The sequence below is a fragment of the Alternaria viburni genome (genome assembly GCF_023758015.1).
Source record: "Alternaria viburni strain BMP 2772 chromosome Unknown scaffold_50, whole genome shotgun sequence".
In the NCBI taxonomy this organism is placed as follows: Eukaryota; Fungi; Ascomycota; class Dothideomycetes; order Pleosporales; family Pleosporaceae; genus Alternaria; species Alternaria viburni.
Window position 1 is genome coordinate 1,526 of NW_026055819.1, and position 72,089 is coordinate 73,614.

At 40.3% G+C, this 72,089-nt stretch overlaps 5 protein-coding genes across 5 annotated transcripts; 1 reads left to right on the forward strand and 4 right to left on the reverse strand.

The window, feature by feature from the left end:
* Window positions 1-16,629: 16,629 nt before the first annotated feature.
* Window positions 16,630-17,223, reverse strand: J4E79_011779 (uncharacterized protein; the record flags this gene model as incomplete). Its single annotated transcript, XM_049360607.1, has 1 exon — window positions 16,630-17,223. One exon carries the CDS (start codon window positions 17,221-17,223, stop codon window positions 16,630-16,632), a length of 594 nt encoding a protein of 197 aa, XP_049204932.1.
* Window positions 17,224-27,951: 10,728 nt separating this feature from the next.
* J4E79_011780 (uncharacterized protein) lies at window positions 27,952-28,422 on the forward strand (the record flags this gene model as incomplete). Its single annotated transcript, XM_049360608.1, has 2 exons — window positions 27,952-28,076; window positions 28,125-28,422. The coding sequence occupies 2 exons, from the start codon at window positions 27,952-27,954 to the stop codon at window positions 28,420-28,422; spliced, it is 423 nt and encodes a 140-aa protein (XP_049204933.1).
* Window positions 28,423-30,844: 2,422 nt separating this feature from the next.
* Window positions 30,845-32,303, reverse strand: J4E79_011781 (uncharacterized protein; the record flags this gene model as incomplete). Its single annotated transcript, XM_049360609.1, has 3 exons — window positions 30,845-31,605; window positions 31,658-31,934; window positions 32,256-32,303. 3 exons carry the CDS (start codon window positions 32,301-32,303, stop codon window positions 30,845-30,847), a joined length of 1,086 nt encoding a protein of 361 aa, XP_049204934.1.
* A 4,983-nt stretch (window positions 32,304-37,286) lies between these two features.
* On the reverse strand, window positions 37,287-37,966 carry J4E79_011782 (uncharacterized protein; the record flags this gene model as incomplete). The annotated part of the gene is made up of 2 exons (XM_049360610.1): window positions 37,287-37,380; window positions 37,596-37,966. The coding sequence occupies 2 exons, from the start codon at window positions 37,964-37,966 to the stop codon at window positions 37,287-37,289; spliced, it is 465 nt and encodes a 154-aa protein (XP_049204935.1).
* Window positions 37,967-53,572: 15,606 nt separating this feature from the next.
* Window positions 53,573-55,438, reverse strand: J4E79_011783 (uncharacterized protein; the record flags this gene model as incomplete). The annotated part of the gene is made up of 3 exons (XM_049360611.1): window positions 53,573-53,599; window positions 53,746-54,895; window positions 54,945-55,438. The coding sequence occupies 3 exons, from the start codon at window positions 55,436-55,438 to the stop codon at window positions 53,573-53,575; spliced, it is 1,671 nt and encodes a 556-aa protein (XP_049204936.1).
* Window positions 55,439-72,089: the final 16,651 nt, after the last annotated feature.

Consider the following 72,089-nt stretch of genomic DNA (forward strand, 5'->3'; position numbering starts at 1 on the left):
TTAATAAGAAATTTCTATTTAATAACTATAAAGTATTTAAAATTACTATTATAAAAGATCTAAAGCTATTAATTAAAGCTATTTTACGTAAGACTACAAAGAAATATTATTATAGTAGTATTTAAGTATATAAACAAAGCTTTAAGAAGATTATATACTAATATTAATAATAACTAATAAAATTAATATTAACTTATAATCTCTTAAGAATTTTAGTTATCTTTAATAGCATTAATATTTTAGAGATACTTTTACTTTATATTAAATTAGAAAAAGACTTTCTATATTCTTCTTAAATTTTTATAAGATTTTTAATTTAAAAAAATCTAAAGTATAGAGTTTTCTACAATATCTAGTAAATATAGAATATTATATTAATACTCTAGTATTAGAGTAATTCTTTCTACTATTTGTTATAATTTTATTTAAATCTAATAACTTATTTCTTTACTTCTTATAGTAATATATATTATAACATTACGCCTACTAAAGCCTTTCTTATAATTATTATTTACTACTACTACTACTACTACTACTACTACTACTACTACTACTACTACTACTACTACTACTACTACTACTACTACTACTACTACTACTACTACTACTACTACTACTACTACTACTACTACTACTACTACTACTACTACTACTACTACTACTACTATCTTTAATAATAGAAGCTAGCTTCTCTTAGTATAGCTACTATCTACTTAATATTTCTTTTATTAAATAACAAATTTAGAAAGACTTTCTTTTTCTCTTTTATTTTAATCTTAAACTTAAGCTTCTATAGTAAGTTTTTTAGCCTATTATATTAGTAATTAATATAGTATTCTGTAAGCGCTATATCTTTATAGTTAAGTTTACTTACTTTTAAAAGAAACTTATATTCTAGTAGTATTATTTTAAAAGCCTACTAAGTAGTTACTTAAAACTAAACTAATTTATAATTATAATAGTTATTAAAGTTACTTAAACTAGTATTTTAAAAAGCTTTAAACTTATTTTAAATTATCTTAAAAGTATAGAAAAAGCGTAGTAGAAAGAGCTTCTTCTATATAAATAGCTTTAAAGCTTTAATACTATTTTTTAGTAAGTATATAAGTATATAGATAAAGTTTTAGAAAGTAGATTATATATAAATATAGAAGTAACTATTAAAAGTAGCTATTTAAAAATTTTAAAGTTAGTAAAAGTAGTATATTAAAATAAAGTACTAACTTAAAGTTCTAAGTAATAGAGTATAAAAAAAAGAAGTAGAGATTAGAATAGTAGTATTTTAATATAAGGTGCGTTTATAAACAATTCTCTTACTACTATAACTAAATTCTATAGCTTTAGTTATACTTTTAGATTAAAAAGAGCTTATAGAGTTTTATAGTTTTTATTATAGAGGTATTTTCTAGTAATCTAAGAATTTTTTTATTTATAGCTTATTTCTAAGCTAAAAAGCCTAAGACTATTAGTTAAGCCTCTTATAACCTATAGATAGGTAGAGAGCTTTCTTTTTTATAGATTTACTTATAGAAAAAAAGATTTAAGCTAAAAATATTTATATATTTAATAAGATTTATCTAATAGAAATATCTTTTCTATTTATTTAAAAGGTATATTACTTAATAAGTTTTAAGTATACTTTTATTACTTTTAGTTTACTTTTTAACTACTTTAGTTTAAGAATAGTAACTATTTAAAACTTACTAAAAGACCTAAAAGTTCTAATACCTTTAAAAGTAGTAGTACTAGAAATTAAAGTTCTATTATACTTAAAGACTTATTCTTAGAGGTAAATTAAATTTTATTTATATTTCTAATAAAGTTTATATAAAAGTTCTTATTAATTTAAACTAGTAGTACTTAGCTATAAGTAATACTACTTAAAATTAGATCTTTTCTCTTAAGAAAGATTATTTCTTTATTAGTATAGTTCTTATTTATTTAAAGTTCTTATAATAGTTAATAGACTCTAAATATAATATTTTAAAAGTATACTTAGTATTTTTATAATTAGTTTATAAAATAAGAAATCTATATAATAATAGATATTATTTATTTACAGTTTTTACTATAGTTTAAAGCTTCTACTCTTATTTAAAAATAAAGCTAATATAAGCTAATAGTTAATTATCTAGTAGTAGTACTAAATATTATATTTTTACTATTATTATTATAATTATAAATAGAATAGTATATTTATATCTTTTTCTATTCTTATATATTTATAATTAAATATACTTTATACTAAAATAAATACTTATAATAGATTTATATTAAACTTTAAGTAACTAGAAATAAATATTTAAGCGTAAGTTCTTGAATATAAATTACTTCTATAATATAATAAACTCTACTAGATTAAAATTAAACTATATCTACTAATAGTCTAAAATTATTTTTACGCGTATAGATATAGATAACTTTTATCTTTTTTATAGTACGCTTTTAACTATACTAAATAACACTATAAGCTATAAATATCTTACTTACTTACTTTAATTTATTCTAATTTTAAAAATATAGTTTACTACTATAACTTTCTAGTAGCTCTTATATCTTTCTATAGTCTAAGATTATAGTATTTCTAAAGTTTAGTAGTAAGCTATTATAATAATAGTAGTTATAGCTTACCTAGTAGTAGTATTATAGTATACTTAGCATTAAAGCCTATTTTAGTACTATAAGATAACTCTTAGAATATAAGTTAATATACTATATAGTATACTAGAATCTAGAGTGTTTTTAAATAAATTAGATTCTTAATAACTTAAGAATTATCTAGAGAAAGAACGTCTTTTAATAAGAGCTCTTAGAAATTATTTTCTTATTTACTACTTTATCTTTTACTTATACTTTTTAGTATTTAACTTTTATATAATACTTTAAATAGTAGAATCTCTTTATAATAGAACTCTACTCTACTAAGCTAATATTTATATACTTTTCTTTCTATACTAGCTACTTTATATTCTTTTAGTAATATATCTTTATATACTCTAATACCTATATAATAGTACTAAGATTTATTTTTTACTTTTACTTTCTAATTAACTTTATAAATCTATTTTTAAAGTATAGATATATTTATTAAGTAGAAGTAATTTAGATAGTTATATTATATCTAGTAAGTTAGCTATAGCTAAAAAATCTAAAAAGAAAAGTTCTTAAGTAAATCTATCTTTTTTTAATTATAGTAAAGTAGATAAACTTAATTAATATATAGTAATTAATAGAGTAAAGTTTAATTTAGACTATAGTTTAGTAATTATTTCTACTACTTAGAAATATAGTATTATAGTTATATAGAAAGACTTTTTAAAAAGAAAGATAATTAGTTAAATTAAGTACTAGTAACTTAAAAGATAGAATTTCTTAAGATACTATTAGTTAAAATCTATTAATTCTAATAGTATATTTAGTCTAATACTAGTTATTATTTTTTATCTCTACTATAATACTATAGTAGTAATACTATCTTTTATTATACTTAATTATCTAAATTTAAGTAAAGGTATATATAAGCTAGTTCTTTAAAAATCTTAAGTCTAAAATATTAATTTAAGAATTAATAGAATTTAGAATATACTAATAGACACTTAAAAAAAGTAGCTATTAGATTAGTTTAGGTTTAAGCTATAGCTAAGTAGTGTTTAAAGTATATAAATTAAGCTTAGTAATTCTTAGTTTTATAAATATTTTATTTTAAGTTATAGTTTAAAGTTTTAAGTTAATATTAGTAGTTAAAATTATAGTAATTAGTAATCTATACTTTACTATTTACTTTATAAACCTTTTCTTCTACTATATAAAGAAGTAGCTTTAGCGTAGTTATTTATACTATAAGTAGACTATTAAAATTCTAGCTAAACTATTTATACTTTAGATTAAAATAGTTATACTAGTAATACTCTATTAAAATTAATTACTTAATTAGTAAATAATACTTAGAATAAAAATATATTATATAAGTTAGATAGCTAAAAATAGTATAGTATAGAGTAGTAACTATTTACTAAACTAGTTTCTAGTAAAACTAATAAAATATATTTAAATAGTCTTAAAACCTTTATTTCTTAATACTTAGTTTTAAAAGTAAAACTCTTTTATGCTTTTTATAAGAAGATATTTATATAATAACTATAATAGAAGATTATAGCTATAGTAGTAGTATTCTTTAATCTTTCTATATACTTTAGCTAGAGTATTAATCTAAGACTAGTTTTTTAGAAACTATTATATTAATATAATATCTAATTATAATAAAGTAGAGATAAAGTATAATACTTATTTTTATAAGAGATAATAAAGTAATTAGCTTATAAAAAGTATAGAATCTATATTTACTCTAGAGTATTATTAATTTAGTTCTTTTAATACTTATTTTAAATCTAAATCTATCTTATATTAAATATAAATAAGCTTTCTATACTAGAAGTGTACTTCTCTAGACTTTAGAGATAGAGCCTACTACGTTATATCTTATAATATTATACTATATTATAACTAATAAATAAACTTTTAAGCTATTAAAACTAAGTCTAATAGACTTAAACGCCTCTTACTATCTATCTATACGTTTCTTTCTTATATATTTATAATAAAAACTTATAATCTATATTAACTTATTTATTACTACTAATAATATATAAATAATATCTAGTAGCACTACTATATTGCACGTAGTCTCTCTTAAAAGTAAGTACTACTACTACTTCTATTATAGTTATAATTACCTAAAGGCTTAAGAAAAGTATAGAATTAGTAGTAATATATTTATAGTACTATAAAAGAGCTATATATTCTCTATAGTCTAATATACTAGCTAAATACTCTAGAAAGATCTTAAGTATATTTATAGTCTATACTAGTTACGTATTTTACTATAAGCTTATTAATAAGCTATTATTACTTTATTATCTAAATTATCTATCTTACTTATATTATTAGCTTAATTATAGATTTATAGTTATTATTATTATTATTATTAATTACTAGCTTATATAGAAGCTATAGATATAGCTATAGAAGTAGTTTAAAGCGCTTTTATATTAAGAAGATACTCTACTATAGTAAGAATTTATAGTATTTAAGCTTTATATTTATCTAATTATATAATATTCTCTATAAAGTTAGTTTAGACTAAAGAGAGTAAGCTATAGCGTAAAGCTTTAATAATATCTAGCTAATAAAAATACTATAAACTAGTAAAGTTTATATACTTTAGAGAACTACTACTTACTATTATAGTAATAGATTCTAAGATAGCTATAAAGATTCTAAATATAGTATTAGATATATAGCGTTATATAGTATTAAGAATATTAAATTTATAAACTAGTTTAGTGTATATAGTAGTCTTATCTATAATTATCTTATACTACTAGTTTACTAAGATATACTTTATAAAGTTAAACTTATTACTTCTATATTTATAAGCTACTATAGCTAGTACTATAGCTAGTACATAGTACCTATATATTTTAGAGATATAAAAAGTTATAAAGCTATCTAATATATTATAGTATATTATAGTTAAAATAATAGATATAAAGAAAAATTTAGAAGGTATAAAAAATATAGAGAATAAAAATAAAAAAGATAAAAGAAAAGATAAAGAAAAAAGAGTAAAGGTTTTTACTTTTCTACTTACTAAAAAGTCTAGTATAATTATACGTATAAGACTCTTTATTAAAATAGCTATTATATAATAAATTTAGAGTTATTATATATAAAATTTAGAGTTATAAACTACTACTTCTTACTATCTTACTACTTTATAGCCTTATTTCTATCTTATAGTTTTATTTTAGAAATAGCTTTAAATACTTTAAGTTCTTAGATATTTATTACTATTTCTCTATAGTTATAGCTCTTTCTACTCTCTACTTTTATATAGAGCTTCTAGAGAGTAATAAGATATATATATAACTTCTAAATACCTTTCTAGAGGTATATAGAATATAATACTTATATACTTCTATTCTTTATAGAATCTAGGCTAAATTCTAGCTTCTTACTTTTATACTTTTATATAAAGTTTAAGAGTGTTAAACTTTATAGCTTAGTTTTAATTTATAGAAGTTTTAAAAGAATATATACTACTATATACTATAAAATAAGGTATTTAGAAAATATACTTATATTATAATTATATACTATATTACTTAACTACGTTATACTTATATTTCTACACTAGTATATTTAATAAAGTAATACTAGAAGCGTAGTAGTAATAATAAATAAGTAAGTATATATATATATATATAGATTTTAGAGTCTATTAGTTTTTACTAATAAGAGTATATTTCTATTCTATATTACTTTAGTTATAATAGCTATAATTAAGACTTTACTCTATCTCTTTTATTAATAATAAAGTAGTATTTATATATTTTATATTTTTTATATTATAAAGCTTATAGCTAAATTCTCTATACTAGTAGCGTAAAAATAGTATATAAAATACTTCTATAGCTCTTAAAATAGCTAACTTAGCTCTATATAAGTAATAATAGTAATAAGAAAATATAGCTTATAACTATAGCTTATAACTATAGCTTATAACTATAGCTATAGTTAAAGCTATATTTATAAAGCTACTATATAAAGTATAGTAGTAAAATAGTATATAAAAATCTTTTCTTATATATAGAATTTCTTCTTACCTTCTATATAATATAATTCTACTAACTATTATTCTATATATTTTATTAAGATAACTCTTTATTTTAAAAAACTATTCTAACTAATAATCTAATATACTATATTTTTCTACTAGTTATATTCTAGTACTAGCTAACTCTATATATATTTCTAAGACGTCTATTATATTCTTTTTACTTAGTAAAAAAAAGGCTTTAAAAATAATTACTTTATTTATTATTACTCTATATATTTTTAAAAAGTAGACTTAGAACTACTTTAAAATATATAACTTTTAAGATATATACTAAAGTTATAGTAGTCTATATAAGAAAAAAAGCTTTACTACTCTTTAGTTTTATATTCTTACTACTAAGTAGTAAAAAGAAAATAAAATTAAAGCTTTTTATAATTATACTTATAAAAATAGACTTTTATTATAGTAGAATATTAATATAGAGTAGAGTAACAAAACGCAGTCTAGTAACTCTATATAGTAATCTTAATATAGATATATTCTCTAAACACCTTATATTTACTATAATATAGTAGTAGATATTATTAATAAAACTCTCTCTATAACGTTTACTATAGATATAGTATCTTAATAATAATAATAGACTTTTAAAGTAATATAATTATATTAAATATATAAAGAAGTAGAAATTTAGAAAATAATAAGTACTAAAAATCTAACTAGAAATATTATTAGAATCTAGTTTAGAAAGCTACGCTTATAGCGTAGGTATAGAAAATCTATAATATAATTTATATATTATATAGAAATATTATAGACTAGGTAAAGCCTTACTACTATCTACTTAAAGCCTATATTATAAGTCTAGTAGGTACTACTAAGTTACTACTAGGCTGCTAGTAATATTCTATAATAAATTATAATATATATTAATAAGTAATATAATAGATAATATAAAAATAAAAAGTAATCTAAATAGAGAGTATAAGCGTGTGTATAATACTAAAAGCTAGTAGAATAAGCTAAGTAATAGTAGATATACTAGGCTATAGTGTATATACTACGTAAGATATAGCTAAGTTATTATAATATTACTACTACTACTATAAGCTATATAAGTACTATATAAAGCCTAGTAAAGCTATTATAATATTACTACTACTAATATTATTATTATATATTATTATTAGTAAATAGAGAAAGTAATTAGCTAAGACTTTAAATAATATTATTACTTTCTAAGTTAACTATATACTTACTTATACGCGTATTTATAGCTATAAGTATAGTAATATACTAAAAGCGCGTAATATATATATAACTATAGTAATAAAGCTATAGTAGATAAGTAAGTATATATAGAATTAAGCTAGTGTAGTAGATATAGAGAATAGCTTAATTCTTAGTTAATATACTAACTTACGCTCTAAATATAAGTACACTTTAAAGTCTTAGACGTATAGACTACTTTTATATAGTATTATCTCTTCTTAACTAATAGTTCTTACTTAGTAGATATATTTATTTCTTTCTAGCTATTATTTATTAGAATTACTAACTACTTTCTTTAGTAATTTTATTATAATACTCTATTTACTAAGTCTTTCTATTTAACTATAATATATTTAGATTAGCTTAAGAGTTTATCTATTATTCTTATTTAACTTTTCTCTATTTATATAACTAAGCAAGATCTAATACTATAAGAGGTACTTAGTAGTAAGAACTAGATAAATAGAGATAAAGTAGAATAAACTACTAAGTCTACTATAAAAGTTTATAATAATTTAATATATATAATTTAAATTATATTACTTACTACGCGCTAGAAGAATACTAAATAGATTATATAGTTATTACTCTTTATATAGTACTATATATTATACTAGTAAATATAATAAGTTTTAGCTAATAATCTAGCTCTAGCTAGTCTCTAGGTATATATTTATATATAAGAAAGCTACTATATATAGATTTTAACAAGTAGCTACTATTACTATTACTTTTACTATAGAATTCTTCTACTATATCTTATAATTAAATTTTACTATATCTATATTAATACTACTAGTTAGTAGTAACACTATAGTGTATAAGAATTTTAAAAGCTATATAAAAGTAATATACTTTATAATAGATAATATAAATAGATCTAAATATAGTTTAGAGTAGAATAGTATTAGTAATTTATAGTCTACTAGTTTATATTTACCTAGTCTTTATGTAACCTATAACTTTCTCTAGCGCTAGCGTTAAGTATTTAAACTATACTTACTAATAGTAGCTATAATTATTATATCTAGAACTAAGTAATTATTTATATATATATCTACTATTAATATTAGTTATAGTATTAGCTAGTAATATACTAAACTTTATAAGTAGGTTTATTACTAGTTCTTAAGAATATAAAACTAATAAATACTTATAATATAAGTATAAAGATAATATAATTATATCTATAGATTTACTAGAAAGTTCTATTTAGTATATTACTTAGTAAATGCTTTCTATTTATAACTTATTAACTATAGTTATATATTCTAGTATTAGATAATAACTTTTAAACTATAGTATTACTTTTTTATCTTTACTAATAGCTACCTACTAAAAGCACTATAGTCTATCTTATATTTATTCTGCACTATACCTTAATAGTAGTCTATTATTAATATAGTATATTAAACTTAAGACTAGGTCTTACTCTAAATAGATACTATATTAGACTTATATTAGAAGCTTTATTAATAAAGCATAAGCTATAATTAATCTATTTTACTATAGGTAATAGTATCTAGAATAATACTAGATAAAGTACTCTTTCTTAGTAGCTCTAGCTATAGAACTTTTATTTTATTAGTAGTTATACTAATAAAAATATAGATAAAAACGTTTCTACTATTATTATATTAAAGTCTCTTCTACTACTATATCTTTATATCTTTAATATATTTCTTCTAGAATCTATTACTAGTTTAAGGTCTTCTAGTTCTTTACTTATCTAAGTAATATTTATATAGTCTAATAACTACTATAAGTAACTTATTACTTTAATCTTATTATTAAACTTTATACTAGTTCTATAAATAGCTTATATATTATAGTATAGTAATTAGTTACCTAATTAGATTATATAATTAGAAGAAGAATAAGTACTCTAATAGCTCTTTAAAGTAGAGAGTAGCTTTCTAAAATAAGAATACTATATTAATTACCTATTACTACTTAATTTACTTTTCTATTCTACTAATTATAGATTAAATACTTTCTTTCTTTACTTAATATTTTATTATACTATAATATCTAGTTTATCTTTATAGAGACTATAATTTCTATATACTACTTTATTATAGTAACTAATTTAGACTATACTATATTCTTTTAGAACTAGATAATAATAGTACTTATAAATAATTAGTATCTATAACTTTCTAAAGATTATAAGTAGTATATAGAAACTATATATATTATTTTATATAGTATAGTAAAGAGAATATATATAGTATATATTACTATAGTACGCTTTATAGAGCTAATTATATAGCTAGAAAATAATATTAATAGTAAATACTTTTATAAAAGCCTATTATAGTAATAATTTAAGTAAAATACTATTCTATCTTTATTATACTAATAGAAGTTAATATTACCTAAAATTTAATATATAATTAACTATAGTAGAGTAATAAAAAGAAAAAGATATTTAAAAAGTTATTCTTTTTAAAGCTATATATCTAAATAACTAAATTAGTTAGAACTAAGATTTATAGTATTTTAGAAAGCTAAGAACTTTTTTTTTAAGTTAGTATCTTTAGAATTTTACTTAGTAAGCTTAACTTAGCGTAATATTAGTAGTGTTTAAGTAAACTAAAAAGCTCTACTCTTTTTAGCCTATATCTTTTTATTTATAGTATTAATTTAGCTAAAAATTTAATATACTATTAAATATACTTAGATTTATTACTAGTGTAAATTAAAAGTTATTCTATCTTTTATTATAATAGTTAGATTAGAAAGTTGTTTTTTAAGCTTTTTATATTATAAGCTAGCTAGATCTAGTAACTAGTACTTAGTATACTAACCTCTAGCTCTTTCTATAACTTTATAATACTTAAGTAAGCTTTTAATATAGTTATTTATTAATTTTTATAGTATAGCTATATACTTTTCTAGAATAGTAGTAGAAAATAATTCTACTTCTTTCTTACTAGCTTCTACGCCTAAAAAGCTAGTAAGCTTTTTTACTAGCTTATTCTTTAGTAAACTTTAAATATTTTTTATAAAATTTAGATCTAGGCTATAGATAGAATACTTAAAAAGAGAGATTCTATTTCTACTAAACTAATTAAAAATACTTAAGGTTTTATAAATCTTAGCGTTATTATACTAAAATTTCTACTTAAAATAAAAGAAGATATTAGCTTTTAAGATATTAAAATATTATAAAAAAATTATAAGAATTAACTAAGTTATAGTTATTTAAAGTTAAAATTAAAGAAATTTTTTCTTATCTTTTTTAAAAAAAGGTATAACTATAAAAGTTAAAACTTCTTTTATATATTTTATATTTATAAAGCTTTTAAAGTCTTATAGAGTTTTAGTTATATATAACTTAGATCTTCTACTTATCTAGATAGCTTTCTAAATAGAGATAGTAATATTATAAGCTATAACTTAGTTAGTAAGCTAGCTTAAAATAATCTAAAAAACTAGAGAAATATAAGACTTTTTATAGAATAATTTAGCTTATTTAGAATTTTTTTTAAACTTACTAGTATTAGTTATAGATACTTATTTAGGCCGAGTTTATTTATTTCTTCTCTTTCTAATATATTTTTACTTAGCACTATACTTATACTATATAGAAGACTTATCTAAAGATATAACTTTATTAAAGTTTATATATTTAATCTTTCTAATAGTTTTCTTAATATATTTTCTTTTAAATAAAGCCTTTTCTTTATATAAAAGCTACTTTTTCTTAGTAGTAAAAATAAAGTATTTCTTTACTTTTAATAAGTATTATAAAGATTTAGTAAAGAAGTTTAAACTATTTTCTTCTAAAATATATTAATTTCTCTTATTAGAACTACGTTCTAAGTCTATATTTACTACTTTAGTAGCTTTTTTAAAAACTTTTAAAAAGTAGCTTAGTTTAGGCTTAGAAAAAGTAGAAAAAGTATTTTTTTTCTTTTTAATACGCTATAAAGCGTTTATAATAAACTTAAAAAACTCTTCTAGTATAGTACTAATAGTACTAGTAAATAGTTATTATAAAGATAAAGTATAAACCTATTTTTTAAATTGTAAAAGTTCTACTAATATAAAAAAAATATAAATAAAAAAAAATTTAGACTTAGAAAGAGAAAAATATATAGAAAAAAACTATAAAAAGCTTATATAATTTTAGCGCCTTTTTTTAGTATATCTTTTTTTCTATTAATTTTTTAAAATTATTTAAATAAGAAACTATAGTTTAAGTTTTACTAAGATAAGTATTATATAAGCTAGAATTATATAATTTTTTTTTAAACTATTTACACGCTAGTTAAAAAGTTATAGCTAGATTAAACTAGGTCTTTTTTTTACTCTATATTTAAGGTAACTTTTCTTTTTATATATACTTATTAAGTAAGATTTTAAGACGCTAACTTAGAGAAGAAGTTCTTAGCTTTCTAGAAAACTAAAAATCTTAGTTTTAGCTAGTCTAGTTAACTAGATATATAGCTTTAGAAAAGGTAACTTTTTTTATATCTTTTTCTTTTTATTACTTTACTATATAATATAGAAATATAAGTATATTACTATTAAAAAAGCTATTAAAAAAACTTTTTTAATATCTTTTATACTATAATAATTAATACTAGTAACTTTAGCTAGAGACCTAAGTTTTAGTATATAATACTAGCGCTTCTATAGAGTAAATATATATATTTCTATTACTATAATTTATTTTAAAAGATATATAATAGAAATAAAAAGTATTAGAGATACTATAGAGTATATTACTTATCTTTTAGTATCTCTATTATAGTAGTAGTAGGTAGATATTATAAGTAAAATTAGATATAGACTAGAGCTTAATATATTATTTAATCTTACTTAATACTAATAGAATATTCTATTACGTCTAATATTCTATCTATCTTACTATATATTTTTAAAGTAATAAACTCTCTAATATTTTTTAATTATAAATAAGCTTATATAATAGCTAATTTTCTAAATTATTACCTCTATAGCGCGCGCTATAGTGTAAGCTAATTTTATCTATATTATTCTTTACTCTACTATATAAAGTACTAGATTATTTTTAATAACTAGATAATATAAGTTTTATATAATAGTAAAGCTTTTATAGATAAGTATAGTGCTTAAAATATATTTATAATCTTAGTTTATATTATAGTAGCTATTAGATAATAGTAAACCTAGATATAGTAGAAGAGTAGATAATACTTACTATTTTAAGATATTAAGTCTCTTATATAGCTTTCTCTATTATACTTTTTTATTTTAAGTACTTTTAATTTAGTTAATCTACTTTTTCTATTTATCTATAATTTATAAAATACTTTTTCTAGTACTAATTCTATAATAAATAATAAACTTTCTACTACTAATAATAGAGTTATCTAAATAGCTCTTTTTTAAGCTTTTATTTACTTAGAGCTTAGATATCTATAGTAAATTCTTATTATACTTACTACTAGAGCTACTAAATAAGCTAAATCTTACTAAGTAGTTTTAGTAATAATAATAATAATAATATATACTAAGTAGAGCTATAATAACACTATAGTGTGTTTATATATATAATATTACTTCTAATAGTAAAAGTATAAAAAGCACTACTTCTATTTAATAATAAACTTAGCTATTAGTATAATTAGTTACTACTATATAATTAGTAGTGCTAGCGCACTTAATACACTTCTTAGTATCTAATTTATATAATATATTTCTTAACTATATTACTTTTCTTTATAATTATATTATCTTTTTATTTATAATACTAACTAAGTTATTAAATAATTATTTTAGGCTATTTTGCTCTATATTATTAATAGTAGTACTTTTATTTACTTCTAGTAATCTATCTTTATATATAATTCTATTTTAGACTTATATCTAAGCGCTTAATAATAATTATCTTAGTAATTACTAGAGTAGCGTCTTCTACGCTTATTAATCTCTATCTCTAAGTATCTAGAAGTTAATACTACTAATTCTTCTACCTATTATATATAATAATAAAATATTCTATACTATTAATTAATACCTTAACTAAGATAAGTATAATACTATCTACTAATAGCTATAACTCTTCTTATATATTAGCTAAAAAGTATCTAATAAATTAGAAAGTATTTCTATAAATACCTTAGATATTTAAACTATATTTTAGAAACTCTACTTTATATTACTACTAACTTATCTATAGCTTTATTTTACTCTTAGTGTCTATAATATAGTATAAACTCTAGCTTTTTAGTATTATTAATATACTTTAATTAGATTAGTATATATAAGATATAGTATATAGTAAAGTATTATATATAGATAGTATAAGTGTAAGCTACTAGTAGAGGTAGATCTATATATATACTAAAGTAAGAGAGTCTAGTAAATATACTAGTAATTACTTTTTACGTCTATTAGGCTATAGTTACTTATCTATTTAAGTAAGAAAGCTTTTTTATTATACTAGTTATTTAGTAACTTTACTATATATAGTAATACTAGCTAACTATAATATATATAAGTAATATATTAAATTAATCTAGAGATATTTAGAAGATATCTTATACCTATATTTATTAAAGTTAAAGTAATATACCTACTTATAGATATATTTAGTCTTATTCTTAATACTTTTATAACTATTACTATATTATATATTACTAACTACTTAGATAGAAAGTAATATAAGAAATATATACTAAAGCTATATTACTATACTCTTTCTAGAAAAGTTACATTAGAGAGTTTATAAATATATACTTTAAGTAATAAGAAACTATTTTTATCTTATTCTAATCTAAGCTCTTACTAAGCTTCTTTTCTTAACTAGTAATTTATATATTAGTAGCGTAGGTAATAATATTATTAGAGTAGTTATCTTATATAGAAGATATATAATAGATATACTTTAAGCTATTATTACCTCTACTTATAGGTCTACTATAGTTTAATATTAGTAAATATACTATATCTAACTTTTTTTTAATTAATACTTAATTATACTATAATTTTCTTAAATAGATAATAAGATATTAGCGCTTATTTAACTAAGTAATAAAGTTAATACTATATAAGTAGTAAAAGCTTTTTTAACTTATATATACTTATATCTTTAGCTATATAAGTAAGTATATAAGAAAAATTATAAAGCTCTAGTAAATTATTATAGTAAGCTAAACTTACTAGTAAAGTAGTATATTTATCTAAACGCTTATATTACCTTACTAATAACTAATTTACTATAGACTTAGATATTTTTTTTACACTAATTATTAAAGAAGACTTAAATAAAAATAGTATTCTATTTAATAGTTAGTGTAATTATTTAGGCGTAATATTAAAAAAAGCCTTTTATCTTAAGATATTCTACTAATTACTAAGCTATAGTTTAGACTATCTAAGTATAGAGAAGTAATATATATATAATACTTCTAGATAGACTTAAGCTTATAGAAGAAAATAGCTAGTAGTTAAAATATCTTATTAATTATTAGCTTACTTTTAGTGTAAGGTAAGCTTCTTAGCTAGTATCTAACTTACTCTTTCTAAGTATATAGATAATCTAGAATAATAGAAGATATAAAAAAAGATATCTTACTAGTATAAAGATAATCTAGCTAGTATATAGACATATTAGCTAGATATAAGATTATCTACACTTATATTACTATATCTTTTTAATATTTAACCTATAATATACTACTACTATTAGATCTACTCTAGTGTTTTATTTAAGTACGTAGTAGTATAATATTTAGTACTATCTATTATAAGACGTTTATTATTATCTTAGATTTATCTTACTATAATATAAATTCTAGTCTATATATTAGTTAAATAGTAGTTAGACTTTATATAGTTATACTATATTAATACTATAGTTCTATTAGATATATTACTACTATAATAAAAACTTCTATTTTCTTAATAATAATTAATCTAGAGTTTTAAGCTCTAGAATCTTATATACGTTTACTTAGTTCTCTTATTACTCTAGTATAGGCAAATTTAATAAAATAAGAATAATAGCGTATTATTTAATATACGCTTTATATAAGCTTAGAAGGTTATAGAGATAATTATAGCTAAAATAGTAAAATAGAGACTTTGTATAGCGATAACACTCTTGCTTTCTATTTAGGTTAACTACATAACTATACTAGTAATAGATCTTTGCTTATATAAAATATCTAAAGGCTCTAAGTATTACAAAGGCACGCAGCTAACAGTCTAGCAAGTCTAAATTGTATCTAGCTAGATGTGCTTTGTGCAGAGGTTGGCACGCTAGTTACACTTTAGCATCTCGAAGTGTGTTTTAAAAGAGACTGAATGTTATAGCCCGCGCTGGAATTTTTGATCTAATCCTCTACCGCATCTTTAGTGGTGAGATCGATCAACACGTACACCTTTTGGTTATCTTGCGTTTGATCTGGAAGCACTTACCTTTTGCACACGGCAGCGCAAGCGGGTGCCCTGCTGCGGGAACCTTATCATCACACATATCCGTCACTATGATACAAGAGCAGCTGAGGAGAATGTATGATTAGAACTACTTAACTTTATGGTGACATTGAGGCAAAAGAGCGCGCTGGCACTAGCAAAGGCGCTTCCGGTACAAGAGCAATACGACAAGATTCCATGGAACCCTTCTACCTGGGACCGGGAGACTCCATCGTCAAAGCCGTCATCTCGCGCGCATCACCTAGTTCCCTTATCACCAACGTGACAACTTCTCACAGATGTTCCACATCCCAAACCAGGTACACCTACTTTTCCTCATCCTCTCCGCCCTTGTAAACCGCCATGAAGCCCTCTCCAAACGGGGTCTTCTTCTTGGGAACCTTCGTCTTGGTCGGATCCTTCCACTTTGGACTCAAGCCCAGCATCGTCCTCAACTCTGGTGCCGCGAACCGCAAAGCTGGATCCATATCGCGGTTGAAGAGGTGCTTGCGCCATGCATTGTGGAAGTTGTAAATGTGTACAGCGGGATCGCGCGGGATGAGTGAGGAACCCTTCCTGAGGATGGCCGAGCGGTCGGCTTGCTGAGCTCGCAGTTGAGACATCGGGATTGTGGTGACCTTGTCGAACGGGATGATTGGCTTTGTATTCTTCTTCCTGGGACTTTTGGGGGTGGACGATGGCGGAGGTGGAGGTGATGGAGGTGCCTCGTATTCGTCGTAATGAAATGGCGATAGCGGCCGAGCCGGGGGCAGGCGTACGGGAGATTGAGCGACCGTGGGTTGTTGTGCCTGTTTCGCCGTCTTAGAGGACTTCTTGACACCGGCTTTGTTGCGCTGCGCCGTAGAGAAGATGGGCGTTTCGGTGGCCGTGGGGAGAACGCTCTTCTTGCGCGGCGCCATGATGAGAGCGGTAGCTCCAATGGAGCGCTTGGAAGACTGAAATCTTCTCTTTTTATATCTTGTGAGAGCGGTGAGTAGTTCAATCGAATGTGGGAGCGTCGAGTTTGTTTTGCACGCGTACTCCCGTTTGCTAGTGTCTTGGCGCTGTGTGAGCGTGTTTGTCCATCGGTGGATGAGACAGTCTGACTACTGACATTCCTCATGCTGTGAGACAAAGCCCTTCCACGGCGTGCGCCCGCTGTGGCATATGAACGTGCTCATGGGCCGTAATGGATGGCGTCTGCATGAGATGGACTCACTGGGTTCATCCGCAGAGACAGTAGATACTGCGGACAAGTTTTGAAGTTGACAGGCGGTAAGAAGCACTCGAGAGCGCTGCAGTTCCGCACTCGGCATCATGTAGATCGGTAGTGTGACTCAGCACACTGGAGAGACTGCAATGAGCGTGCATGAGGTAGTCATGTTCACTTCACCGACACGATCTGTTGACTAGTGCGGGAGGTGGAAAAGACAGTGCTACCTTAAAGTCTCAGGCGCGCGCATGATGCAACGGACGCGTCAAGAATCAAGAGATAAGCAGCCGCTTTGTAGGTCAACAGGTGTGTGTAAGGTCGTCCAGAATGCTATCATCGCATGTATATGACTGGACCACGGCTGGATGGCAGACGGCGGTCTGTTGTTCCTGTTGCCCAAGACACATTAACTTGTTGGATAATCAAGATATGAACTATCGTCCACAGCTACACACACCGGGAGTACCGTGTGACGCGGCTCACGATCTTTGTCTCTCACGGAATCAGCAATTCCTGTGCGGCCTTCTGCAGTGCTTCTCATTTTGAAAGAAGATTTATTGGATTGGGAATTCATTCTTCTGGTAACGATGCAGATGACCGAGAGGTACCTGATCGCGTAATCGTGTTAGGGCCATATCGCGATCTGCCTCCAGAGAGTCCACTGAGGCCTGTTGATCCGCGTGTCTGACTTGGGAGCCATGGTTGTGTTCTCAAGCTGATATACTCCTGGGCTGTACGTGCGCTATACATACAGCCGGCGCTTGCTTGATGGCAACTAAGAGTTTCTAGTCTTTCTTTTGATGCTGTATTTAGAGTAAAGTATTTGGTTGTTGTGTCCTGGAAAAAGATGCCTAGCAAGTATGCACTCTTAGCAGGGATCACAACAAAGATGTTCGGTATCTGACCATAACCAAACAGCGTTTCTTGCGAATCGCTTGTTGCGGGTGACTGGGGTATGTGATATGACCCTGCATTGCGGGGTCGGCAGGGAGAAGCGCTATCGTTCCCAGACTAGTCCAATAGATCTGAGGTAGCGATGTTCGAAAGAGCAACTGCCAACTGTACCCATCACCTCTGCACTTGGCCAGCTCACCAGCAATTTCAGCAGCCAGTTTTACGGAGCGGGTTGAGCTAGCCTGCCATGAGGGGAGTCGGAAAATGCAGCCGCGGGTCCTAGCTACTTCGGCGGCGGCGAGAATGACATGTGCGGTGGCCAGACAAGCCCGTCGCTCAGTGACGGCATTTCAATCTTCCAATACCCGTTCTCGAGAATAGCATCTTGTCGGAAAGGAAGATGAATTGGAATTAGTTTGATCCTGACGCGTCGTCTCATTTGTGTAGGCTGGGCAACAGTCACCGGACGGGCGCCACGCCATACATTGTCGAAGAGAAAAGAGAAGATGAAGCTTTGTGTAAGTGCGCGCTATTGCGATAAGCGCACTACGACTATGAGCTGCATAATTAATGCGTGCAGACTAACATACTGAATGTAGTAACCACATGGTGGAGGAACCATCCGCTTCCTTGTCCCAACGAGGTTCTTGACGTAATGGCATGAACGGTGCCTCCAGTGGCATTTGCCTCAGACTTCGCATCAGCGTGATAATCGTGGCTTGGCATTCTTGGGGGAAATAAAAGGCTTCCTGGGAGAGCTCAGTTCTCTCGTGGGCGGACAGCCGTGGTCTTGAAATGGTAGACGGCAGAGGGCAGTGATGGGGGCGGGGTTGCGTGCGTCACTGGAAGCATGCCGAATGCATGTGTCGCACCGAAGTTTTGCCGGCCCTTCCGGCTTCCAGTGACGTAAGCGACCTTCCTACTCTCCGACCGCTACTACTGCAAACATCTACTCCAAGGCCCACAAGTTCAGCAACATCTACAAGCACATCTGCCGCCGCCAAATGCCACGGATGGCGGATACGACTCGTCAGAACATCCCGGCCATGGCCACCACGCATGACTGGCAGCTCCCCGCTCACGCCACACGGCTCCCAAGCGTGACCCTCTGCCTCGAGCTGGGTAAAGAAACCGCCAACGGGTATGCTCCTAACCAGTCACAGGCGTATAAAGAGATGTGATGAACGAAACATGTCGAAACGCGAGTCCATTCCCATATCGCGATTTCGCATGGTGGCGATTCCGACTGCCCTGAGCAAACAGTAGCTAATGAGGAGTTCTTTTTGAACCCCTGATATGCAAGGCGAGCTGAGTGCTTTCTCCGACGCCCCAGTGGTGGTTATCGTCGAACTTATGAAAGATGAAGTCGTTGGGCAGAGCCTTCTGGTCTGGGCACCGGGATCGTGTCGATCGCTGTTTGCGCTTGGCTCTCTTGTTTGGTAATGGTATTCGGTTCCGTTCCCCTCTTCACTCGCCTCATTCACTGTTTGCTGGCCGACTCGCCTGGAGGATCAGAAAAGATTACGAAGTGGCCCCTCCAGCCTCCGGACAAAGTATCGAGGTGAATGCCAGCGATCCATGATTGTGACTCCACGATGATGGCAAGTTAAGGTTCCATAGCTTCAGCAGTTGATGGAGCTCTTCCCGATCGATACGATGAGGCGCATGGACGCTAAGGTCGGTGGGCCCAGCGCTAGCCTAGTCCCATAGGTGAGGCATCGCGACCGTACTGACACCCTCGCCTTAAACGACATCGCGCAATCTCAGTTTCACGGTTCACTTCTCAGACTGCCTATCATAGCACATAAGAGAAAGCGAGACTCTACCTCCGCGTCTGACTCTTGCAACCCACCTCAGAACGCAAAGGTCCTCTCTAAAACAACCCATCACTTACCCAAGCCGATATGAGACTTCTCTAAGACTCTTCTGGCCTGTCAACAAAGACTGAATTGGTATCATTGTCGTCGACGAGCCAGTCCACCAACGTCGACGCTATCAAATGAGCCTACCGTCGTCGCGGCCTTAAGCTGGACATCTCCGATGATCACCGCCCACCCGAGCTACAAGCGCACCTCAAGAGTCTCGACGAAGCTATACAGTCTCAAAACAAAAAGACTCAGTTCATCAGCACCCAGGCCAGGGAACTTGTCAAAGACATGCGCGTCCGTCATGTGTGGACAAAAGAGGCCGAGATGCTACGCCGCTGCTTTCGACACCTAAACTCGCCGAAACCTGAGCCTGCCGAGGGCCATAGAACATAAGGGTTCCGATCGGATTCCCACTCAGTACCCTCTTCACCCCGCCCCTGTTGAAGGAGGAATACGAGCACTTGCCGAGCGCTTTTCCGCAGGCTGAGCCGCACGCGGCTAGAGGATATTATGTGTCTGCTTATGCAACAGTCGATAAGTTTGTTCCGTGTACCGATTCGGATGGATTTTGAATGACGAAGAGGCAAGTCCCTCTTCATGCGGACGTTCTACGATGGTGCTAACCTTCATAGAACCAAGAAACACAGCAGCCCTAGCGGAAAGAGTCCTTATCTCTCGGTACTTACATGCCCAATAAGCTAGCAGAGCGCGCGCTCGACGGCGCCGTCATGGTCAGTTACCTGCGTTAATTGCAGAATCGAGCCGCCTTCGCAAACGACGCCGAGTATCTTGTCTACACCAGCCATATCACCACGACATTCGTGTCGAACCGCTATTTTCTGTTCATCGACTGGTTCTCAGAATGTGACAAACGTCACAACATGAGTTGCTGGGCTTCGGGAATCTTGAACACTAAGTTGGTATATGTCGAACATCTGACGAAGATTCGCCACTTGCAGGCTTGGGCCATGGGCGAGCAACTGCAAGGCATTAAGATGAGTTCAGGACTTGGAGGTACTATAGAGTCTGAGCCTTTGGTGGGTCTGCGCGGTAGTCGGCGGTCTGGTTCACGAACAGGCAGGTTGCGGCGTCCGGTGACTCGAAGTCAACAAGGCCAGCAGAGCCAATGTTTTACGGCTTGAACTGCGGAGCAAACTTCCGTCAAGAAAAGATGCTGGCTTTGGTTGTCTGGGTCAGATATGGGTGTATGAGAGGTTAGGCAAGCGTTGTGTGTTCAGGAATGTCTGTCGGGAACGTATGCCCGGAGTTCTACTCCGTAGAAACAGAATAATCTGCACGTCAAGACGTTGAGGTCGGCATGGGTTGTGATAGGTGTAGTAGCCCTGGAATAGTAGTCATATGTTCCATCTCGCTACTTGAGGCCATGAAAGCCAGTTCTAGCGTGGTTCAAAAGCAAGAGGCGTCCTTTGCCAGGGCGCAGACACAGCTTCTAGACGCTGCTGACTCGCCTCTTGCTCTCACTTCGCCCTTTGGCAAAGACGACTGCATGCGGAGCTGGTGCGGAGGACTCCCGATTGGGTTAGTACGTTCACGCTTGCCAGTGATTGCCCAGGTGAGCCGGTCTCTGAGCACCAGTCATGACGAGATCAATGAGAACGAGAACTGAAAAGACGCGCCTTTGGTATCACTTAGAAGCCAGATTCATCATACCAATCTACGGCATTAGACTGTTCGACGTGCGACGGCTTTGTTGTGCTGTTCCACCTTCTAGTTCATAGTATCACGGCACTGCGACGTTGTCAGCCCATTCGCAGCCGCCGGGGTCTTCATCAGTTGGCTGGTGAGTTGTGCGCGCACCACGTGCTTTGATCATGGCATACTGATAGCCGGATGCAGTAACAGATACCTCGACGTCATCCGTCCAGCCTGATCCTAAAGACATGCCCGCGTACCATGAGGATGCCCAACGAAGCGAAGTGAAGCGAATGTCTGGAAGAACGTCCTCGTGCCCGACCGCGTACCCTTCTCTCAACAAAGAATACCACGTTCATTCAGGGCAGGGCAGCAGTGGCTTCACGTAGACTCGACAAGGCGAGCGCAGGCCGCAGTCCACGAGGCCGCTCTCAACGAGGGTCGAGCAACTAGGCTGAAGTGCTTTGCGCCTGGCATATGGCGTAGTCTCACGCACGATATTTTTGCAGATGTCTTTCTTCATCGCGACAACACGAAAGCGGTAGAGACAACAGCAGGTGGGTACATAGCTCTGGGTTACCTAGAGTAGAGACTGGGACAGCAGCATCGGGCAGACAGTTATAGATGAGAAAGCCAATGCTTTCTTCGCTAACTTTGCAAAGCATGTATACGGACATATAACGCGGAGCTGGTTGAGCTGTCGGAGATAGTGATGGACGGTGGACGGCGTCTGAACAGCTCAATTTGCCTGACTGCAGCAGCCAGAATGTGCTCATGTCTAGTTAAAGATGCGACGGCAGCATCGCTCGATCATCGGCCTAGATGCTGCGCGCTGGATCTTGCCGCGCTTTCCTGGTTTGGCCGAAATGTGATCATTTTCTCATGATGCAGACGTCAATGGAAGGCGCACGGCAGCTGGCGAAGTGTGCCTGCAGCTGCGCCCGTCGGCGGTCCGTGCCGGGCCGCGTTGGAGGAACGCCGCGCCAGGCCCCGCCCTCAGCGAGCCACCCTCAGTAAGCCGCCCTTACCATCACACATCAACATGCCGACCCCACCTCGAAGCACCAAACAAGGCACAAACCCATTGCCTTAGCCGTTGATGCGCATTCAATCGCTATTTGTTGCTAGCCATACGCATCGCTCACAAACATGGCGTCATGGTACCCAGCACGGCGGTTGACATGACCTACCATGGCCCACCCGCTCCTCTCACTCGATATGTTCAACTCTCCTTCTCCACACGCGTACGCGCAGCCTCGTCCGTCCGGTCGCGTGACTCGAGAGGATTGCGACGGCCAGAGGGCCCTGAACTCACACGCCGCCCCGGCCAGGACCACCCACCCGACTGCGTACACCACCCGATACACCGACCGCACACTCATGCGACCCAGGATGTCGCCTACAACGCATGGTATCACGCGCATCGAATCGACATACATCCCATAGCATTTGGCTACCCTAGCGGATACGCCGTCGCTAGCACCGTCGCGATGCCAGACCCATACCGACAACACACGCAACCGATACCGCACCTCAGCGTTGCTCGTACGCCAATGCGCGAGTATGCCTCCATACCCGTTCGCACCCCTGCAGCCTTCACCCACTCATTCCGTCCGCCATAGGCAGCTCTCGAATGCCGCTCCCGACGAAGAATACATCAAGGCTGTGCTTCGCCCTTCGGGTCTCGCATTCCTCTCTGGACTGGTCCAGTGGCACACTTCGGGGTTGGGCCGTGCAACAACTGCAACGACCACAGGGTGGGCGCGCTCTCACTGTACAGTATGTGCGACAGTGTCGACTCCGATTCTGAAGGCCCCATCCGCCGAACCATCCCATCACCCAGCAACGGGCCATGCGCTGACCTTCGTACGAGACCGCGGCCTTACCGACGACTCGCAAACAGCGCACATATAACCGATGGAGATGCGACATTGGGCAGTCAAGACACAGTTGCATACGGGCATTGTGTCGAGCCGGCTGTCGTTCGCGCATCGTCAGCAAAGGCTGCCCTGCGGCAACTCCCACTGCAAGTATCTCGACACAGAGTACGCCCTCATCACGACCATCCATCGAGTCGACGCAGGACTGCAGCGTTCATCAGGGCCGTCAGCGCAAATGCTGGCGGTTGTCTCGACGGCATTGGAATGAATACAAGACTTGGGCAATGAATCGTGGTGGAGGCTATGGACGAAGCAACTGGACGGTTCAGTGTGAACAGGTAGGCATTGTACATAGCACCCAATTCCTGTAGTCATCGCTAACATCTCTCGTCAGGGAAGCAGCCACGCCACTAGATCGAGCGCTGTCGACGAGCCTCTCTTACCGATACGTCTTTACACCGATCCATCGTATGACGACAACGCAACCACGCACACCTTGCAGATCCGCACCACGACGTCCAGCCCCACCTCCATGCATACAATTCGAGCCCGGACATGATAGGAACAGAGCCTGTAGGTGAAGTAGAGCGTGGACAGCTCATCGGAGGTCTGGCGAAGCATACCAGGCCTGGAGAGCGGCCCTTCGGCCTGACGAACCTGGTGTCATCCTCACACAGTGCTCTTGGATGACGCCGAGACAGGCTCCTGTGGCGCGCAGTCATCTCTTCGTCGTCTCGCAACACTGTTCAAAGACAACCGCCACGATCCATTGCTTTTGGTAGACTGTGATTCTTTCTTGTCACGCTCTGAGTTTACGTACGCGGTCTACGACCAGGGACAACGTCTCTGGACAGTGCGCACTCACACATATACCAAAGCCCGATGGCACCACTTCTATGAGTGACTTATGACGAATGCAGGTGCCAAACAAAAGGCAACAAAGAGATATCGGGGCGGAAGGCTTCCAATGAAACGTCTTAGCATTCGCTTTTGGAACTCTTGCCTGATGAACAACGGGGCGTAGCCTGACAGCCGTTCAGAAATGCCTATGCAGCTGGGAAGAATGTAGACTTCCCATTGATGATGACCTGTTTCGGACTCTTTCTAAGGACGGCATCGTCGCGATGAAAGGAGTCCTGGAAGTCTTTGTTGCTCCCGAGTCCGTACTACCCGAGTACGCAGTCTTTTTGTGCCAGATCTCCACCACTCAATCTAGCAGAGAAGTTACTTTGCTTCGATATCGCTCCGTCGTGGCCACGCAAGTTGAATTGATTTTTTCATGACCAACATGATGTTCTGACAGAACCCCAGTTCTTGCTACGATTCGCATCTGTCAGAATCTAGCTCATTCTCCCTCTCTCCATGGCGATTCCTCTGTCAGATCTCCACGTCGCTTCGGAGTTCGTGTCTCCACCGATCCAGAACGCAAATCGCAGGCCCAGCATCCCAAGCGTATCAAGCATGCACGATGATCGATACAATACTCTTCAATTTCCCAGGTACAGAAAAGCACTTAGTATCCCGCTCGACGCACACCAGCTGGCCTACCTTGACAGAAACCCTTTGCCAACACTGCCTCTATCAGCAAAAGTTCGTCAATGTTGCACACGGTTCACTGATAAGCTCCCCAATCATATACCACCGCAACTTCTCAGTAGTGTCTGGCACGTCGGAACAATGAGCTTTCGCATTCCCGGTGTAGTTGTAGCGTTTGTTGGTGGTGTGGCAATGAAGGGAGCTCGATGGTTTATCTGGAGTAAGCTCATCACTCCCCAGATTTCTCGCCCTGAATACCAAGTCCCAGCATTGCTAACTATTTTCTAGACCGACCATTCGCTAAGAAGATTGTATCTTGGACTACTCTGTTATTGCTGGGCTCCTTTTACTCTTCACTCGATGCCGGCAACCTCACTACACCGACTAGAAATGACGGTACTGGCCCTTTGTCCGGCTGGACGTCAGCTTGCCCCCCAACCTTTCTTCATTCTGATCCAGACCTCATACTCGGCGGCTATTCACGCGTTTATCCCGACCTTCAACAGCCCTGGAAAGACGCATATGAGGGTTGGAATCATTTCAGGAAGTGTTGGGCTGGTCCAAGTCCACACAACCACCCAAACTGGAGTAGTCTGTTAGCCCCAGGTAGCCAGCAGCTAAGCGTACATTCCTCACCCTGTATGCTTCTGCGCATGCATTGCTGACTGGATTAGGAATTCCAGATTAGATCCCAGATCTTCGAGCGTGGGCGATATGCGTGGGAGATACTCAGTCAATGCCACGACTTTCCCTGCTCTGCCCAGTATGGGGAAACAATTGATTCACGACCACTTGCCTCCGCCCCTTGGGAGCCGCTTCGATATGAACCTCCGGACGACGACCTCGCTATGATCAACAGGAACCGTACATGTCCTCCGTGCCGATTGCGGGACCATCTTTCCAATGCCTTCTCAACTTCTGGCTTCGACCTCGCATCGCTACCTGCTTCATCAGAGGAACTTGAGACCTGGTGCCCCTGTAACTTTGCTCTGGCCTACAGAACGACGCTTCATTTCCTCGCCAATCTACCGTTCCCGTATATCCACCCGTTCTACTCATCCCATCACTCAACCCTTAACAAGCGCAGTGACATTCTGTCAGTGTTAATTCAGTCCTGGAACTGGCTAAACAAGATCAGGAAAGGAGGACGCATGCCAAGCCAACAAGAATTTGTAAAAGCTTATGCGGCGGGTTGGTGGAGTTACGAACTGAGCGAGACGCATTGCAGCGGGAAGGATTGTCCCTTTCTTGATATTCACGGAATATATCATGCGAGAGGTCTGCGTACTCGCGGTGGTGAACTCTGTGTTCCGTACTGGGGTTCTAGTGCGGAAGACCAGGAACGGATTTTGGAGAATTGGGCGCGAGGTTGGCGGTCTAACGACGGCTCTTGAACAGACTCCCGTCGAATGCCCAGTGTGGCTCGAGAGTGACGACCCAGATGAGTTCCTGGAAGACAGGGTACCCAGAATGTAGTCCGCTGTTGCGACCCCGTCCGCGAACAATTTGCGACTGGACAATTCGTGACAGCGCGATAACGCGACTCTCGTGCTCGAAACCCACGGCTTACAGAATGCATGCAAGAAGTTGAGGTATCTTATCATTGTTCAATGTGAAGCTCATGCTACTGTGTGTCTCATGATGTCGAGTAGATCTTTCGACACGTTTATGTTCTTCCTCTACCAGATACCCTCATGCCGGACCATGACTTGCGAGACTTCAGGTCACACACAACGACCCTCGAATCCCTTCTCGGCTGTCCGCTCAGCCCCTTATGCGAGGATCTCTCACGAGCTTCCAGGGTAACAAAACACTTGCCATTGTGCAAGCGAAGGTGTCGCAAGGCGCTAAGATAGAGCGGATTGCCACCCTGGGCCGCTTGACAATCTGACATCAAGTTTGCCGTTATATCCAGTCTTGCCGTGACTATGCCAGGCAGTCGTTTGAGTATCCCGACGAGTCTCAGAGAGAAGGGAGCAGCGCGAGCACAACGCGAGGTCGGCTGCCGTGCGCAGTTAGCGCGTTCACATTGGGGACTACTAATTCGAGCGGTAGGATGAGATTCATCGCATACACCCATATCACGAACAAGAAATCCTGAAGCGTAGTATCCTCGATACCACACACACTACAATCCCACGTACGCCCGACCTCGTACAACAACGGATCATGCAGAAGATTCCGCAGAACAAGATGATGCTTACGCCCGAAGACTCGGCAGAATTGCATACACCACGTCGGCGCACTATGCAACATTAGCCGCGGTAGTCTCGGAAGACTCGGGTCATTTCGTACATCGTATTCGGCGATACCGCGGGGGTAAGACGTCAGGATAAGCTTCCACATCGAGCTGCACACCGCTATTCATAGAAAGATCGCTGTGGAAATAGGGTATACTAACGAGGCAAGACGTAACGTGCTCGCGATCAGCTTACCAAGGCAGCTAGTCGCGCAATGTAGCGGTGGGTAAGCGTAGAGTGGTCGCCAACGTAAAGACCTCGAGTTATCCGCATCCTACCTACCTCTTCTGATCTGTCCATTTGCAACAACATCGGAACAGTTTTCATCTCCCTTCTAAATACATACCTCCTCCTCCCAGTCATCATGAGGTTCTCCGCTATCGCGTCTTTCTTTGCTATTGCCGTGGCCAGCGCCGCAGCCGATGTCACGCCTCGATACGATGTCGACAACTTCTCTGCATACTGTGTCGCTGACGGCGGACTGTGCTAGTACGTCTTCTTTCCTCGTCACTCATCGCCCATCTAACAAGCGCGCAGCTACGACTTCCAAGTCCGTCAGCATGCGAACGGCGAGACGATCCCCACTGAGTGCGACACGTCTGCCAAGGGTGATGGAGCCCTTCCGAGTGTCTCCGAAGGTACATGCAAGAGATCTTCGCGCACTTTTGCCGTGATCAGGGAAGATGATGGCAGCCTCAACTTCTCCGTGAGCCAGCAGATCACACCAATCTCCTTCACAGTCGGCAACCACACCATTTCCGCGGACCAGATCGAGAAGAAGGACGGGCAGGAGACGTACGTTGGGCCGAAGAGCTTCGGGCTGTACAGCTCTTAGGAAACTAGGGAGATGAGATTGAGGGATCTACGAATAGAAATGAGCAGACTTCTACATTGTGTTCTTTCCTCGAGCCGTGATGCCTTTCACACTGCCTTCATGAATGAATTGATGCAGAAATGATGTTGTTCATCAGGACACAGGATCTCCGACCTTGAAGAGACGGTCTTGGCCGCTCGCTCTTGCTGCATGCTCAGCTGCGAGAGTCAATAATCGCAACCCCGGGTAGATGTCAGCGACTGACCGCGAGGCGTCGCTTTCTATGCAGGTTTACTGACTGACGACGCGCGATATGCAAGTGGGTATCAGGTAGCGTTCGCAGCGTTCCTCGTGGGCACACTGCGACGTCTCGACTGGAGAGAACGATCGTCATCCAATCATTTGGGGGACTGGTATGTGCGACAAATCTCGCAGCACGGATGAGCTTGCTTGTTATCAGCGCTGGGGCAGGGCCAAGAGGAAGCCTGGATGCAGACGTGGGTTGTGTCGGTGTGAGAAGTCAGCGTATATCGTGACCACGAAGAGTTAGGATCATGCTCACTGCCAGTACCTCAAGCACGTAATATGGAAACCAAAAGCTGCTTCCAGATATAGCGACGCGTGTTTGTGGGTTCTGCTGATAAAAGCGTCTACGCAACCAACAACGTGTATGATGTGTGGGTAAAGAACTGGAAACGAGTACGAGTGAAGTATGCGCAATCTGGGACGGCAGCCTCGTCGCAAACCGAAGTCTATAATCGATCGTTGAGGACGTCAGCAAAAGGCAAAAAGCGGGGCGACAGATCAGCATGGTCGCGGAGAAGGAACATGAGTGTGCCTTCGAAGAGGGCGCTTTCGTAATGCAATAGCGTATAGAAACGTAGCGGTGACCGCATATCTGATGAAGACGAAAAGTCTTGCGAGCAGGCTAATAGACTGAATCTATACTGACACAACACCGGAGGTGACACTAGCGTTGAGAAGAGTATGTCTTCTGTGCTCGCCTCCGCCGGCTGCGTCAGATCGGCGTCTCCAACGAGTGATGTACAATTCCAAAGGTTCAGAGCCGCACGTGTGGCCGCTGGATGCACATCAGCGGGTAGCGTTAGAAGATCCGAAGACTGCAGCCGATACCAAGGTCCTATGTCAGAAGTTGGGAGGATGACCATGCCGACAACCATCACCATATGAACGAGACCTGACATTAAGCGCTCTGTTTCTTCACCACCCGAAGAACAAACGATTTGCGCCAATGCTGGTGCTTCTAACAATTTCATCCCTACCCTTGGCCTCACGCCAGTCCGCAGTAGTTACCCGAGCTATGGCGAGGTTTCGGAGCGCGACATCATTGCCGAGAGCTACACCTAGATGCGAAGACTTACCGGCCTGCGCAGACATGAGAAGGACATGATCTTGGTGGGTGCGACATTGTATCCGGGTTGTCGCACATGCCAGGATGGGTGAGACAAGTGTTATTCCGGCTTCGATCACAAGTCGGATACATGGGTAGATGAGGCATCTCGTTCTTCCACGATGTCGCTTTCCCAGAGCTTATATCCTCATCCCAGCTACACCGTAACAGCTGCTGGCGTGATCATGTGTAGTGATTGGCGGAAGACCTCGTACATTGACGCGGGCAGCTGACAAGATGTAGAGCAGACCTTCGGGCTCGATCGGCTTTCGTGTGCAGCGTGAGATGAGGCGGACTATGCGATGCGACACAAGTGGTCTGGCTTGGCCGCGCAAGCTGGACCGATCTGATGAGGTTCGTTGTGGTCTCTTGCTCCAGCCGATGCAGGTGGCTAACCAGATACGTCGCGCCTGCGACAGAGCCAACGTCGCGCTGCTCCTTCGGTCTGAACAGTTGTTTCAACATTCATTCTGCCTTCCGTTTCTGGTGGCATAAAATGGCGATACTGACGGATGTGCTCTGATCGCAAGAACATCCACGCTATCGCAATCATATCGTGTACTAAAGCCTAACGTTGATGACCAGCTCGAACTAGGACTAGACAGGGGTCTTTGTGGGAGACGCAGTCTGTTATTTCATCCCTGATAGCACGATTGTCAGAGTATGAAGGCGTCGACATCATTTCAAGAGTCTGCTAATGACTGCCATGATGGGGGATCAGTGAAGTCTTTGAGTATAGCGGTGCGCAAAGCTGGATTTACGATTCCAGCGTTCGTAAATCGGTCTCCGCAAGCCTAGCAAGTAGCTGGGTCAAAGAGTGAAGTCTTACTCCGAAGAAAGCTGACGAAGATGCTTTTGATTTGGAGAGCGCGGGGCTGCACAGGAGTCAAAAAGCCCCAGTCACCTGCGACTATGCGACCTTGCCAGGCAAGTGTTGTATGATGAGACAGGAAACAATGTCGGGGGCTGCATAGCACTGACATCACAAGCAACAGATGACGAATCATCATGTAGTGAACACCTTCATGATGCTTAGTCTTGACTCGTCGACATACGATTGCGGTGGCCTCTCACTTCTCTCAACTTCTTGAGTGAAGAAGAAGCTATGTTCACGAACTCTTCAAGCCCGTCGCAGAAGTCGTCGCGAACTTCACCGCTTTTAATGCCCACTTCTTCCACGGCAGTTTCGACAATCTCCTCAGTCTGCTCCTTGAACTTGCACAGCTTATCGTCAACCACTTCACCAAGCTCTCGTATGCAGTCTTCCTTGATTGTGTCGACATCGAGCTTGTGGTCGGCAACCACGTCCTCAAACTCTCCCTCAGCTTGAACACGGAGGCTGTACGCTTGGTCATTGGCATCGGCGAAGATCGAAGTCAAGTGATCCTTGGCCAGAACTTCCAGGCGGTCGGCTATGAGTGTGCCGAGGGAAGGCGAAGGTTGGGGCGTACAGCTGGCTCTAGGGGGAGGCGACGAAGACGGTGATCGTCTGGGAGCAAGGGATCTATGAAGGACATCCGGCAATATGCTCCTGAGAATGTTGGGCAACATGCTTTCGACCAGGGCTGGAAGCTGAGCTTCAACGGCCTTATTGACGACGTCTTGGAAGGCGAGCTCGGCACTGGCGTATGGAGATGGGTGTGCACTTATTATCTTCGCTTCCTCCTTCTCGGATGGCGAATGTTGGGATGTGCCGGATGGACAAGGTGAGGATGTCGCGACTTCTGTGGGCGACCCTTGATCGTAGTGCGGACGTTTATGAGGAGGCGATGCAGGCTGCGAGGGCGGTGTAACTATCTTGCGTATGAGTAATTGTCGAGGTGATTGTGGCACGAGGTAACCTACCTCGCCTGGGTCGCTTTTGCGATGCACCCGCGTCTACCGCGTTTGTGTACGAAGGTGGTGGTTGGTGGTCTTCTTCAACGGTACAGAAGATTGCCCAATCCGCGTATCTGCATCCATCGGTAGTCTCAGAGACCCCCGAATACGCTTGCATATCTTTGAACAGGCGTTCCAGAGGAGGACGATTGTTGGCGTGCACCCAATTGTAGTCAAAGGTGATGTCGATCGCTGTAGCTTTCGCGAGGGCAGCCAGGCTGTGGAAGGGGGCCTCATATCCGCTCTTCGATGTGTAGGTAGCGGTTGAAGAAGGGCACCTGATCTTGCATGGCTTCGCGAGCGTTAAAGCCAATGCTCTTATTTGGGGATTTCCGGCGCGTGCGATGGAGGTCAACTGGTCGTGGGAAAGGGACGTGGTAGCATCGCTCAGCGTAGTTGCGTCGCGCATCAGGTTGTCAGCATCATAGATCAAAGTAAACGTTTGCTCATCATCGAAGCCATTAATGAAAGTCGTGCATTGTAAATGGAAGCTAAGCTGCAATGGCTCCTCGTTGTACTTCACGACCAAGACACATGGTGACTGTGCAGCAGGGTCCGATCTCACGCTTGCCAACACGGGCACACCCTTTTTGGAGACAAGCCAGCGGACCATGGTGCAGAAGTATCACTCACAAGTGATATCCCCCCTTGCGATGAAGCAAGCGCAAGGGAAACCCACCCGCCCGGGCTTTTGACGCGTCGCGCGCGGAAAGCAGCCCTGACTCGTTGTGTCCGGCTCGGTGAATGGTGCTGGGTGGAACGGAAGCGCGGTGTCGGCTCGTGAACTGCTGTCCCCGTCGTGTCCGCACGACCTGTGACTGCTTGAGAACCGCCCCTTTGACGCGTGAGTCGCCGACGCGTGGGCTGTAGGCCGACAACGCCGGGCGCACGTCAAAGGTCCCGGGGGATGGCGGACTGAGGCAGGGCGACAGGTAGGCGAAGAGGACCGGGGGCCAGGAGCTGACGAGAGACGGTGGCTGCGGTTGACGGCGGCTAGCAGGTGAGGTCGAGATGGTTAGGGTCGATGGCGGTGATGGTGGTCGGCGTGGAGGTCGCGCTCTCGGTGGCGAGGGCTGCAGCTTCCGGGGTCGGATTTTCTATTTCCCCGTGTGAACGCTAGGCCTTTTCGACTAGCGTGACGACACCCCGCCGTTTCTCGATGCTTACGTCGTATGCCCTCCGCTCCAACGCAGGCCTCGCCATCCATAACAACGTCAAGGGCAATGATGCTTGTCACACGCTCAGCGCCCATTAACATCACTTGGTAACACGAAGCAATATGCATTGTACCAATACGATACACATCAACACATGCGCCGCTCGTAGTGCGCGGGAGGCAGCTCTGGTTCCAAGTGCAGTTTCCAGCACATTGGCGCATTTAACAGCACGCTCGCGCGAAGAAGAATAGGCTACTTTTCGCTCGAAGCACAGGTGACGCCTGGCGCGGTATGGTGGGAAAAGTCACAACATTCGGACGCGCAGGGAAGACAAATGAATGTTGTCTGAGACCCTTGTCAAATATGCGTTCCGGATCTACTGGACGAAGAGCCACAGAGCCAGCTCGAATCTGATGCTTGGAAGTGTTCTTGTTGCAACACGGCCATGAGTTATATATCCACCCACCAGCTCTGTGGTTGCGAAGCGTCGTCATGGGTGTGATCCGAATCTTCGGCTCGACATGATGATGCGACGAGAATGAGACTTGTGTCCTCCCAGCGCTTCCGGGACCAAGCATCGATCTGACTCCCAGGCAAACCCCTTCTCCACTGTATGTGCCATTGGTTCAAGTGCGAACGACAGTGGGAAGAGGACGCACGGCATCATGGGCGGTGGTGCAAGATGGCATGGCATTATCGCTCACACCTCGGCACCATTCTCAGGTCCCCTCAAGGTCGACAATGGTCATGTGCTCCTCAAACATTCTTCTTGAAGGGCGACCGGATACGCACATGTACCTGCTGCCTCGCGACACCACTTCCAACCTCGTCCGGAACATAGTGCGTCGTCTCCATCGCGTTCACGCTGGTTAATTCTTGTCGCGGTATCTGGACGGCGAAATCAATACCTTAACATACATATCACCGTTCCACAACAAGCGATTAGATGTGGTTCCTGAATGGTACGCTCTTCCAGGATCACGGCCTTCGCCTTCGAGCCTGCGCAGGGAGCATCGAGTTATCTCATTTCACCGATGTAAGGTTAGTTGAGAACATCATCATCGATGAACTGCGGTCTCGTGATGCTGCGGCGTTGGTGGGCTCCGACAATTTTAAAACCTCTTATTCGAGTTGAACACTACTTTTGCGTATGCGATGGGGATGGTTTCTTGATGCTCAAGTCCAACTGTCTGCGTTCTTTCAACGCGGTCGAGAGCCGTTTGAACCTGCTTCTACTCAAAGATGCCAGAGGTTCATCAAGATGTTAAAGATTAATCGCGCCTACATCAGCATAAAAGTATGAGTCGGTTAGACGCCTCGCACTTACAAACCTTCAGACCTGCGATCGTGATGCACCGACTGCAACAGCGCTATATCGGCTGGATGCAGCCTTTGACGGTGCTTTAAGGAGGCGATTGAATGCATGTTTTGACGCACTCAGCCTCAAACACTGTCATCTGTAGTGCCCAGCGTGACGCTGACTCTTTTGAGTCGAGCCCGGAGTGCGATCAGACCTGATTAAGTCCGCAGTTCAAATCGCCGGTAACTAGTCGCTTCAGAACACAAGAAGAGAGAAATTGTAGATATGCATGTTGAACATAGTGTGGTCCTGATGCGTGCTCTGATCGAAGGGTGAAGTTAGCTTCAAAATAGCTGGACCAGTGTAATGCAGATCGACGATGAATTGTTGTAGAGTGTGGAGACAAGAGCGAGGCAATAGATGCTATCATAGGAAACGCGATACCTCTTGGCTGGACAGGTGCGTTAAAGTTACTTCATCCACAGTTGAAGACCACGAAGATGTATTTGTAACACTAATGTGCGACGAAGAAGAAGGAGCAGGCAGAGAGAGGATCGTACAAAAATTGGCAAAGTGGTGGTATAAGAGTTCAGAGAAGCGTAACAGGGCCACATGCGCACGATGTCTCGTAAATCAGCGACGTGTTCAAGCGTCCCCACAACTATCGAGTGCGGCTAGAATCGGATCCAAACGGTCACAGGAATCTCTGCACGTTGTACTGTCGCCGATTCACCACCAGAGAAGACGAAAAGCACTGGTCTTTGCCTGTACCTTGCACTTCTTTTTGAGGTGAGCTTTCTTCGTCAGCTCGTCTATCATAACGCATGCTAAGATTTTCTCCTTCGTGGAACTGCGATTTGCTTCTACCTAATACGAAACATAGAATATGTAGCGGAAGAGCTGTGAGGTCCTGCATGTTGCGTCAACTTTTCGCACTCTTGCACCAGCAAAACAAACGACGAATCCTGAAGTCTCAGACCTGTCTTACACCGCCCGCACCGTTATCCGAACTGTCAGTGAGCTAGGCTTTTACACAAAGAGCTTCTCTAGACCAGAATGTCTTGCACTGTCGTGATGATCCAGGAGCACAGATTTTGTCGGAGAACCTGAGACGCTGAGGTACGAGAAGTGGCCCGCGCTTCGTCTCATGAGCAAAGGCCACGCCATGGAAGCTAACAAGGACGAGTGTAGTTGACACTCATGGACAGCATGGCTTCATACGGCAATACCTGCGGCAGGGTCGCCATGTCTGACGGAGATGCGATTGCTGAGCAGCGATGCATACAAGGAACAGCGACAGCATCGTTTTCGGGTGAGTTAAAGACTGCACAGGTACTAATGGTCTATTATCTTTGGGTGTATTCTTTGTTGTCCCGACACATCTGCATATCTGCTGGCTGTTTCTACCTCCCGGATTTTGTCGCTTGATGTCTCATGGCCGTGAATCACTCAGCCAGACCAGACATTCGCTTTGGTGTCTCTAGCGTCGCCTTCACTGCTCCCTTTTCTTGGTGTCTTCCATGCTGAGACCCCGTGACGACGAGACGCCTGCCTGACCAGTACAGGGATGCTGATGTTGAATTAGTCCCTTCGGGGCGTGGTGGTGTAGCACGAGCATAATGTATGGATCTTCGCGTGGGCAGATTTATTGCTTCGCGCGAAAAAGGAAGGCTTTTCTAGCGTCACTAGTAAGTCTGCCGGCTTGATAGTCAATGTAGGCTATCACAGTTTGAACAGTGTGACTTTTATTGATGCCTACAGCCGTCACGCAAGCCAGCCCTAATTGTTTCTAACAGTCTCATCATCCAGCAACGATTATGCTGAGCTGGACAGTGACAGCTTGTGCAAGTGATGTCTTCACCATCACTCACACTATCAGCAATACTGCATCTTTGACCGCGAAGCGCTGCCGCGCTACCACTACATGATATGCTGCGAACACGCGAAACTTTCCACATTCACGTTTTCACCGACCCAAGTTAACCGCTTGCAGCGTTCAAGATATGCATATTCTGAACCTTTCCGTAGTCACTCCAGAGCCGGAGGAGGTATCAAGACTCCCTTCCACCCCAATGCGGCGGCTCATGGTCCCCTTTGTCCACTCGCGGCGCATCAAGGTGCAGGTCCTTGATAGCCAGCATCAAACATCTTGCGACCATGATAGGCGCGCGTCATCATGAAAGCACCTCTTCCCGCACCCTGAAAACTCCAGGTGGGGAAAACCTCTTCACTCTACCTGTTCAATTGCACTTCTCGGTTACCATGTGATCCAAGGTGGAAGTAATCGAGTGCAAAAGGTTCTATAGCGATGTTGTGTAAGCACGAGCTCTTCTACGCAGCTGGAAACAAGGCTGATCGCCTCCAGAATCAGGACACGATTACACCCAGGTATCTTCTATGGAAGGCCTTGACTTGTTTTAAAGCTGTAAACATTGGCGTTTTGTGTGAGCGGTGCGCGCACAGTTGGCCTGCTGCACAAAGCGGATGTTACGTGATATTATGGAAGAAGAACGAGCCTTCAAAAATTGGAGCTGGGAAAAGGTTCAGATACCATGATGCAAAGAAGTCTCGAAAACATCGATACCATCTGCACAGCTAGAAAAGAAGAAAGCTGATGTGTCAAGACATTATGCGGACGTGCCGTCTCTGGCCTTGAGATCAAGATGTCATATGTGGTGGGTCTCCCGTCGAAGCCAATTTCATTTCCAGACCCCCAATTGACCATACAGGGTCTTTACAGACCGGCCGTTCGCGAATCTTGCGCAGCAAGATCTAAGCAACGCAAAAATAATGTTGTTGGGGCGACTGCTATCTATCAGCATTTGCATCGCGGAATTTGAAGACACTCACTAGAATACACCCATGCACACGTCGCCAATGGTCCCGACGTAGAAGCCAAATGCCGTTGGCTGCCCATGCTACGTCAATCAAACTCGTTCCAATGACGTTCCTCTTGTCCATTCGCCGCACTCCCTCGGTGCATATCCTTAGCAATGAGAGGTATGTCGATGGCGTCGTCTGGTTATGCCGTCGGCCATTCCGCTACCAGCCTTCCTTTCATGGCTTCTCACCATCATCCCGATGAAGGTCTGGTGCCCAGCCCATGGCCCGAACATTCCCATACGTCTCACCGGCCGGGCTACGATGCAGCAAAATCTGCGTTTCGAATGCTTGGTCGTCCGTCGTCGGCCTCGACCTCGGCGGTTCGCGCCAAGAGGAGGGACATGCCAGACCTAGGGCAGTAGTGCACTTGCAGAGAAAGTAATGTGAAAGCTGTATAGTGATATCGCCCGTGAATAAGAGTACCGTGTTTCTCAAGTGAGTCAACTGCTCCAAGTTTCTCTGTACCATGAAGGCGTCGTGCTTTTGCTGATCAGCTGTGTTCATCTTTGAGGATTGCAAATCACTTGCCTGCGCCATAAGGCTGGCTTGCATTTCATGACCGTACGGTGCGACATCCTGCGCTCCACTAGCCATCAGGACGAGCCGGAGGTTGTCGTTTTGGCTCAGCAGACGCATGCGTCGGAAAAGCACTTGACAGTGGACTTCGGGCCCGTTGACAGAGAAGACTACAGTGGGCCGGCCTTTCTTCGCATTCACTTTGGCGATAGCATCAACTGCAGCCTTGGCCAGATGAATGGCGCGATCGGTACTTGTTTCCAGAACCAGCAAGGGCTGGGGCGGAAAAGGTGTGGACAAGACCCGGTTTACCACGTTGTTCACCTCGAGCATTTTTGCTTGGTCCTCGATTGTGTCCTCGGCCCATTGCGCATTAGGGAGAGTATCTTCGGTGAAAAAGATAGAAGTGTCAGTGCCCATGCTGACGATAGCCCTGTTGTTACGTCTAATGGCTCGGTTGTTCACCACGCGTCGTTGAGTTGAGTTGGGTAGACGTCTTTTGTAGTAGCTTGTTTGGATCAAGGCATTGCAGTCAAATGTCGCTTGTCTACGCGCTGTAGCGGTGTGGCCTCTCATCATACCAATACATCAGGCTAATTACCGAACGCTATGCTGAGAGTCAGAGGGGTCAGAAAGCGGATACAGGATGATACAGCTCGTATCGGATTTTGGTTTCTCCGCGTGCGTGTGCGGGGCGTGAGATCGTAAGTCTCGGAGATGCTTGGCATCCAGTCGTTCCAAGGTTGTCGGGTAGCCGTGACACTGATCCAGGGACGATCGAATGCTTTCTTTGCTATTGCTGAATTTGTCCTAGTGCAGTGGTGATGTAAACGCGAGTACCAACAGGCTATAACGGCGGTGAAAAGGTCCGCCAGACAACGAGTGAATAGACGTGTTGCCTCCACGCGGGCCAGCGTTCGATAAGAAGGTTCCGTGGTCCAGCCACGATGCTGGTAATACGTCGCCACCGAGCTTCAAAAAAGAGTGACTAGGTGTCTGATCACGCTAATCTCTTTGGGGGCAGGCGACACTGACCTTGCAAAAGATGGCTATGAAGATCCAAGTAGCCGGGTGTCCTCCGACACAGTTGTGCATTGTGCGCTTGTACTCACTACATCCATCGCCTACCGGTGTTCCCGCCTTTCAAGGGAGCCCGATCAACCGCGAGACTATTATAGAGGGAAGACTTGTGTTGAAGAGTGTAACATTGGCCTTGAAAGTAAAGCAAAGCCACACGACATGATGCCGAAAACTACGCGTCGTACGAATGACGAGCTAGGCTATACCTCAGATCGCATTAGTATGCCCTGCCGCTCAAGGTATTTCTCGATGAGTAGACGAGTTCACCGCGCACTACCCCCACAATCTAGCGATGTCATTGGAGAGTTGATGCCGCGATGAAAACACAGACTAAAGTACCACTTGGCCTACTGGCAATACTGTCAGGCGAGATGCAGACAAACGTCTTTTTTACGCGAGCGCGAGGTAGAGTAGGATAATCACGTAGTTACATCCTATGAATCGGAAGGCTCGCATTCTACCTATCCCAGATACTTCGTCCTACTTGACGCTGGTTTCAAACTGTTTTCCGTTAGCCTGATCTCGTCCTGAATTACTGTCACGGCAAAATTCTCTGCCTTTGGCCAGTGACAATAGGCCGGAAGAACGCCTGTAATAGATCGTGGAATGCATCCCTTCCTCCTGCATTCTACGCAACGCAGATCTTGTTTTTGAAAAGCTCGATCTCCGCTATCATATGTTATCGACTACGCAAAGCTGTCAAAAGATAAGGAATGCTCACCTTTTCGCAAGACGTCAGCTTTTCCAAGCCGCCTCTCGACGCTAATACCCCGATATCCGTACGCACACTGTCCATCCACGTTCTTGTTGTCTTCTAATCGCAGCTCCAATAAGAGCGGCAGTCTCAAACAGCTGCGCGATCATCAATAACGGTGCAGCGACTACGGAGATATGGGGACAAGCAAGCATCGTGGCGGCTTGGAAGGAGGAGTGTAGCGCCCGCAACACCAAGCAGTCTCTCGAAGCTCCTCTGGGTCATTGCTTCATTCGAATCTCGAGTAAGGTGGTGGTACATGGCGCTTGAGAATGGAGCCACGTCTTCCAGGTCTGTCGCAATGACGATGACACAAATATTGTCGTTGCAACTCAGTAGCTTCACCCTCTTATGCAATTCGCAACTGTGAATCTGAGAGCCCGGTACGGATAAGCACACGGTTTGCGTACCCTCCCTCATATTCTGCATCGCCATCGCGTCAGCGATTTGCCTCAGAACCCTCAGAGCGTTGTGTTCCGTCGAGTCCCGAAACAGCATGGTCTTGATTGGAGTCTTGACTGCCTGCAATTGTGCCCGAAACTTTTCCAGACCGTGTTCTTGAATGTCGGAAGCCGAGTCCCCGTCCACGGCGCGATCGGGAGAGCTGTCTCTTGGAAGTAGATTGATCCTTGTGCTTCCAAACGCGACATGCGTGGGATCTGCTGTTTGAGTGGCGCGAATGGCATCTTCTGTCCGTGAGGTGCTTGCGTGAACATGCCAGCTCGTCGTGCTGATTGCTTTTATTGTGGGGAGACACGCCTGGATTACCCCGTTGAGCAACTCTTACGTGGCTACCGATTCGAGAGTACTCCGACCGCCAAGAGATGGCTGCCCAAATCTCACTGATGTTGCCTTGCCGGAAGAAGTGGTAGTTGCCGTGTCCGGAAGAAATGAAGCGGTAGCTGAAGGTCCAGACTTTTAATCCCGATGCAGTGGGAGATGCCAGACAATGGTTCGAGCAAGTTACAAGACTATGTATCTGTGCCCCGTGTGGTGAGACAGCGTCTGATGAAGTAGCGGTCTGTTGTCTAGCAGATAGTGCCAATTACCTGGGACATATGGATGTGGGGTCGAAAGACTGGTAAGAGGGGCCGGGCGTCTCTTTGTACTAAGGGAAACGCAACAACTGATCATCACTGACATGTCATGGGGCGCTTGGTGAGACGTATTATGAATAACACCTGGCATTTGCTGCGCATACCTTACCATGGACGCGTGGCTTACCATGATGCTGAGCTTACTAAGTACAAACGATTGGCGGATAGAGCGCATGTTCTTCGAAGCACCTTGCAATCATTGCACAATAGTAAAGGCCGTGACATAATTCATCTGACTTTGATCGAGTCGCTGCCTGAAGGATGCTTGAATTGGCTTAGAGCACATCTGTCGCTTTTGTAAACTAAATCCGCGTAGGTGTGAGGAAGAAGAATGGTCTTGCATTGAAGAACATGCGATAGCGAGCGGTAGAGAGTTTTATGAACTTAATGCGTTCTTTGCACGTCGCAGTCAGACGAATTGATCGTGTGCGCTCGCTGTATGATACCTAAGTACAGTCCAGCTCCGAAGCTTCGCTAAATGCTTCCACAATTAGCTCATAATAAATTGGCACACCGGACAAGTATAAGTTGAACTTCGAAGCACCTCTTCTAATTCGACACCCTTCGCCTCATACAAAACGAGGATTCCAGTACAAATACTAGAGCTGGATTCGAGGAAGAGATTGCATCCCTGAACAGCATTGTCTAATGCAGCAAAGTGGCTCATATGGCTTTGTGTAGGGTTCGGATTGATATGTTGAGACCATTACAGGCTGGAATAGGCGTGAATACTCACGATTTGAGTCCAACGTACGCCCAGCGTGACGGGATGAGGAGCGGGGATCTCGCCAGTAAGACGTGAGATCATGCGAGATGCCAGCGATATCACCTGTTCAATAGTGGGATAGTGATACGTCCAAACAACAAGCGACTTGATAGTGTCGAAGTACGAAATGAGCTTCAGCGATGCTGGCGGCTCGTCGCGACGCGGGAGAGGCTGCGTCGGAGTTAGGCCTTTTCGAGATTAGCACGTCGATCTCCCGTAGAGCCTCAAAGCTTCGGCAACCTGTCACCATACCTGCAGACGATGATCACGGTATAAACAGCATCGCAAATAGAAATTGTCCTTGTTGTATCGACTTGCCAGCTTGACAGCGATATTACCGTACGAGGTGCAAGCGCTCTTTCTGCATGCCTGAGACTGGCCATCATTGCGCTTGTCGCGCGCGGAGGATGCCGGGTGAGGCAGGCATGTGGCTGGTGCAGCCGAGCCACAGCAGTCATGACTCAGCGCGGGCACCCTAGCTCTCCTTCCGCGTACGTGTAAGCTGCGACTTGCGCCCAATCCAACACCACAGAACGTTCTCACTCTTGCCGGACGTTAAGGTGACACCTCGCTTGCGTCATTCGTTCCGGCTTCATATGCCTTCCCGATTAGGGGGCACGCGCTGAGCTACCCCCCACAAGTCGTCCAGCCGACACCTGCAGCGCTCGCGCATCGCCTTCAGTAACGCGAAACCCCCCGCCGACCCTCCTTGGCAGCTTCAACCGACCCGAGAGCTGTGCGCGCTATGTCAAGTCTCGCTCGTCATCTCGGCGCAAGCTCCATGATGCCTGCACCATTCATAGAGTGGTCGCTCAAGCGCCTGACTGATGCGTTGCAGTGGTCTCCCTGTCATCAGCACAGCCAGCACTTCCAAGCAAGGCACCGTCTGACCGTTCAGTACGCGCGCATTCGATGTCGACGAACGAACGCCATTCACACACAAATCTCCGCTGGGATATCGCACACCCTAGGCTTATGGGGAACACCTCGCGCGCAACGCCTTGTGCGCACCTTCCACGAACCTAAGGCAGTGCGATGAGCTGGAAATATTCACAGCTACACATGAGCGCAAGGAACGGCACAATGCAGGCGTCTCATACGGTCTCAAGGCCTACACACCTCCGCTGGTCGCTTGCTTTGCCGCGCACCTCGTCAAACTCTTCCACGATAAGCGCATGACCGCGAGACATCCATACATCGATGCGGCGTGAGGGAGGCAATGTGAGCGGATACAAAAGGAGGCGGATTTTCAAAATCGAGTGCGGCGAGCGCGGAGGGGTGGTCTGATCAGCATCAGCTAGGCACCAGCTATTGCTGCAAAACTACCGGTTCTCGCGACACACCCGCGGTCATAGCACGGATGCCTCCCCAGTGGCCGCCTCTCGCACCTTTCACCAGCACCGTCCGCGCCTCGCCCAAGAGTCTGCTCCCTCCAACCATCGATACGTGGTCCGCGCCTCCCGCATTTGCCGAGCCGAACACTTGAAACGTACAAGAGGGTCACGTCGGCGCGGAGCTTCCTACGTGGGGCCACGAGGTTGATCGGTAGCGTATTCGCCTTTCTCTGCGAAATGAATGGATGGTCTGGCATTACAAGCTACTGATAGCCCACTGGCCAATTGACATACCGCTCAGTCAGACAATGCGATGGTTCCTTCGGCTACAACGCGACCGCCAGCAGCACAACGAGCCCATGAGGCGCACCCCTCTCGCCCATTCGACATTGGTGGACGCAAGGCAGTCCTGTCTGAACCAGGTCCGTCTGCTCCGCCACCATCTCCAGCGCGAACACATTCCTATCGGCTAAGCTTCACTGCTGTCGCATACCCTGAGCAGGTCGATAGAACCTCCATTCCACATGAAATCAAATGGAGTATCATGTCTTCCCTCGACGGCTACCTGAAGCACGGCATCCGCCATACGTCTGCCCGATTAGCTTTTCGAAGAGCGGCAGTCGTGGTTCACGCTCGTCGCACACACCCGTCGCACAGCGATCTCGTCGGGTTGTGAAGGGCCAGCCGCAGTGCCGCGTGAGACGCACGGCACCTCGCATTATTCTCCATTGCTTCGTTGGACCAATAGCCTCGGTGAAGCCGAGCAGTAGCGGTGGTGGATTACTGCGTCACGAGGTAGGTGGGAAGAACATCCGTCCGATGCTGTAGCAACGATGCTACAAGTTCCCGGCAAGTCATGGAGCTGGTAAGACACCTGATGTTCTCTTGCTTTGTTCTGGTGAAACCCGATGCGCAAAGCCATGGGTGCTCGATTGAAGAGGCAGCAACCAAGGTTGACTCAGACCCAGCCTCTCTGAGGTCAGATCATTTGAAGATTGCGCGATCACTTCGAGCCAGCGATACCCCTAGACCCATGCAATGACAAAATATCTCCATTGTGCTTACACGAAACATCACTACTTTACTGACCGCCATCTATTCCAGCACAGCATGTCCGTTTCGGTTCCCGGATAGAAGCCCACCTTCTGCATTCCTTGGTTACTCATTTGGGGTGGTGTCAGCCTGGCCGCTCAAAGTACGAGACACTTCTCTTCTCAGGCTTTACTGCCGATGGCGCCGTAGTCAATCTTTTGTCTAATTCGCCTGCTGCGCGTTCAATGCTGTCGCTGCATTGCACCTCGCCTGATGCGCGATACTAGTCACCCCCCCCCCACATTGATTGGCATGTTTCGATCTGAATGTTGGACGTTGTGGATTGGAAAGTCGAACCTTTCTTGCGGGAGGCGTAGCTGATAGTAGACTATGCCACTCGAAATGTACTACCAATCCTTCCTTTTGAGACTCAATCTCCGATGAAAGATGATGTGATGTCCGTTCATCCACTGAGCCGCAAGCGCGAGACGACGGGACTTATCAAGACACGACATAAGCACGACGGCTATCACCACACCGTACGGTTCAATGAGAGAGATGAGAAGCTGGGGCTGCAGCTCCAACCCCATCAGGGACGATGTAGATACCCAATCGAAGATTGCAGCTGTGTCGCCGCATCCACCATCACCATAAGCTTTGCTAACCTCCTTGTTTCATTTCTACTCGTTACCAGATGATTCTGTCTCAACGGCAACAGGTCACAAGCTAGGATTGGACTTCGACCCGGCGGTATCGCTATCAAACTCACACCCAAGTAACCAGCGCCACCTTCCTCGCGACGTCATTCTTCCTTGTCACGTACCTCGGATGCCATAACACCACGCTGACATGGATCTGACAGGCATTTCCACACGCTGAATAGACGTCCAACATTGCGACAGGCCGCCAATAGTATAAGTATGCGCCTTAGAATGCCGCCAAATACTATTGCAACTGACAGTGTACACCCTAACGTTGGGACATACTCGCCTCGCTCGATCCCCACCATAACACGCTGAAGATTGTCCAAAGCAATGGCCAGCGCCGCTTTCTATGCCGAACCTCGCCAACATCGAAGGGCGCTTGAACGCCTCCGTCGCTGTACAGATCCGCTGAGATAGGGCACTGCATCGAGGAGCATTACACGATCATCAAAAGAGCGACATGCAGCGCGCTGAGCATTTCCAGATGAAGAATAGCAACCAAACCCCACCCTGCATCAAGAACTCGCCATATTGCGACCCGCAAGAGTTCCCAATACCACTAACGTCTTCGGTCGAGCTCTTGTTGGGGCTGACAAATAGCTTGGGCCAAGATCTTTTCCTGCCCTATGCGATGACGAAGTGGCGCTCGCTCCCATACTCTGCGCTTAGACTTCGCAGTCACAAGCGATCAAATCGATAGTGATATCGTTGACAACATCTCAGGTTCCCACCGTACAGAACACGCGTAATCATACTGTGGCTGACAGTGAGTCTTCGGGCGCAACCACAGCAAAAAGGATGATTGATCAATTAGCAACTCTACTTCATGAAACTCACCATGCCGCATAGCATATGCAAAGGCCTTCACTCCTTGCCTTCTGTCGTCGTCAGCTCTGCGGCCGGATCGCATTTGTGTACATTCGCTTGCGCAAACATGGTCGCAGGGTACCGATGAGTCGCATACAGGAAGCGTGTATCGGCGAGCACAGTATACCCACCGCCGTGAACTGCATACACCGGTGGCCTTTTTGGTAGGGACATTCAGGTCTTCGTGTACGGCACACACGTCAAAAGCGCGCCCTCGACATCGCCACCGCCATCCAAAGAGAAACAAATTGTTTGCTAAGAAGGCGCCGCAAAGTTAGCACTAGACAGCCTGTGCTGTGGACGTCTGACAACGAAGACCTACTAATTAACCAAAGATACTCTGATGCCTCTTTGAAACGCGAAGTATCGGAAGAAATGGTGCGCTACCTCGATTGATTCTACAATTAACTTCACAATTCTATGTCTCTTAATACGCTGTTTGCGTTGCCACATCTTGCGGGTGCTGCCAGTTGTTACACAGCATCGTTTCCAAGACCGCTGCTTTCCACTCGTACGACACCGTAACGCTGGGTCGAAGGTGTTAGGACAGCTTTATCCATCAGAGCCGCAGTCGAGAAGCAGAAGAACTGCTCTTTCAGCGTTGACACGAAGCACCGAATTAAAGCTGCGCCTCTTCGCACATGAAAGTAACTGTGTTGCATAGTAGTTGGCTTATCTACAAAGCCGTGGCGATGCTCTCATTTTGCACTGGAAATTTTGTCATCTTTCTCTTGCCGCGATTGTGCAAGGAAGCGTAGGAAAAAGCAACGTTTGCGACGCCGCTGTTGAAATACAGCCTTCCATGTTGAGGGTAGAGCTTAGATAATACGATGTTGATCCTAACACATCTCTTAGGCGTTCCCATTGCGGAAGTACGTAACGACTGTCAACACGTATCGAATGTAGATTATCACAAAGTACAGCACTGCGCTATGTTTGAGAAGACGAGTCCAAAAGAATTGAGGTAGAAGCCGCAAAGATTACGAGCTACAGCAAAGAGTCGAAGACGTTAAGTGAACAGGCAGCGTCTAGGTGTGGGAGCACGCAACGATGACGATACTGATCGCCACACGCGAAGCGGTGCACTTACTCTCATAGAAACTTTGTACTGCTTCATTATGTCGTGACCGTGCAGGGCGTCGCATGTTCAGTCTCAAAGCTCGTAGCGCATTTAAACGCGAAGATGCACGCCAACGAGTCTTAGGCTTAAGCGATGCCTCCCTTCGAGCCGTGATCCTTCCGTCCTGCCAGCAAAATCCTCTCGCGTTGTCTCGCGATCGAAACAGCAACGCCTGAGCAGATCAAGATGAATGGAGCATGAAAGCGACGTAGCGAACAACACGAGAAGACACAAGTTCAAAAGTACGCGTATCGCACGAGCGATAACCCGTTCCGGCAAAGGTCGCCATCGCAGCTGGACTACGTGAACAGCAGATGAAGACTAAGCATGGCGATGATCATGCATAAAGGTCGTGATTGGGAGCTGTTCGAAGGAAAACCTTGCGTCTGAATGGGGACTGCAGTACCCTGATCGCGCAAGCTCAAGAAGAAAGACGCGTTGGATGTCTTCGTCGCTGGGCACATAACGAAGGCGTGGCCAAGCTTGTGAGAGTTGGGCAGCCTACGTGAACAGACTTAGTGGGGTAGAGAGAATGACCGGAAAAGAGGAGATACGTATTCGTTCGCGGGAAAGGGACGAATTGGGCGCAAGCATTGCACGATAAATTAAGACCCTCGAATCATTGCACGGCAGTACATATCGAGCAATTGAACTCGGTTCTAGAATAATGCAGGACGAATAAGAGAGCTGTCGCATTATTTGACTTGGGGAAGAGACGTATAGCAGCACGATAATGAATAAACTTATTCTCCAACAAGGGAGGCTATGTAGCATAGTCAAACTCTTGTATCAAGCCATGATCAATAACGAAGCGATGCCACACCATTGCGGGGTTCTTGCGACCATCTGCGAAACGACCTACACATGATGGGCAACTCTCAGTGAGTACAATGAGGTCTGCGTTGTTACCATGTCCATACGCATGGTGGAAAGCTAAAGAAGAGAGATGGAGTTTGCTTTCTTTCCCGCCAAGACCATTGCATACATCTTACAAACAGGTTCGAATGCATGCTTGCCAACACCTCTGATCCCTTGAGACATGACCATACGCACCTTGGCGGCGTTGCGCCATTCATCCATTCGATGGCAATAGGACCCTTCTGTGTTCATCTACGAACTTACGCGTTGGCGGATCGCAATGACACTGGCGATGACAAAGCGGATGCGACAGCCCACCCGGTTCGTGAAGCCGTGAATTCGCCGACGATGATTGCGAGACGGCCTGTGGCGACGCTCCTGTGGGCCCGTTGGCATTACGCAGTATAGTCTTCAGAGGTGCTTCGATGGCCCACCCTTGCGTCGAGCGGTTGCGGAGTTGATGGAGTGTCGCCAGAGAGTCGCTCGCTTGGGGGCCATGGTGAGGACGCGAAGGTGAGGAAGAACGAAGCAGTGACCAAGGGAGCGTTTAGGAAGGTTCGGACAAGCGATACGACACTGCTCAACGAGATACCCTCAATGATGGCCACGGTTCGATATGAGATGTAAGACTGGCGATCGGCCCTGGTGCACCCGTCAATCCTGCCTTGCTGGGCCATCCGCGATGATGATGGGATAGCGGGGCGCTTCTTGCATGTCGAGCGGGTCGACACCAATGCCGTGTATGCGCCAACAGGTTGTGACGTTCCAGTGACGATGCGCAAGCACTGCCTACCCCGGAGACAACAACCGAGCAGACGTCTGGTCGGTATTAGTCCTTTGGTGTGAGTGAGGATGTATGTCAAGCGTATAGCTCGTATTCCGGAGGAACATCGCCGAGCGAGACGCGTCGTAGCACACACATGCTAGGTGCTGCATGGCAGAGAAGATTGACCCGGGTGAACGTGACTGGAAGAAGGATGGAGTCAACACAACGCAGGAGTACGAGCGTTCGCGTTGTACTCTTACGACCAACAGCGATAATCTGCCTGAGCGTGTGGCACCTGCCGCAAGCCCGAGAACACACGCGCAATCTCATCGAACCTCACCACCAGCTGGGACGCGGATATCGCTTCACCAGCGTCGCCTCATCTTGACCCCTGCCAGGGGCGAGCACTGTGAGGATCCAAATGGTCTGGAGCTGGCCCCATTGCGCGTTCGAGAATCAATGCGACTGCTTCGACTTCAAGGCGGATTCTAAGGGCATCCCGATCTTGGGTCGTTGTCTGCGCTTCCTTCTCGGCTTGGGGGCGGTAAGATGCTGCCTCCGATGAACGTGCCGCGATGATGCCCCATGATCAAGCTGTCATGCCCAGTGCGAGATGCTTTGCGTCTTTGATGTTCGTCACGGTATGACCCATGCTGCCGTCTGTGAGGAGATATGTGGGCAGTTCAGGACGCTGAAGCGCGGGGAATCAGGCGATTGCGGAGAGAGATGAGATGTACGAGGGGGGCGAGCGGCGAAGGGTGGCAGCGTCGCAGGGTGTGGACTTGTGAGTAGCGCGTACCGTGTGAGCCTACCACATCAACATTAGTACGGTGTAGGATGACTGCTAGATGGGTAAACTTACTGCGACCCACTGACGACCAGAGACCGTGCTAGGCTTGTCAGTCCTCATAGTCCAGCGTACTACGGCTACGCGCTTGGACAAGCCCATCCATTGCTCTCCAGTTGCATCCTCGCCGCCCGGTCCTGTACTGATCAGGCCACCAAAGCTGGGAACGGTATAGATTTATCGGGCTCAAGCAGTCTGCAATGGGTTCGCGGGGAAGGATGCATGAGTAGACACTTGATGACAAGCGGCCGTAGACAGTCGACCAAGGCAGGCAGCCGGGTGCCATGCTGCTTCCACCCATTCGGATATGGGAGCCGGACGCGCACGTGTGTAGTCGACAGGACAATGGAGGGCAGGCGGATCGAAGCGCTTAGTCGTGTGGCATATGCTGTCAAGGCTGGTGAATGCGTTGCGTCATCGGTCATCAGGCGGCGACTAGACGCGCATTGCGGACCTCGTCTGCGGCAAGGGATTGGACATAGAATGAAGCGGCGGCAAGGCGTAGCTTCTCGTCTTCGACATGTTCATGCTCGTGATGACGCGCTGGTGGCAGAACTGCACGAAGGATGGTTAGGGCGCCTCATTCGGTGGTGGCTGGATGTGTCTCATGAGGGCTGCAGAACAGCCAAGAGTAGCAAAGGCATTGCCGGTGCACGCCTTTGCACACCTAGAGTAGCGCTAAGCCATCTCTCCCACGAGAGGACAACATGGTGGTATAGTTCCCGAATCCGCCTAAGGAGGCAGCCGCGCTGGAGTGCCTGCCATGCGTGTGGATGTTGTCGCCGCCCATGACGACCTAAAAGGGCGCTTTACCCGGACAAGACTGACCTTCCGTGAGACGGTAGCAAATGTGTTGTCCCACGGTCGGATGTCCGCCCGTCGCTTCGCGAACCAGTGGTGTGGTCTTCGATGTTTGCTCGGTACGTCAAGGTGGAGGCTGAGGACGCGCTATGCGCGCCGGCGAAACGCGACGTACGAAGGCTCAGCATATTGAGTATGCTATGGCGCCTGGGTATCGCGAAGATATGAGTGCGGCCGGAGGGCTCTATCGTTGTCGAACGTACGAAGATGGGTAAGTGCGATTTGGCAGGGTGCCGCGGATGGAGTTCAACCCAGAGTGACGATGATCACATTGGGCGCCTGGGCATTGGTTATTAATCTAAAGTTGATGAAGCCGGTATGGATATCTGCTGACCATATGCCACAGCAGTAATTGCCCGGGTAAGGTGGTTGTGCGCAGGTTCAACACTCTTCGTGCGCCTGAGCGTATCCATGGGTGCGCAAGCGCGCGAAGTCGTTGTTCGTTGTGTTGAGCGCGTCAATTAACTGCCGGAACGTACGTATATATGGATGGGCAATGTTTGCGATGGAAGGGATGTGATGCGCGCGGTAATGCGCGTCGCGTCGTTGTGATGGGGCTGACGTGAAGGGTCGAGTGCGTCTTGTTGAGCGGGGCGGCCGCTGACCAATCGGCGCAGCCGGAAGTCCCTAGCGCGTCGCCCGCCCGCGTGCCCTCGGCCCAGGCGACGTGCGCACACGCCTGGCCGTCGCGCAGCAGACATCCCACCCACCATGCAGCCATACCCGATATCATGCCAACTATCCTTTGTGAAAACACAGTCCAGCCTCTCAATACCGATATCGATCCTGCATCCCATCCCCGACCCTCCACTACTGGTGACTGCCCATCCTTGGCTACGATGATTCGACGCATCCCACCCGGACAGTCCCAGAGCCTTGCCGATAGAAATGCGGCTTTGACTCATACTGTGGCCTTGCGAGATTGCGTACATGAACTGCCTTCATCTCGGTCTTGGTATTGCGCCTGGACAACGTGTGCATGAAGCCGAATGTGATAGTACTTAGGTGGAGGCCTGCAATACCACACGGACGGCATGCACTTCCACTCCCGACAGCCCCAGCTCCTATGATTATCGACGTGACCAAGGCGACCTTTTGGCTTTCAGCGCCTTGCCTGTCGGCAACATTGATGGTAGACATACCTTCGAATGGAACTTGATTGCTCTGCGCGAGTACACGTATATCGAAGAAGTGCGACACTGGACAAGCCATGAAGACAACAGCTCAGCCGGCAGTCTTGAGCCATGTGACATCTGAAAAGAATAAGTTGCACTATAGCCACATGAAAAGAATGGACACTATCAACAAATCCGGGCCCGTCGTCGAGCCCTTGCCGGGTCTTGGAATGGTGACCATCTTTATCCCGCTTGTAACAGTTCCAATTGTCGCTGAAGGCGTTGTACGCCTCGATGCACCTTGTCGTGCCGTGCGCAGGGGAGGAAATATCGGCTCACCTGCTCCCATATCGATCCAATCCTTCTGCTCAGCATGATCGTATCCAGCGTGTCTCGGTTCACCACGCTTGCATTTGCCCACCGATGCGCATTTCAGTGCGTTTCACGACCCATACACCAAGCCTATCTAAGGCTTTAAACAACTGCGCTGTGTGTACAAAAGAGTTCTTCAGCCTCGTCAGGCTTGTGTGCGGACCGGCGAGCCATTTCCTGCGCAGCTTGTCATTGAAGGAAGGACCCGAGCTCAATTGCGACGCCCGAAATCTGCAACAGCAGCTTGACCAGCCCACTATCGGTGGCGTTAGGCTCGTGGAATATCTGATCTTTGGGCCGCGATGCCTCAGTAGCCGTGGTCTGGTGGGGCTCTTCTTGTCAGGTTTGCGCAATCCATCACGGGAAACCGGAAGGTTTCGCAGGAAGGTCGAAGTCAACGTCTTCAAAGATAATCGAAGCGATGCACCGAGTGTACCTCGCTGATGAGTCCTTCACCAGCATGCCTCTCGAGTCCTCAGGGAACGCGTCAAATATCCGGTATCGCCCTCCTTGACCCCGTTTATTGTTGTCACTGATGCTGGCTTCGAGGACGCTGCCGAAGACGAGATATGAATGTTTTCCATTAAGCGGGGGTCTTGTTCATCGCAGCAATCGGCCTCGTCGTGTTGTGATAGTGCATCCTGAATGTTTCGTGTATGAACGTTCCAGGATGAGCAAGATACAGGCAAGCGATGGTCCCAGTTGGCGAAGCCGGCTCTCGATATTTGCGTCGCAGCGAGGACAATGTGACACAGTGACTGATTAGTACCAAACCCACGACGATCCGCAAAGGTGTCTTCCCTTTCTATCGACGTCAAGAGGTGCGTCGCGCGCGGCAGCAGGATGGAAGATGCACTCTACACTGTCATGCCAGCCATCGCGACACTCGCTTTCATGGTGAAAGATGAGCTCGATCGCGATTGGCAGACGGAAGACTTAGGCGCGAGGTGCTGTTCCGAAAGCCTGTAATGTAAGGATGCATCGCGCGGGAGGTTGAGTTGACCTGTCTAAGGACCTCGACAGTCCGCCTGATACACCATCAACATTATCCAGCTTCTTGAATTGAGTCTTGATTAAGACAAGACGTTTCGAAACCTTTGAATGACGGAATGGCGATGGTGCGGGGCGTGTTGCCGTGATGGGGCCGAGTGAGGACATGCTGTGAGCGTATTGTGGGGTGCGACCCCCTAAACAATGGGAGTAGCTGAAGTCCCCAGCATGTCACTCCCTCGGCGCGCGACAACAGCGGCGCAGTAGACACAGTCTCCATGCAGCAACACTTGGAATCGTGGCTGTCATACTGCCTCCATTTTTGTCGAACGCTTGTCACTTACCACGGAGGATTCGAAGTCACCCCACCTGCGCATCCTTGTGGCTCTGCCAGCGAGGGGACTGCGTCTTCAATTGCCTAGGTGGTGAGCCTGCGCATGGGACTCATCGTGGTTCCTGAACGAAAGCATCACAAGCCGAATCGACGCGACATGATATTACAGTCGCTTTCCGTGCGCCGCCGCTACGTTCATCCTTTCAAGATCTCCGAGTTCGCAAAGGTCGTTGAAAGGATGTTGGGCACTTCACTCGCCAACGACTCTGATAGCAGGCGCTCGACGCCGATGTATCTGTTCCGACCCTCGTGGATACAACTGCTGAATCACTGCAAGATTGGACGCCACAGCGACAGCAGCTTCCAAGCATTCAATGCAAACTCTTGGTGGAGCCTCGAATTGACGCAGCGAATACCGATGTCCGCCTTACCCCGTCAATCAACTGTTCGCTGTCGAAGACGCTTTATTCCCATCCGCATCTTATGATACCCTGTCAGTCGGGAGAAGCTGTTACTCCCATGATGCCGTACAACGTCGTGCCGTCCATTGGCCTTGTTGATGCTGGGGTGCCCGGCATGTTTGTTGAGTATTTCTCGTTCTTCCGGACTTGCCCTTGCAGTAAGCTCGGTGAGGTAGAATTCACGGTAACACTGATCCAGGCCGTCTACTCTATTGAATAACCCCAGTGTTGCTTTCAAGGAGTCTTCAAACGATGTGAACTTCAAGTACGGGTCGGCAAGCAGCATCGCGTCCAGATAAGCTTTGCGAAGCTGACTTTCAGTTTCCGGAAACGACATTATAGCAGAAGCGCAATCAAGCTTGGATTTCTGGAGGCTGTAATGCCAACCGCCACTGATGGGTGAAAAGAGCGGATGGACTTTGTACAGCCAGAGATTGGCGTTAGCCCAGCGTTGCTCTGCCCTGAAATCTCCTTGGCTAGCTATTCTTACCACATTCGGCCAGTAGTTACGAGATTCAATGTAGTCTCGCGCAGTGCGATGAAGGTAAACGATCTCGTGGTCGAATGCAGGACGATTGGATTCAGGATTCGATGTTTCCAAGAGGCCTCGGCATCGAGAGACGAGGCGCCTTCTCATGTGTTCAGATTTACGGCAAGCTTCATGCTCCTCAAGAGTTTCCCAAGGTGCCGTAATACTGGAAGTCAGGTTTTCGTCACTTGCGAAATGCATCCCTAACAGGGAAGGCGTGTTGTAATTGCGGTTCTGACCAGCATTGCTCTCCCGATGGAGTCGTAACATGTAAAAGATTTGGCAAGCTTGTGTGTAGTACCGATCGTCTACACTATGTAGTAGATTTTCGAAGAGTGCCTCCAAGTCGGAGGGAAGCGCGTCATGGCGCGCTTGAAGATCACGCAGGTTGTCCGAGTTCGAAAGACCTTCTAGCAGCGACTCCACGACAAGATGAACCCACAGGAACACACCCAAAGCCTTTTCGACGATGCTTTGACATAGGAACCCTGCCTCGGTGGGAGCGTCAAGCTGTAAGCGGATGTAATGCTCGTTTTCGCGAAAGGTCTCGGCCACATATGTGGATATATCATGCTGCGTCAAGTCCTGGAGAAGCAAGTTTGGACGGCCTTTGAACGCATCCTCGAAGGGGAGCCATGGTCGACTCGCAACACACATCTTGACGTTCGGGCGTACAGCGCCCAAGACAAGCTTGATGATATCCTTCAGCTCTCCGTCGAACTCGTCCAGACCGTCGATAAGAATGAAGTACGACCGAGACTGATCTGATATAATGTTCTCGAAAGCTCGCTTGAGCTCAAACCAGTCCCAGGACGTCTCTAGGCCACCGCCAAATGCAGCAAACTGCTTCCAACGCTCGGGAAACGCTCTGAGACATAGTTCAGTGTCTCCTGAGAGACAGTGGTGGAGCAAGGTCTGGAGGAGGCCTAAACGCGACATCTGCATGTCGCTTCCCGAATTCCAGCAGTAGAACCCGGTCTTCGTGATCTTCTTTGGGCCACCCCGAGAATCAGCCCAGGCACTTAACTGTGCATCAAGAGTCTTGTGGTTGTACAGAAACTTCATTAAGGTTGATTTGCCGGAGCCAGGCTTGCCAGTAATCCAGTAGAGACCTTCGTCTTTTTCCTGGAGCCATGTAGAGAAGCTGTACCGAGGGTCAAACAACCATTCAAATGTTTCTTTGTGCGCTTCAGATATGCTTTCGGACCGATTGACCATATGTTGAAAATACAGTCGAGGCAGCAAGAGGTCGCAAAATTGCTCTTTTTGCGATTTAGATGTGTTGGAACGTAAGTGTCTCGAAAACTCCTCGACATCCTGCGCGTTGGTACCCGTCCAGTTATTAGCGTAGACTGCCTCGAGCAGTTTCTTGTCTCTTTGATCTCTCTCAATCTGAAACCCACGCAAGTTACTAGGGAACTTAGCTGATGCTGGCTTCGCTACTACAGCATCCACTCGCTGTCTTGAAGATATTAGCAGGGTACCACTGAATACAGGAAGTAATCATCTACCGAATTGAGACCAGCACAGTACTATCCACCTGCTTCCGGATGCCTTCAAGCTGACTAGCAAGCTTTGTAATCTCCTGATCGCTGTGTATACTCTTTAAGGCTTGATAAACACTTTTCCACGCGTTGTTACGGCTGCTTCCGCTTGCTTTGTTTAGAGCGGCGCGAAGCTTGTTCGCGGCAGCTTCGCAGTCTTTCATAAGCTGAACAAGTCGGGCATCGGCAGCAGAGAGCTTGGGAGGTTCTTTACTCCCGGCAGGCTTGGATACGAAGGCGGCAGCAGCAGGCCCACGGGGTAATTCGCTTTCCGGCGCGAGAAGTCGCAACTCGTCGCACAATCCCAGGAGAGTTTGCGCGGCACTATGCAGCACTGTGTGATCGGCAAGCTTGCCATCAGCTGACTGATAAAGCTCGTGGCTACGCGACACAAGGCTAGAGGCGAAGTCCACTATCTGTATGATGTTCCCAGCAATTCCCAGGGCAGCGAGCGGCTCCATCGTGGTTGATGCAAGGAAGCACGAGGATGAAAGCGGGGACCAGCGCTTTATGTATTAATACGATCAGGCTGAGGCTTCGGTCTACCGAGGCGCTTAGGCTTCATGTATGCAGGCAGTGCAGCATGCAGAATCCAGCTCCAATTACCTACATCGCATTTCATTGGAGGAGCCCACGGGATCAGCCTGCGATACGCATTCTCTTGGAAATCACGCTGCATCGCATCTTTTCGTATGCCTTTATTCTTGGATGGGATACAATGGATTGTGTCGCACAAGGCTGAACCGAGTTCTGACCTAGACAGCGACGCAGGCAAAAGACAATTCTACGCAACAACGTGGGGTCGCAGGTTTGACAGGATGGCTCGGGAAAACCGGTGAAGACGATCGGCGGTGCCCCGCGGAGATATTGCCGACTGCAGTCCTGTACAAAAACGGCTCACATCAATGGCCACCTAGCCCAAAAGGGGTCAGCAGTTTGTAGAAGAGCTGTCAATGTAGCTGGCCCACCCATCAAAGATGTCGCGATCATACTGTATGCCAGAGTAAGATCTTCATGTTCAGCCCGAATCAAGGCCCGGCCACACTCGGTACAATCTATCGTCGGAACCGGCACGTCACACACGATCATCGCAAAGCCCCGGTCGTACTAGACAACAGCCTCAAGCGCAGAGCCTTGCGGGTTTCAGCTGCATACATTGGCGTGTGAGTTGCGAGATTGTTCGATATCAGCTTCAACTGCCTCGTCTGATGGCAGATCAGGCCCTTCATCAGGGCAAGGGATCCAAAGTTGCAGGGACGTTGTTCGCACCGTCAGTCAGCTTAAATAGTCGTGGAACTGGTATTGCGATGGAGCTGCCGTAATACAGGACGAGGCTGTGCTCTGCCACCGTGATCCGGAGTCATTCTTCGAAAGGAAGCCATGATTTTGCTCACCCGTCTTTGAGTTGACGGCACCCGACACGCAATGCATCTTGCTCGTGGTGGCCCTTACGGTTCTTGTGGTCCAAATCTCGACCGGCGGCAGTAGCCGCAGCGGGCGCATTGACGAGGCCTGGTTCGGCATGCTCGCAGTTTACTTGGATAGAGGATTGGCATGCGTATGGCGCGCTATGTGGGGGTGCTGCTACTGTCGCAATGAGCTTGAGCTGTCGCTATGCAAAAACACGAAGTGAAAGGCGCTCCCACTAAGTACTGAACTGCCGGGTAGCCCAAGGAAACGACCGTCAGCGGAACAGCTCCGTCAATGATCAGCCCGCGAGTCAGCTTCGTCGCGAACGGTACCGTGACGCCTGGTCGCGGAAGCCCCGCGAAGGCCCTGCACTGCATTATCGCGTATACCGTATTTCCGTATCGCGCAGTCGCGCGTACGATGGCGATGTGATGTGCCCAGCTCCCGCCGGACCGGGGGCGATCGGTAACTCCAGCCTTGCTACCGCCCTACAGGTGTTTGTCGAGCCAGACTCATTCGCATGATTCGTGGATCTGTGGTATCGGGTGGTATCGGTGGAGGCGCGCGGGCGTAGGCATAGGTGGAGGAAGGAGGACGGATACCGGCTTCTGCTCGATCACATTTGTGAGTACAGAGCCGAAATCTGCGCGTGCGCGACGACTCACCATGAACCGGCAAGCTTCAATATCTACCTACCCATCCGTAAGTATGCGCAATGCTCTGGTTTCATCCATGGCCGATTGGTCGATGACGGTCCCAAGCTGGGGGAAGCTGAGGAGCGGGAACCGTCAACAATCAACCTACGCTAATAACGCAGTCATTTGAGCCGATTCTCTTATCACACAAGAAACAGATGCAGCTGGAAGCAGAGCGCTTTCAGAGCGATGATCTCATGCCAGAGCTGGCACCAGGACTGGTGGTGAAGTCCCTGCTGTTGTGCGGTTCGTCCCACCGTCGACGGACTCTCGGAGAGGACCGGCTGCCGCTGATGCTAGTGGAAGACATGATCGGATCTTGTTCGCAGCGCACAGTGCGCGGAGATGCGGGCTCTCCCATCATTGGCGTGTGATTTGTATGAATATGCGACGCGCACGGGGGGTCAACGTGACGGGACGGAGACTGCGAACGGTAGTCGCTAAAGAAGGTTTGGAGGTTCACACTAGATACATATTAGCATCGCATTCGAGGACACTCGTGGTAGGACGTACGGTTGGCTCTGTGGAGACTGTGAAGATGCTCTGCGCACCTACTCATCGGCGACCTCTAAGACTGCCGTATTGCTGCGGCGCATCGTGACTGTGTCGCTTCCTTCCACGGCTTAGGCATAGGGCTCTCGAGTCATCTGGAATACGTCGTGTGATGTTGAAGTGAGTAGTCAGGGCACTAGGCATGCGTCCGGTGTATGTGGCCACTGCGCACCTCCGCGGGGAAGTTCTGTCCCACGCCAAGACGCTAGATAGGACGGAGAGTAGCGCACCGTCATCGCGAACACCAAACCTTCTTACCCGGGCAGAAACATGGAGGAACCCATCACATGGCGAGAGCGCATGCTGCAATGGCCCGGATGGCGGCCTCGTCCCGAGCAGCGTCGTGAAGGAAACCGAACATGTTACGAAGAGGCTCATTGACCACCGACGACTGCCCGCACGCGGCAAGACGCACACCATACGCTTGCCGAAGGCTCATCCGCCATGGACAGCTTTGAGACCACAGCCAAGCGATGCTACAGTATTTCTCAGTGTCATGGTGAGAGTTCGATCGCACTCGCTGGGGATTGTAGGTCTGGGGAGCCGACAGGACGCACCCTCCCAAGATCTGGGGAAGCCTATACCGAGACTTGCAGCGCGAGTGATGGCTGCTCGCGTTACCAACACCGAGCGCGTCGCAATACCGTTCAACGCTTCAGTCCCTCCATACGAACCTACCGATCCTCACTGCTAAAGCTGAGCCTCTCACTAGTCGCTCCCTTGGCGTCTCGCTATGGCCGCCGTTACGCATCACAACGCGCGACTTGTTCAGCTCGCGCGGCCACAGCTTTCCAAGGTTGCGACATACCAATGCGACCGTACTACCATGAAGCGCTGCCACCAGCGCGTCCTTGGCCTTTGCCAACTATTGTTGAATCCGTTACCGCCCTGACGTACTGTTTCCCGACCGCCCTCTGCCATCATCACCTATTCCTCGACCTTCTTACGGCATCCCCAACTATTCCACCGCCATCCTCGCCGTCGGCGACTCTTCCCCCAAAATCCCTTTACAATCCTCAAGCAAGGCGCGCGCCCTCCGCCATACCCCACACAGGCGTCTGCACAATCCGAACGATACCCGATGCGCACGATCCCGACCCGAACAGAGCAGCCTTCCCGGCCATCCGCGAGGCTGTGAAATCGACACAAGATTGGCGGGCTAGTGGGTGAGCGGGACTCTGCCGAACAGCGAAGGAAACAATGCTGGTGAGCGGGCTGGGCATGGCGGACAGCGGGAATGAGAGCACACGTCTGTTGGGGCTTAGGGGCTATGTCGCAACCAGCAACACCTGTGACGAAGTGACGAGCGACACAGGAGAGGCTGGGAGGCTAAGAGGGGTCGAGGCAGAGGAAAGGGACGCCGGATGATGGTGATGTCGGGTAAGCCTTACCCACGTTGCTTCGCATAGAATACGGAGAACGACCGGCAGGGAGAGACTGGAAGCATGGCACCCCGACGCTTCCTTGAGGCCAAGTCGAGGAAGCTGCGCGACGCACACCTCGACCGTCAATGTGGAAGCGGAGCGATGTCGACAGAGCCCGAGAACAGAGACGCTCAGCCCGTCGTCGCGAACCGTATAGCTCAATCAAACAGATTGGTCGGACAGACCTCGCCTTCCTCTAGCGTCTTCTACATATCTGCAACAAACAGGGCCCTCGCCGCTTTATCTTAACGAAAACGCTTAAGCATTTAACAAAGGACTGTACTTCTCTTATATACGACATAAAGCTAGCTTTAACACAGGCAAATTCTAGGTACTAGTAGTTCTTACAGAATTTAACAAGCAAAGGCGAGTGTATTACATTTCTCTTAATACTATATTCTAATAGACTTAGTCTCTAGGTTGTCTCTTCTATTAGAGTTAACTCTATTACGTACAAAGTAATATTATATATAATACTAGAATACTCTATTACTTTATTATAGCTTCTAAAGCTATAGCTTTTTATATTCTACTATAAGGTATATAGATCTTACTTTAAGTTTAATTAATTTTCTTTTTAGTCTATCTATTAAACTATATATTATCTATATTATAAAATAATATACTTATACTAATATTTATTAGATTCTAGCTCTAAAGAGCTTAGACTAACTTATTACTAGTTATAAATATCTTAGAATTACTATTATAGCTTAGTAGTAATTTATCTTTAGTCTTTTTAGAATAATATATCTAATTATAGTCTAATATTATATATCTAGTATTTAACTAACTTTATTATTTAATATTTAAATTACTTTTTTCTATAATACCTTTATATATACTATTTAGATATAATAAGCTCTAAAGTAGATTTTTCTAACTATATTATATTTTAGAATATAAAAAATATAGTATATATACTCTAATACTAAACTTAATATTTTTTTATACTTAGACTAAAAGAATAGATATCTAAAAATATAAAGTCTAAAAGAATATAGTATCTAAAAGAATATAAAGTCTATAAAGATATAAAGTTCTTATATAAATATAAAGTTCTTATATAAATATAAAGTTTTTATATAAATATAAAGTTTTTATTACTCTACTTATAGAGCTATATATACTTAACTTACACTAGATAAAAGTCTAGCTACTAATTAGCTAATAGAAGTAAATATTCTATTAGCTATAGAATATAAGTATAGTAATTATTACTATAAGTATAAAATTATATAATAAGTACTAATATTATATATAACTCTAACTATAAAGTACTTTACTAACTTTAGTAGTTTTATAAAGCTTTTAGAAGTAAGATACTATATAATAAAGTTATAATAGTTAGCTAGTATAGTAAAAATATCTTTTATAGAAATTTTTAGAAAAGCTTTTAGTAGAGCTACTAAAGAGGTCTAGCTAGTAGACTAATAGTTTTTTTTTTATTAAAATTTATTAGTAAACTAATAATTCTATAGTTTATAAACTAGTTCTAAAAAAGTAAAGTTTATTATAAGTATACTAAAGAATATATAACTAAAGATTTTAGTACTTTAGAAGTAGATACACTAAAGCTTAGAGTTTTAGTGCTACTATCTCTAAATTAGTTAAAGCTTCTAAATTTAAGCTAGCTATAAAGTTATTCTAATACTAAAGTACTTTATAGAAGAATTTTAATACTAATTTCTAAAAGAATTATAATATAATTATATATACTTATTAGCTTATAACTAATAAAGTAATATATTCTAAAGATTTATAGTTAGAATATATATACTAAAATCTTAGTAGAAGCGCGCTTTTTCTATTCTTTAAATTTCTATAACTTTTAGAACTCTACAGATATATTAAAAATACTAATAGTAACTTAAAGTTAATACTAAAAGCTATACTATCTAAATAACTTTTTTATAAGTTTCTAAAGTAATTATAAGTTAATCTAAAACTAATCTTATTACTAGTTATATTACGCTATCTTACTAATACTTAACTAAATTATTTTATTATTAATCTACTTTAATTACTTATCTTTAGATTATATTACTATTACTATCTATATAAATTCTTTTAAGATTATTATAATAGATAGTATTATAGTAAATTTTATTATCTTCTTTATTATTCTTATAACTACTACTATTATTTATACTTTTAAGATGTACTTTACTAATAATATAGTTTTTACTAGAACTATTAATAGCTACTATCTTATATATATTTTTTATAAGTATCTAAAGTAAATAGATTCTACTATTATTTTTTACTAGAACTTTATATTTAAAAGTTTTATTAATAAGATAGAATAGTTCTTTTATAAGCTAGATTTTAATATTATAAATTATCTAGTAGCTAAAGATCTATATATTACTAGAATTCTAAAGAAGTTTATTTTAGATATACTAATAATTAAGTACTTTCTCTAGAGTAGAAATACTATCTATATCTATCTTATTATATATATAATTAGAATAGAGGTAAAGCTATATCTAAGTAAAGTAATAGAAAGTTATATTTACTAGTAGTAAACTATATTAGAAAAGATTTTTAAGAAAAGTAATAAAAAATAAAATAAAAATAAAAAGATATTTATAAATTATCTTTAGTAGGTAAATACTATTATATAAATAGTAGTAGTATTAGAGTTCTACTAAAGCTAGTAAAAGTATAAAGAATAGTTATTATATTATAGTTATTACTAGATAGAAATAATATTATAGTTATAGTTAATAGAGAATAAATATAGTATATTCTATTAGTAGTTTACCTAACTATATTAGAATATATAATACTTAGTAGAAAATAAGCGTAGAATAGTCTATATATAATAAATTTAGTTTAGAAACTAAGTATAGTAAAGAATAAAACTTACTAGGCTTAGGTTAAGTTTACTATATAATATAAAGAAAATTAAAGCAAAGTTTTAGTTATCTATAACTCTTTTTCTTTATAAACCTCTAGATATACTTTATAAAACTACTATTAATTAAAGTAAAAAAGAGTATAGAATTAAAATATTACTACACGTAGTTTTTATTTTTAATTCTTTATTATATATTATAACTATAAGCCTTTACGTACGCGTTTCTTACTAAAGTTTCTATCTATAGCTTTCTAACTAACTATAATTATTATCTAAAGTGCTAAAACTAACTATTATTTCTATCTATAGTATAAAAGAAGCTTAGTGTAAATAAATTATTTTAAAGAATTTAGGCTAGCTTATAATTCTCTACTATTTACTTCTTTTTTATTCTTCTTTTCTTTATCTATCTATTATATATAATAGTTTTAATATATTTACTATATTACTATATTTCTACTTATTATATACTATACCTACTATAAACTCTATATAAACTATCTTTTATAATTATAATATACTATCTATTATAGTCTACTTATATAACTTATTATATATAACTTATTATATATAATAGTCTATAACTACTATTCTATAGCTATATTATGTTGTATAATATAATATACTTTAAAGTATAGATATTATATAAATATTATTAAGTATATATATAACCTACTAATAGAGTATACTACTTTTAATACTTTATATTATTTATATATACTCTACTACTTATATATAATAGAAAAGTAATATTATAAAAGTATTATAATTTAAATCTAGCTATAAATTTCTTTATATAGCTATCTAAACTAAAGATATAATAGTATTATAAACTAATATATTTATATATTATAGTTATAACTATAGCTATAACTATAGTAACTAACCTATAATAGTAACTTAATCTTCTAAGTATAAGTTACTAGTAATTTTCTATAGTAACTAACTAGATACTCTACTATTATAACCTTACTATATATCTAATAAATCTATATTTATATATACTTAACTTAATTTTTATAATACTTAGCTATATACTATTTTAATTATACTTATTAATACTATTAGTATTAGATATATAGACTTTAAGTTAAAGTCTACTATAAGTAGTTTATACTACTCTAGTTTTTAGCGCTTACTTAGGTTAAAGTCTATAAGATTCTCTAGATAATATCTAGATTAAAGTTCTAAACTTTAATCTTTTTATAGATATTCTATAACTACTAATTCTTTAAACTTTATATAAAGTAGATATACTTTTATATAAGTAATAATATACTTATATACTTTATATAATTCTAACTATAGAGTAAGATATCTACTAGCTTATAGTTAGAGTGTATATAGGTACTAAGAACTATTTACTTTTTATTTAGATATAAAATATTTGCTATCTAACTCTAATATTAAACTTTACTATCTAGGCTAGATATAAAACTTTTTTACCTTTATATAATATATACTTTTAGTATCTATACCTAATATAAACCTATTATATTTATTTAAGTAATAAAACTTTTATCTTAAATTTTAATATATCTAAGTACTAATCTATTATAAAATTTATTATCTTAGTCTTCTATTTTACGTATATAATAAGTAGACTAGAGTTTATAATAAAACGTAATATATTATATATATATAATAGTAGCATATTATATAGAGAATATATTAGAATAGATAGGTTTAGTTTATATTAGGTTATTTTATATATAAAGGTCTTTATAGAAGATAGAAAATACACTAGAATATAACTACTATATATATAGAAGAAAGTCTATATTACGTAAGTATAATATATATTATAGAATAAAGTTATTATTTCTCTATTCTAGCTATTATATACTAAAGCTTATTAATTATTCTTAACCTTACTATTAATAGTAAGTATACTATTAGTATCTAAATTAGCGTAGTTAACTTTAGTAGTATTATTAGTATTAATAATAGTTCTATAGCTTTTAGTAATTTTATAGAGTATACTTTTACTTACTTTAATATAACTATAGAGTTAAGCTACTTTTACTTTAGCTACGTTAACCTTATCTAAAGCTTTAGCTATCTTTAGTCTTTCTATTATAATATTACTCTATAGCGCTACTACTACTTTCTCTAAGTAGACTATTTCTATTTAAGTATAATATAACTTTTTTTAATCTATATATAGCTTTTCTACTAAGCCTTTTATACACTTAAACTCTACTTTAATTTCTATAGAAATATACTTAAAGCTTAATATTCTATAGTAGATATATACTAACTTCTTACTATTCTAAACTAGAGTAAAAGTAGTAATACGTTTTAATAACTATATAAAAAGAAATAATTAGTATAGAGTATAGATATAGATAATATTCTTAATAGATATATTTTTTAATAGCGTATTAGTACGCGTAGTACGTTTATACTTAGCTAAAGTAAAACTATCTAGTAGCTTTCTCTTACTTTAGAGAAGCTCTACTATACTTATAGCTTTAGTTCTAGACACTATATCTATTTAGTTATAGTAGACTAGAATATTAGTAAATATTACTAGTATAGAGCTTTATTACTTATAAGATAATTATAGATATATAATAATAAAAGAAGATATAGTAAATATAATATAGAAAAAGACTAGAATAAGAAATATATTACTATAACTAAGTTTAGCTCTTTATATAATAGTATATAATACTAATATTAGAGATTATACTAAATATATTTAAACTTAGTATAATATAAAACTATTATATTTACTTATACTCTAAAAATAATATATCTTTACTTAAATACTTCTTCTCTACTATATCTCTAGACTCTATAGTACCTACTAGACGCTATCTAACCTAAATATATCTATAACTATTATTTAGATTATAAAACTAGAGTAGAAACTATAGACTCTATCTAAGAGAATGTCTTAGAGCTACTAGGCCTAAGTAATTTTTAGTAAGAGTAATAAGCACTAATAAGAAATAGAGAGTAGCTCTAAAGTAGTAGCTCTAAGGCTTTTAAACTTTACTACCTAAGAGCCTAGATAAAATCTAAGTAGGCTATTTTGTGTAAAATTACTACGCAAATTTAACGCTGCACTTAGCTTATTAATAGCTACTTACGTTATAAAGTTATAGAGTAGAGAAGTTTAGAGCTAAATTTTAAAGTTCTTTACGTAATTACTACGCTTACTACTAGTATAGTCTATATATAGCTAGAATTTAGCGCTTATAGCTAAATTTTAATATCTATAGCTAAATTTTAGACTTAAATTAAGACTAAAATTAGGCGTCTATAGTTAGAATTAGTTACTAAATTAAGTACTTAAAATAGGCGCTTCTATAGCTAGAGATTAGTGTCTTTATAGCTAAAAAAGAGCGCCTTTATAGCTAAATCTAATATCTATAGCTAAATTTTAACGTTTATAGCTAAATTTTAAACTTAAATTAAAGCTAAAATTAAGCGCTTATAGTTAGAATTAGTTACTAAATTAAGTACTTAAAATAGACGCTTCTATAGCTAGAGATTAGTACCTTTATAGCTAAGAAAGAGTACCTTTATAGCTAAATCTAACGCTTATAGCTAAATTTTAATATCTATAGCTAAATTTTAGGCTTAAATTAAAGCTAAAATTAGGCATCTATAGTTAGAATTAGTTACTAAATTAAGTACTTAAAATAGGCGCCTTTAGTATTAAATTTAGTATCTTTATAGCTATATATACTTTATTATACTTAGTGTTAGTAGCTAGCTAGCTTAGAATATTATTTCTCTAGCTCTAGAGCGCGCTAGCTCTGCCTTCTCTTATTATGTCTTACTACTTATTATCTTTACCTTTCTATCTACCTTCTTACTAAATTACGTCTTAGGTACTTTATTTTATCTTACTATAGTATACTACCTCTATATCTACTTACTTACGCTTTCTCTTCTACTAGAATTATATTAACTAAACGCGCTTACTTTAAAATTAACGTGTCTCTACTATAAATGTAAGCTCTACTACTACTTTAATCTACTTTTCTACTATTTTTATAATCTTATAAAAAGCTAAGACTAGGTAATTTCTTTAAGTCTAGTAGTAGTGTAATAACTATTAGCTCTTCTAAAGACTAAAGTACTACTAGCTCTTCTAAACACTAGAGTACTACTAGCTTTCTTAAATAATAGAGTACTACTAGCTCTTATAAATACTAGAGTACTTTACTTTCTACTATATTCTTTTATACTAGTACTATTACTATGTACTATAGTAATCTTATATAAATAGCTAAGTAGCTATTCTATAAATTTAAAGAGAGTACTACCTACGTTAGGTCTCTTATATAGCTTATTTACTACTATACTAAAAAGATTATAGCTATTTATAAAGAGAAGAAATATCTTAAGAGATTAGCTATATACTATAAGTAAGAAGTAACTAAGGCTAAAAGTAAAGTTAAATTATACTATAATAAGGTATAGAGCGTATATAGAGAAAGTAAAAAGTATTAGAAGTAGATTAACTTTTTAGATAAGATAGTATATAGAGCTTATAATATTATTAATAAAGCTATTTATCTACGCTTTACTAGCCTATCTAAGTTAGATAGGCTAATTAGTAATTAGCTTTCTTTATATTTTAGGCTTATAACACTATCTTTTATATTAATATTCTCTCTTCTATTACTATAGAGTTATAGCTCTACTTTTTAATAAATAAGAAGCGCTATTAAATTTATAAAGTATAGCTTATAGTATAGATATTATAGAAGTAATTATATAGCTAAAGACTTTACTTTTTAGCTACTTTATAACTAGCGCTTTTACTAGTTTTTAGGCTAATACTCTACTTATAATATCTATAATAGCTCTACCTATCTACTAGCTCTAAGACTTAGCGCTTAAAATTTAAAATCTAAGTAACTACTTAAGCTATCTACTAGTATACTAAGTTCTTATCTATAAAGACTATAGCGCTGTCTATAGTTAGACTAGATATCTTAAGAAATTTTACTAAGTTAAGAAGAAAAAGTAGTAAGCGCTAGATAAACGCTATTAGATTAGTACTCTATCTAAGAGAACGTCTTAGAGCTACTAGGTCTAAGTAATTTTTAGTAAAAGTAATAAGCACTAATAAGAAATAAGAGGTAGCTCTAAAGTAGTAGCTCTAAGACTTTTAAACTTTACTATCTAAGAGCCTAGATAAAATCTAAGTAGGCTATTTTGTATAAAATTACTACGCAAATTTAATACTATACTTAGCTTATTAATAGCTACTTATATTATAAAGTTATAGAGTAGAAAAGTTTAGAGCTAAATTTTAAAGTTCTTTATATAATTACTGCGCTTACTGCTAGTATAGCCTATATATAGCTAGAATTTAGCGCTTATAGCTAAATTTTAATATCTATAGCTAAATTTTAGACTTAAATTAAGGCTAAAATTAGGCGCTTATAGTTAGAATTAGTTACTAAATTAAGTACTTAAAATAGGCGCCTCTATAGCTAGAGATTAGTACCTCTATAGCTAAAAAAGAGCGCCTTTATAGCTAAATCTAATATCTATAGCTAAATTTTAATATCTATAGCTAAATTTTAGACTTAAATTAAGGCTAAAATTAGACGCCTATAGTTAGAATTAGTTACTAAATTAAGCACTTAAAATAGGCGCCTCTATAGCTAGAGATTAGTACTTCTATAGCTAAAAAAGAGCGCCTTTATAGCTAAATCTAACGCCTATAGCTAAATTTTAACGCCTATAGCTAAATTTTAGACTTAAATTAAAGCTAAAATTAGATACTTATAGTTAGAATTAGTTACTAAATTAAGTACTTAAAATAGGCGCTTCTAGTATTAAATTTAGTGCCTCTACAGCTATATATACTCTATTATACTTAGTATTAGTAGCTAGCTAGTCTAGAATATTATTTCTCTAGCTCTAGAGCGCGCTAGCTTTACCTTCTCTTATTATATCTTACTACTTATTATCTTTACCTTTCTATTTACCTTCTTACTAAATTACGCCTTAAGTACTTTATTTTATCTTACTATAGTACACTATCTTTATATCTACTTACTTATACTTTCTCTTTTACTAGAATTATATTAACTAAATATACTTACTTTAAAATTAACGCGTCTCTACTATAGATATAAGCTCTACTACTACTCTAATCTACTTCTCTACTACCTCTATAACCTTATAAGAAGCTAAGACTAGGTAATTTCTTTAAGCCTAGTAGTAGTGTAATAACTACTAGCTCTTCTAAAGACTAGAGTACTACTAGCTCTTCTAAATACTAGAGTACTACTAGCTCTTCTAAATAATAGAGTACTACTAGCTCTTATAAATACTAAAGCACCTTACTTTCTACTATATTCTTTTATACTAGCACTATTACTATATACTATAGTAATCTTATATAGATAGCTAAGTAGCTATTTTATAAATTTAAAGAGAGCGCTATTTGTATTAGGTCTCTTATATAGCTTATTTACTACTATACTAAGAAGATTATAGCTATTTATAAAGAGAAGAAATATCTTAAGAGATTAGCTACGTACTATAAGTAAGAAGTAACTAAGGCTAAGAGTAAAGTTAAATTATACTATAATAAGGTATAGAGCGTACGTAGAGAAAGTAAGAGATATTAGAAGTAGATTAACTTCTTAGATAAAATAGTATATAGAGCCTATAATATTATTAATAAAGCTATTTATCTATACTCTACTAGCCTATCTAAGTTAGATAGGCTAATTAGTAATTAGCTTTCTTTATATTTTAGGCTTATAACACTATCTTTTATATTAATATTCTCTCTTCTATTACTATAGAGTTATAGCTTTACTCTTTAATAAATAAAAAGCGCTGTTAAATTTATAAAGTATAGCCTATAGTGTAGATATTATAGAAGTAATTATATAGCTAAAGACTTTACTTCTTAGCTACTTTATAACTAGTACTTTTACTAGTCTTTAGGCTAATACTCTACCTATAATATCTATAATAGCTCTACTTATCTACTAGCTCTAAGGCTTAGCGCCTAAAATTTAAAATCTAGGTAACTACTTAAGCTATCTACTAGTATACTAAGTTTTTATTTATAAAGACTATAGCGCTGTCTATAGTTAGACTAGGTATCTTAAGAAATTTTACTAAGTTAAGAAGAAAGAGTAGTAAGCGCTAGATAAACGCTATTAGATTAGCACTCTTTTACTTACTAATCTAAGAGATATTACTCTTCTACTACTAAATTAACTACTAATACTACTTCTAGGCGCTTTAATTCTAGTCTACTCTTACACTTATATAAGCTATATATTTATTACTAAAAACTATAATAAGATTTAGCACTATTATAATAAGGCCTATAACTAGAGAATAAGTCTCTAAGACTAGAAGCTTTAGGCTTATATTTAAGCGTAGATATTCTTCTATACTAGTAGCTTTTAGAAATACTTTAAAGTATAGCCTATTACTAAAAGCAAAAGTAGCACTTTCTCTAGTAAAATTTTACTTATATTATAAGAAATTTAAAGTTTATAGGTAAAGTATATAGAGTTACTTACTATAGCTAACACTATAGTTATAAAGACTAACTACACTAGCTAGTTTAAGAGAAATTACTAGCTAATTTATCTTACTAAGTATAATCTTCTCTATCTTTACTAGGTAAGCTATATACCTAATAAAGATAATACGCTACTTACTTAAATAGCTACTATTATTAAATAAATAATTAAATAGATAGTTAGTAGGCTTTCTACTTTTAGGCTTAAGAGTAGACACTAGTTATAAAGCTCTAATACTAAGTAAATTAACCTACGTCTAATAGTACGCCTATAAAATCTAGAAAGCTAGAAGTAGTATACTAGGTATATAAAACGCTTTATCTACTATCTACTACATATCTATAACGCCTAAGAGATAGACGCTAATAGTAGTAAAAGTAATTTATTTTAAACTTAGCTTAGTGTAGAAAGTAAACTAGATTTAGATACTAATAGTTAGACTAGCCTCTTACTACACTATAGAGATAAAATACGTAATATAAAGTAGCTATTTCTCTAGACTAGCTACTAAAAGTAACTTACTAGAGACTTTATTAGTACTATATATCTAGATAGCCTAGCCTCTTAAATTATCTATCTTCTACGCCTATTTTAAGAGTTTATATTTTATATTACTAGAGATAAGCTCTTTAGTAGTAGGTTAATTTACTTTCTTACTATTATAGATATTAATAAAACTACTAACTATCTATAAGAGGCTTATAATTACTTCTATATACTAGTAGAAGTAGTGTACTATATATACGTGTTAGCTATTAAAATTCTACTTTCTATAGCTAATTACTAGTAGTAAACTAAGTAAGATAAGAAGAATTTTATCTAGATAAGAAAGTAGTACCTAGTTAATAGCACGTACAGCTTCTTTAGTAAGATACTAAGTTTTTTAGTATATTTAAAGTATATTATATTAAATACTACTAACGCCTCTATCTTATAGTAGTCTAAAGATAAAGGTACTTTATATATGCATAGTTAGCTAATCTTATTAACTAGTTTTTAAGTAATAGTTACTAGTATACTATAAAAGAGAGAGAACATTCTTTAGAAAAACTTACTTTAGACTACTATAGAGGTAAAGTAATTTTAAATACTACTTATAAAGATTTAGAATAACGTTACTTTTAGCTAAAGAGGCTACTTCTTTCTTTTACGCTCTAATAATAAATTAGTAGATAGTTTAGAAGAGACTATATCTAAGATACTAGCTAGTTCTTAAGACTATAAACTATATAGCTTCTAAAATTCTTTCTAGTAACTCTAGATAGTACGCTGCTACCTAAAAAAGGTAGACTAATTTCTTAAAATTCTTTTCTTTCTTACCTATGTTACTAGTAGGTAGCCTGCTAGAGGTACTAAAATTACTTCTATCTACTATTATAATAGCTATATATAAGACTAAAATATATTTATTATAGATAGCTAGGTAGTGTTTATTAGCTAGTATTACAAAAGTTAGGCTTTATAAAATAAGCCTAAAGTTATTCTATAGTTTTTACTCTAGTAAGTTAGTTAGTTATTTACTATCTATCTAGCGTATATCTAGCTACTTACTAAGTACTTTAAAAGTAAGATATAAAGCGCTTCTCTAATAGACTATATCTAAGTAACTACTACTAGCTTTTAGAAGACTAACTAGCTTAGTAATATTATTATCTATAAGACTAGAATCTAGTTAGACTACTAGCTTACTACCTTATAGTACTACTATACTACTATTATAATTAGGCGTAAGGTAGTTAGCTTAAAGTTTAGTAAGAGTATAAAGAAAGTACTTACTAAGAGTAAATAGAAAGAGCCTAAAATATAGTCTAAAAGTAGATTAGATCTTTAGGCTAGCTACTTAGAGCTTATAGATACTCTTTACTATAGTATTAAAATAAATATTATATTCTACTTTAGCTACTACTTACTTAAACTATTTTAAACTTTAAGTAGCTAGTAGTACTTATTTCTTTAACTTTTAAGCGTCTTATCTACTAAGCTTACACTAAAAGGCGTAATAAAGAGTAGTATATTAGATAAAGAAAAAAGTAATACTAGAGCTACCTAGTTAACTAGTCTACCTAATTACTAGCTTATAGGTAATAAAAGGCCTATAGTAATTAGTAATTCTAATCTTTAAGTCTTAGTTTATAAGATTATATAGAAAGAGAGCCTACTTATATTTAAATTACTAGAGTAGAAAATTACACTATAAGTAATTCTAGCTAGTAAGACGCTGCTTATTATAGTGCTTCTAATAGATAGTAGTAAGAGTCTTCTCTTTATAGTGCCTACTTATCTTTTAGATCTAAAGATTACTATTATTATTATACTCTTCTATAAGCTAATTTAAGACCTAAAGCGCTAGTTAGTAGAAGCTTAAATTCTAATAATTAAATAGCTAGTAGAGTGTACTAGGTATACTCTAGCTACTATAATTATAGTTAGTGTAGATACTATAAAAGAGTATAAGTTTTTTACTTTTATAAATATACTAAGCTAAAGTAGTATACTTAGGCGTATTATTATTAATAAATATTATTTAATATTTACTAGCTATAACTAGCGCCTAAAGTTAGCTTATTTTACTTACCTACGCGCTATTTTAGCGCAGATAGTATTACTTACTACTATCTAACTCTCTCTACTTAAGCTTA